The sequence below is a fragment of the Gopherus evgoodei genome, unplaced genomic scaffold (assembly GCF_007399415.2).
Source record: "Gopherus evgoodei ecotype Sinaloan lineage unplaced genomic scaffold, rGopEvg1_v1.p scaffold_39_arrow_ctg1, whole genome shotgun sequence".
In the NCBI taxonomy this organism is placed as follows: Eukaryota; Metazoa; Chordata; order Testudines; family Testudinidae; genus Gopherus; species Gopherus evgoodei.
In genome coordinates, this window is record NW_022060060.1 from 2,323,857 (window position 1) to 2,394,756 (window position 70,900).

General features: G+C 49.8%; 2 long non-coding RNA genes and 3 gene segments (V, D, J or C); all 5 read right to left on the bottom strand.

Annotated features, from left to right (window-relative positions):
* Window positions 1-10,498: 10,498 nt before the first annotated feature.
* On the bottom strand, window positions 10,499-17,094 carry LOC115642375. The gene is made up of 13 exons (XR_003998183.1): window positions 16,642-17,094; window positions 16,394-16,464; window positions 15,773-16,006; window positions 15,352-15,458; window positions 14,966-15,134; window positions 13,955-14,869; window positions 13,814-13,861; window positions 12,998-13,063; window positions 12,525-12,613; window positions 11,944-12,052; window positions 11,313-11,421; window positions 10,835-10,905; window positions 10,499-10,624 (listed from the first exon to the last, which is right to left on the bottom strand). It is a non-coding gene; the product is annotated as an uncharacterized LOC115642375 (long non-coding RNA).
* An 825-nt stretch (window positions 17,095-17,919) lies between these two features.
* Window positions 17,920-28,969, bottom strand: LOC115642376. The gene is made up of 6 exons (XR_003998184.1): window positions 28,455-28,969; window positions 27,800-28,372; window positions 20,365-20,601; window positions 19,567-19,627; window positions 18,820-18,899; window positions 17,920-18,166 (listed from the first exon to the last, which is right to left on the bottom strand). It is a non-coding gene; the product is annotated as an uncharacterized LOC115642376 (long non-coding RNA).
* A 1,788-nt stretch (window positions 28,970-30,757) lies between these two features.
* LOC115642278 lies at window positions 30,758-32,423 on the bottom strand. The segment is given in 3 exon segments: window positions 30,758-30,895; window positions 31,454-31,773; window positions 31,909-32,423. Coding segments are annotated over 3 exon segments (498 nt in total).
* Window positions 32,424-36,736: 4,313 nt separating this feature from the next.
* Window positions 36,737-40,178, bottom strand: LOC115642340. The segment is given in 2 exon segments: window positions 36,737-37,495; window positions 37,580-37,708. Coding segments are annotated over 2 exon segments (534 nt in total).
* A 10,771-nt stretch (window positions 40,179-50,949) lies between these two features.
* On the bottom strand, window positions 50,950-51,487 carry LOC115642279. The segment is given in 2 exon segments: window positions 50,950-51,320; window positions 51,403-51,487. Coding segments are annotated over 2 exon segments (456 nt in total).
* Window positions 51,488-70,900: the final 19,413 nt, after the last annotated feature.

Genomic DNA, 70,900 nt, shown 5'->3' on the forward strand with positions numbered 1-70,900 from the left:
GGAGATTGTCCGGGCCCTCCGACTTCGTCCCATCGAGCTGTTCAAGTACGGCCTCTACCTCAGTTGCGGTAATATCCACTTCCATATCCACATTCCCGTTTATCATCCCTCCATCATCGCAAGGTTCCTCACTAGTCTTATTAAAAACTGAAGCAAAGTACTTGTTTAGATGTTGGGCCATGCCTAGGTTATCCTTAACCTCCATTCCATCCTCAGTGTATAGCGGCCCCACTTCTTCTTTCTTTGTTTTCTTCTTATTTATGTGGCTGTAGAACCTTTTACTATTGGTTTTGATTCCCTTTGCAAGGTCCAGTTCAATGCGGCTTTTAGCCTTCCTCACTTTATCCCTACATGTTCTGACCTCACCAAGGTAGCTTTCCTTACTGATCCTGCCTTTCTTCCACTCCCTGTAAGCTTTCTGCTTTTGTCTAATCCCCTCTCTGAGTTGTTTGCTTATCCAGTTTGGCCTACAACTCCTGCCCATGGTTTTTTTCCCCTTTCTCGGGATGCAGGCTTCCGACAGTCTCCGCAGCTGCGACTTAAAGTAATTCCAGGCCTCCTCCGCATTTAAATCCACTAATTCCTCCGTCCAATCCACTTCCCTAACTAATTTCCTTAACTCTTTAAAATTAGCCCTCGAGAAGTCAAAAACCCTAATCCCAGATCTACATTTGTTTATCCTTCCATCCAGTTTGAACTGAATCAGCTCATGATCACTCGAACCAAGGTTGTCCCCTACCACCATTTCTTCTACGAGGTCCTCACTGCTCACCAACACCAAAATTTCTTAGCAACCTGTTCCCTATAAAAAGTTCTGATTTAAGGGATGTGCCACAGTATGAATTTTTTGTACCCATAGGGTTACCATATGTCCGTATTTTCCTGCCAGATGGCGATTTAAGAACCAAAAAGCCTGATATGTCTGGGAAAATACGGATGTATGTTAACCCTACCTAAAGTTCTTTTTTAAAAAGATGGGCCTGAACTAGAAATGAGCTCCGTTTCACATGTGTAGGTCCCCACCACTCCCTGGGGATGTGCTAGGGTGACCAGATGTCCCGATTTTATAGGGACAGTTCCAATTTTTGGGTCTTTTTCTTAAATAGGATCCTATTATCCCCCACCCTATCCCAATTTTTCACACTTGCAGTCGGATCACCCTAGGGTGTGCACATGTGTGGGTCACAGCTGCTCCCTGCCCCCCTCATTGAAGCAGGTGTGCAGGTTTACTGCCCTGGGAACTGCAGGGCAGCAGTGGACATGGGGCTGGCTGGAGGCAGGGTAGGGGCTGACTGAAGGTAGGGTTTGACTGCAGGCAGGGCAAGGGGTGCAGGGCTGGCTGGACACAGGGGTGTGTGCGGCTGGCTGGCATCAGGCAGGGCCACAGAGGGATGCAGCAGGGGTTGGCAGGGTTGGAGACAAAGGAATGCGGGACTGGCTGGCTTCAGGCAGGGGGGTATGGCAGGGGTCGGCTGGAGACAGGGCAGGGAGTGCAGGGCTGGTGCGAGCAGGGCAGGGGGTGCAGCAGGGACTGGCTGGAGACTGGCTGGCTGTGGGCAGGGGGTGCAGGGCTGGCTGGAGACGGGCTGGTGTGGGACTGGAGGCAAGGCAGGGGGTGCAGGCCTGGCTGGAGATGGGCTGGTGTGGGGCTGGAGGCAGGGCAGGGGCTGGTTGCAGGCAGGGTAGAGGGTGCGGGGCTGGCTGGAGATGGGCTGGCTGCAGGCAGGGGGTGCAGAGCTGGCTGCAGATAGGAACTGGTGCAGGCAAGGCAGGGGGTGCAGGGCTGGTGCGGGCAGGGGGTGCAGCAGGGGCTGGCTGTGGGCAGAGGGTGCAGGTATAGGGGGTACAGCCCACCCTGTATGGTGAGTGCCCCCTCCTCCTCCCTCCCCCACCGGGGTAGCAGCAGCAGCCCAGGACTCAGAGGTTATTTAAAGGGCCCGGGGCTCCCCTGCTTCTACCATCCAGCCCTTTGGGTGACTCTCTTAATGGCTCTCCATGCGTCTCTGGACTCTATCAGTTCCAGAGCTCGAACGGTAACATTGCCTGAGGGTAGTGAGAGGATTGGTGATTGGTGTGGAGGAGATGGGCGTGAGCCTAGCCAATAGGGGCAATCTCCACCAAGATCTGAGCCTTTCCTCCACGCCTGTTAGAGCTTGGGGTTATGCTGGTTGGGACCCCTCAATTGAGGAAAGCCTCTGGATTGCAAGTCCAACCGCCACCTCCTCGTGGTGAGAGTCGATAACTGGCTTGGATAGTCAAGCGGAATGCGGAGGATGGACCTACATCCCATTTGGGGTGTGGGTGGGGTTGGGCAACCCCCTTTAAAAATGCCCCCCTGGTAAGGGTAGCCTCCCCCAGGTATGGGTTAGATTCCCCCTGGCAAGGGTAGCCTCCCCCAGGTACGGGTAAGAATCCCCCTGGTAAGGGTTAGTTTCCCCCTGAGAAGGGTATATCTTTTAGCCATGGAGAAAAGACATTTTGATTTATATACCGGATTGGCGCTGGACCGGGTTAAAAACGCCCCCACTGCCGGCTTTGATTTCCCGGCCGGCAGTGTTAAATATGTTAGGGGAGTGATTAGAGTCACTGGACCAATGGATAAAACTGGAGGGATAGAAATGAAGTCTCAAGAGATTGAGGTTGAAGACCAGGTCCTTCCAGGCCATAAGAGTGTGGAGGAAGAGGAGAAATTTGGTAAGGACCGAGGTGAGGAGATTTTATCGATTTTAGCAATGGTTTTTACTGGGAGAGCTTTTAATAATTTATTGATGGACAAGATCGATCTAGATTTTAAATATTTGAGTAATTTTGATGATCCATATATTAGGGAGCCTGTGGATTTTAAATGTGATTCACAGAAGGATTGTAATTTGTCCAGGCTGAAAAAGGGTTTTAGTAAAGATATGGAAAATGGGATGGATGATAAAATTAATATATCAGAGAGTAGCTCTGTGAAAAATGGGGTTTTCTATTTAGAATACCCAGTAGATAAATTTAATTGTCCTATTTGCCCACAAATTTTAGCATCATTTGGGAAATGGGCTAAACATATTAATATGGTGCATCATAGTAAGGCCATACGGGTATTGTGCAGTAAATGTGGGAAATCTTCTCAGTTTCATAATATTGCTTGCCACTACCCCAAGTGTGCGCCCAGGGAGGTGGATACCCCGTTGAAGGGTCATACCTGTTCTGTTTGTGGGCTTGTGTTCCATACTCAGTCAGGTCTCAGCCAGCACTGTAGGCATAGACACCCAACTGTTAGAAATGAACAGAGGAAGGAGGCTATGGTTGCCAAGAGGAAGGTGAAAGAAGGAGCATCGCGTATGCGGATATGGACGAATGAGGAAATGGAGCAACTTATAGATTTAGAGAGGAAGTACGCAGGGAAAAGGAATATTAATAAATGCATAGAACTTGAGCTGAAGACTAAAACTAATAAGCAAATATCTGACAAAAGGCGGGAATTAGCAAAGAAAAGGATAGTGATGGATAAGGATATGGATGGAGGAACTGAGGTTAGAGAAATTATAGATAATATATTAGAAGTTCCTCCTCCAAAGGAAAAGATTTTACCATTAAAAAGTCATTTAGAATTAGATCAAGTAGGTCAAATTTGTAAAAGGGGGAGAAAGAGTAAGGATGGAAAGGAGATAATTAATAGTTTGGTAGGAACAGAAAAATTATTGAAGGAATGATCAACTAAAGCCCTGGGGTGGGCCAAGTTAGAAAAAGCATGTGTCTCATTAGTAGAAAGAAAAGATAGTGATAAGGACAAACAGGTAGAGATTGCGGATAAAGGGAAAGGAAAGAGGGGAAGGAAGACTCAAGCTAGTGCACTTAGGAAGTATGCTGCAAAAAAAGCGAAATATAAGTTTTATCAGATACTATATAATAAAGATAGAAGGTTGGCATGAGTTATCATGGGTGAACCAGATAAAGTAAAGTATGGGATCCCCATGGAGGAAATAGAAAGATATTATGTAGGGATTTTAGGGGAAACTGGACATGGAAGCATAGCACAGTGGCCTTCATCCACAGAGAAGGCGGATAATGATTTATTACTGAGTCCGATCTCTGTGGATGAAGTTAGGAATGTTTTAAGGGAAATTAAAAAAGATAGTGCCCCTGGCCCAGATAAAATTAAAGTAAGTGATCTGTGGGATATTTTTAACTTAGACTCCTTAATACTCACAACAATTTTTAATATGTGGATTTTAGAGGGACAGGTCCCTAATGATTTTAAAGAAAATAGGACAATTTTAATACCAAAAACACAGGATGAGGAGTTAAAAAAGCTGACCTCCTGGAGACCGCTAACGATTGGATCAATATGGATTAGAATTTATACGAAGATTTTAGCTAAAAGATTATCGGAGGCAGTTAAAATATGTAATAGACAGAAAGGTTTTATAGCTGCCTTCGGATGTGAGGAAAATATTTCTGTTTTAGATAATATAATGAAAGGAGCTAAATGCAACGGTGATGAGATAGCCATAGTGTTTGTGGATTTGGCTAAAGCATTCGATTCAGTGGGACATGGGCATATAATAGCGGGGTTAAAAAAATTTGGCGTAGACCAATATTTTATTGGAATTATTAGAGACCTCTATGAGAATTGCACAACAAGGGTGTGGGTGGGTAAATTTTATTCTGAGTCTATTTTAATTAAAAAAGGGGTAAAGCAGGGTGATTCTCTGTCCCCTATTTTATTTAATATTGCCATGGATCCGCTTTTAACAACATTGGAATCTGAGTGGAGTGGTTTTTATGTTCAAGGTAGTAAAGTCACATCGTTGGCTTTTGCGGATGATGTGGCGATTTTAAGTAATTCTTATGAAGAGATGGAGAGAAATCTGGGCATTTTAGAGAGATTTTGTAATAGTACCAACCTTCGGATGAATGTGAAAAAGACTAAAGGTTTTCACATTTTTACTAAGTATAAGACCTATATAGTGAACCCTAAGGAAAAGTGGAAAATAGGAAAGGAAGAGATAGAATATGTCCAACCAGGGGAATTTGAGAAATATTTGGGTGCTAGAATAGATCCGTGGATAGGAGTGGGTGGACCTCCGTTAAAGGAGAAGATGAAAGAATGGAGTAAGAGTTTAATGGAAGCTCCTTTAAAACCAGCTCAAAAGTTATTAATCCTGCAGACTTATATTTTACTGAGGTTATTTTATAATTTGCTTTTAATGGAGCCTTCTTTTAACCTTTTAGATGACTTAGATGTTTTAGTTAGAAAAATAGTGAAGGAGATTTTACGTTTACCGCAGTGTACTGCCGATGGGTTGTTTTATTCTAGAGGGAGAGATGGAGGGTTAGCCCTTACGAAATTTAATATACAAATCCCCAATATGTTAATTCGTAAATGGAGGCGGCATATTGTCTCTAGAGACAATTGGGTAGATTTATCATACCTGTATGCAGGAGAAAATCTTATTGATAAAATATTGGAATATAGTGCAGTAACTCCTCACCCTAGAAAGTGGAGAGAAGAGGAGTTCTTAAGATGGTCCAAATTAAGATGTCAAGGAATAGGGATCAGATATTTTAAAAATGATAGAATTAGCAACTCGATTTTTAGAAATTCAGATAAGATTAAATTTGCAGCATATATAGCAGCATTGCAATTAAGGGCTAATATATATCCTACAAGGGAAACATTGTCAAGAGGTAGGGGTGGAATGAATGCCCTATGTAGATGGTGTGGTAAAGTTAAGGAGACTGTTCCATACATCTTGGGCCAATGTTATAAAACGAAGGAAATAAGAATTAAGCGACATAATAGAGTAGTCTCGGCGGTAATTGACAAGGTAGTTAAACTAGATTGGAAGGCAATGGTTGAGCCTCATTTAAGAAATAGGAAAGGGGAATTGAGGAAACCAGATATTATTTTTGTAAAGGGAGATACAGCAGTGGTAGTCGATGTCACAGTGCGGTGGGAGGATAATGATGGGAGTTTGGAATGGGCTCACGAAGAAAAGGTGACCTATTACCTTGAATTGGAGGATGAGATCAAAAAATTGACTGGAGGTAAACATATCCATTTCTTTGGGTTTGTAGTTGGGGCGTGTGGCAAGTGGAGTGAGGGAAACAATGAGTTATTAAAGATTTTAGGTATTGACAGAGGGAAAAATTTTAAAGAAAATATATGTAGACTCGTTTTATACTCAATAGTTGACATGCTGGCTATGTTCAGTGACTGGTAAAGATCCCGGAGTCCCCATTCCGTGTATCTTGCCGAAACTAAATTTTAGCTATGTTTGTTTCCATGACTAAATTTAGTGCTATTTACTATCTGTCCTTTTAGAAGATGGTTTATATATATAAAATAAATATTTATTAAATAGATTGATTTTATTTATATGTTTAAATTATTAATTGCTATATAGTTATTTTTAATTTTTACCGGATATGGATGCAGACTGGCCGCAGAGTAACCAGGAAAGGGCAGGTAGTCATGCCTGTACATGAATAGCCGCGGGAGCCCTGGAGAAGCAGTGGGGCTCCGGAGGCTATTTAAAGGACCGGGTTGGTAGAAGCAACGGGAGCCCCGGACTTTTTAAATAGCCCCCAGAGCCCGCAGCCCTATCCCAGGGCTCCAGCAGTGGGGCTCTGGTGGCAGTTTAAAGGGTCTGGGGCTCCAGCCCCTGCTGGGAGCCCCAAGCCCTTTAAATTCCCCCTGGGGAAGCCGGGCCACTCCAATACAGCGCACTGGCTCTTGCCGGTACATCGTACTGGGGCTTGGTTGCGGGGCCCTCTTAGGGACACGGCCCAATTCAGAGGAATTGGTTGAATTGCCCTAAAGCTGGCCCTGCCTGCAAGTGTCTCAAGGTGGCTGCCCCCCAGCGCTGCAGCTGGGGCTGGGCGAAGTACCCGAGCTGCCCAGGGACTGCGGCAGGGCGGCCAGAAGCAGCAGCAGTTGGGCCACAGAAGGCAGGGCACTGCCGTGCAGGGCCTGTGTCCTGCTCTCAGGGGCTCTGCTCCCTCTGGGGCTACCCTGCCCTGGCTCCTCAGCCCCCTGCTGCCCTCCCGGGTCCCAGCGGGTCCTGCAGGCGGGAGCCCTAGCTGAAGGGACCCTGGGCTGAAGTGCAGCCTGGGAGCCCCACTGCTTACCCTGACCCTGCCAGTGCTGGACTGGCTGGAGGTGAGGGGGAAGCGGGCGGAGTCAGCACTGGTAGCAAGGGGAGCCCAGGCCTGGGGCGGCGGGGGGGGGGGAGATCCTTGGGTGGGGGGCAGCCAAAAATGTTTTTGCTTGGGGCGGCAAAAAACCTTGAGCCGGCCCTAATGCCAATAGGCCACACACAGTTCGTTCCTAGGCTGAGGCACATAAACAAACCCAAAATATGCAGAGTGTCCAGAATTTTATTACGCTCGAGCGTGGTGCACCTTTTAATACCTTTTAATAATGCATGCGACCCTTGTGCATCATGCCAAGATGCAGAAGGTTTATTTTTCCCAGGGCTGCCCATGGGGGGGAGCAAGTGGGGTAATTTGCGCTGGGCCCCACAGGGGCCCCCATGAGAATATAGTATTGTATAGTATTACAATTTTTTTTATGGAAGGGCCCCCCCAAAATTGCTTTGCCTGAGGCCCCCTGAATCCTCTGGGCGGCCCTGCCCTGCAGACCTCAGGCAGCGGTGTGCACAGCCCAGCTCGGGGGTGGGGGAGAGGGGGCAGCCAGGGCTTCCTTAAGGGGGCGCTCGCCATGCGGCCCTTCCTGCTGGGAGGGCTCCGCGCCGCTCCGCGGGCAGGCGGGGAAGGACGGGTCTGGCGTGCCGGGCTTGCTACAGACCTGGAACCGCTCCCAGCAGCTCCCCTCCTCCACCCCTGCCCCCCACAGGGCAGCAGGAGCAACAAACCAAAAAAAAAAAAAACCCCACAGGGGCGGCGGAAGTGGCGAAGCACAAAAAAAAAAGGATTGGGCGGAAGCTGCCCCTTGGAATCTGCTGTCCCAAGACCAGCTTGCTTGGCTGATGCCAGAAGCCGGCCCTGATTGGTGTAATTGGTAACACTGCCCCCCAACTGCCCACCCCCCTCAGAATCCCAGACTCATCCTGCTCCTTGTCCCCTCACCGTCCCCCAGAGACCACCCCCAACCACCATCCCATGAAATCCCCCCTGCTCCCTGTCCCCTGACTGCCCCGAACCCTATCCAGCCTGTCACGGAGTCCCCGGGCGATGCTCTGGAACTGCTCCCCACCAAGCCAGGCAGGACTTTGGGGAGCCTCCTTTCCCTTGGAGCAGACTTGTTAAGGGCAAGAAGCTCCCACGTCTTTACCTCCTGGGTCTCTCCTTGGAGCATTCAGCATCCTCTGCCCCTCCGTGCGCTTCCCACAGCGAGTCCACCTCAGTGGGGTCCTGGGGAAGCCACAGGGTCCTGCACCCCCACTTTGCAGTCAGACGTGACTCTCAGCCAGCCAGTAAAACAGAGGTTTATTCAATGACAGGAACAGGGTCTAAAACAGAGCTTGTAGATACAGAGAACCGGACCCCTCAGCCGGGTCCATTCTGGGGGGCAGTGAGCCAGACCCCCCAGGTCTGCACTTCACTCCTCGTCCCCAGCCAGCTCCAGACAAACAACCCCCTCCAGCCCCTCCTCTCTGCTCAGCCCCTTTCCCGGGCCAGGAGGTCACCTGATCCCTTTGTCTCCAACACCTTCAGCTGGCACCTTTGCAGAGGAGGGGCCCAGGCCATCAGTTGCTAGGAGACAGAGGGTCAGGCATTTAGGTGCACTGGCCCTTTGCTCTGCCAGATACTTAAGAACTGCCATGGGGACACTGAGGCACCAACACAGTATTCAGAGAAAACATTAAGAACATTCCTAGTTCGTCACACACACCCCCTCCGCTGAGTCCTGACAGACCCCCGGGAACGTCCACAATCCAACCCCCCCATGCTCTGTCCCATGACCGCCCCCCCCAACCTCTGCCCCCTCCCTGTACCCTGACTGTCCCTGGGACTCCCTGCCCCTTAGCCAACACCCCCAGCCCCGGCCCCTTACCCCGGCTCTCCCCTCAGCCGGAGCCTCAGCGCGTCCAGGAGCTTCGCCCCACAGCTGCAGCCTGGCCCCGGCATGGCCCGAGCCCCGGCTCCTCCCCGCCCCGCTCAGAGCGGCGTGGGCAGGGGCAGGGCTGCGAGCTCCACGCGAGCGGAGGGAGCTGAGCTCAGCCTGGAGCTCGCAGCCCTGCCCCTGCCCACGCGGCTCTGAGCGGGGCGGACCTCATGGGTCCTGCCGGAGCCAGGCTGCGGCGCTACGCAGGGACGCTGCTGGATGGGCTGAGGCTTCGGGTGACGGAGCCTCAGCCATTCTCGTGGGGGCCCCTGCGGAGCCCGGGGCAAATTGCCCCATTTGCCCCCGCCCTGGGAGTCCCTCTGCACCCGCCACCCCGCAGGAATTTTTTTTTCTTTTTCTTTTTTGTTTTTTCTTCCCTTCTCTGGACCAGCCGGCTGGTGTAACGTCACTTTGAGCAACCCTCTCGTTTTCCAACTAGCTTCAGTTTCTGCCACATAAGGAAACCATCTGTGCTCCTGCTCAAGAATTGCTGCCGCCTGGTCCATGGGGTTGCAAATCGGGAGGGATGGAGTCTGTGGTCGAAAACACTCAGGATCTGCCTCCTCCTGGCTAATGTGCCAAATTGACCTATTGGGTGATCGAGGCACGCTCTTTCGCTTTTTTTTGTGTGAATACGTGAAAAGGGAAGTAAGGTTTGGGGGTATAGGGCACACCCCTGACCCCAAGGTGATAACCAGAGTGGCCCCTTTCATTGTTTCCACTGGCTTCCTCCTTGCTTAGTTCCAATGACATGGCGGCCTATGCACCTGTCACTGGTCCAGGGATGGTTGCAAATCGGGAGGGATGGAGTCTGTGGTCGAAAACACTCAGGATCTGCCTCCTCCTGGCTAATGTGCCAAATTGACCTATTGGGTGATCGAGGCACGCTCTTTCGCTTTTTTTTGTGTGAATACGTGAAAAGGGAAGTAAGGTTTGGGGGTATAGGGCACACCCCTGACCCCAAGGTGATAACCAGAGTGGCCCCTTTCATTGTTTCCACTGGCTTCCTCCTTGCTTAGTTCCAATGACATGGCTGCCTATGCATCTGTCACTGGTCCAGGGATGGTTGCAAATCGGGAGGGATGGAGTCTGTGGTCGAAAACACTCAGGATCTGCCTCCTCCTGGCTAAAGTGCCAAAATGACCTATTGGGTGATCGAGGCACGCTCTTTCGCTTTTTTGTGTGTGAATACGTGAAAAGGGAGGTTAGGTTTGGGGGTATGAAGCACACCTATGATGACACCACTTTCATTTTTTAAAATTACTTTTACAATTTTATAGTTTGCATTATATATATGGACAGAAATACAGAGAATAATTTATTTAACATGAAAAACATTTATTATAATCTGATGTATACATAGAAATATATTTCTTTGGGTTGCATTATGTTTTGAACAGTTAAACAATGGGTTTTCTTTATTGCCTTTTTTCTTTTTGGTAATGAAGTGAACTATGCACATGTCTTGCAGTTGTACTCTTTCTTCTCATATGTCAGGTTTTCTTGATTGATTCCTTCTGTAATGCATAGTATGTGTGCCCACCTCTTGCAAGAATCACACTGGACCTTTGATAAGTAACAATTAAGAAATGAAATCACAGAAGTTATGTTATACATACTTTGCATTCACTCATCCTATTCCTTCCACATGTGAACATTACCTAATATATAACTATCGACATGAAGAAAATGTGTAATGTTGTGGAATTTTTACAAGGATCATGATCTTTACGCAGTTTATGGCATATATTTCTCATGTAATTCTATGTTTCTTACCATCGTGCAATCCTCACTTTCTTTTTCACAGTCGATAAGGTTGCAGTATATGCAGTAGTCCTCCACGCTTTCTTAAAAATAAATATAGCATTACGAAATGATGAATACGTTATGACCAACACTGAAAATGCTAATCTTGATTTATTAATTGTCAATATTGTAATCCAGTCAATGGTTTGAACACACATATCTTTTCCTTTTTTTGGAATATTTTTTTCAAATTTTAACTTTACTGCACCTGCATCTAAAAATTCAAATTTCATTTAACTGGTCGATCAATAGTAATCATTCACCCCATTCAAATTTTTGTGTACTTAAAGATATTATTGATTCATAGTCACCATTTCAGAACCAAACCTGAGATATATCCCACTTTAGGGGTATTAAGATAACTGTCTGTTATGTGACAAAATTCCACTCTTCATGTTATCCTCACATGTGCCTAATGAGTCCACAATACATGGTAGAAAGTAATTACCTGACTCCTTCATTGGAAGAATTGCTATACCTCTTCTAAACGCAGTATTAGCCTTCTGTGTTGTTTCCACCGTACTGATGTCTTTGTGCTGCAAATATGTTTCTGCAAACTAACAACACTGATATTTAGAATAAACCTCATACTTACTATAGGTGAAAGTGGGCTGGTCCAGTGTACCGGTAAGAATTGGCCACTGGTTCCAGACCATACATGGCTGATGTTACACTTCCGATGTGGCAGTGCTTTATGCTTTAACAGCACTGCCCCCTTTATCCCATCCCCCCCGCATCTGCGGCCCTGCCATAGGGTCCGGCAATGCTGTTAAATGCTCCTGGCAGGGCTGCCTACTGTGGAGGACCAAAAGGGGCTCTGGGTTACAGTGATTTACAAGGGCCTGGTGCTCCTGGCCACTGCAACAGCAGGTGTCAGGAAGGGCTGGATGGTAGAATCTGGTCTCCCAGCACTGCACCTGCCACTGGAGAACCCATCCCTTCTTGTGGCCACAAGCCCACCCCCATACACCTTGGCAAAGACACCAGTGCAGTGCCCACTGGTAATCTCTGGCATTTACTTTCAACATGGATAATTAAACATACATAACCAATAATAATGCCAATTTGGTATTCAATACCTTTAAGATGAGTGGTCCACAGTTGTGGCCATCACTTTGTCTGGGATGCTGCACAATTTTACTGTTCCAATCAGATGAGGATTTACTAGTTAATCATTTGATGAAGTTTCTGAAATTTTTAGAGAGCACATTAGCAGACTGCATAAATGAGCTTTGCTTTCCGTTATTTCCCACTCTGGTTTCTGGACATAGATAAAAATCCATTCTCTCGCTTTTTACTTAGTCATTGAAATGACTTATTGCTCACATATAGACACACTTGTTTTCATATTATTGTCTCACACTTACACAGTGTGTCACCTGAGTTGCTGTGCCCCATGTTGATAATAACACATTCTCAATCATGCAACATGCTACTGTTTCGTGTGTGTCCACATTCTGTGAAGTCGTTCCCCAGAGTCACATCACACAAGTTCACTCAAAGTCCATTATTAAGTACATTCAGTACAAGTACATGCTGTTTCAATGTTTATTTGTAGCTAATAGGAAGACATTATTCTCATTATTGTAACATTCCCTTTAAAAAAAATTTCAATGGAACAGTTAGTGTCCACTGTGAAAGTAAGTATCTAATAAATCACCTCCAATTCCTCAGGCATGTTCTTTCATATCTGATCTCATCACACAAGGGGTCAATTATTAACAATTCCTTTTTTTTCATCAAGGCAATCTGTAAGTTTAAATATATTCATAAAATGTATTGGTAATGTGATTATTTCAAAAAATTTATATATATTCAAAAAAATATATCAACAATCAGTATGCAATTAACATTATCGTTTGTAATGTAAGAGTAACACACAACATATAAGCATATTGTGAAATCAATCAACTCTTTACAGAATGTATTCTTCCATGTTACATGAACAATGTAAATTGACAGTATCAATGTATTTTTAACAATCACATTCCACTTTCCTTAGCATGCACTGAACTCCCAGAAAACCCGCAGCATGGCAAATTATATAACCACTACCATAGTTGTGTTACAAATCTCTTATTTATTGCCACATTTATTGCCCATAATCCAGAAGCACAATACAAAACATCTTACCGCAAGAACCCAATGACCTGGTGTGTGGTAAGGAAGCAATAATATATCATTTTGAAGTAATTCACTCTGTATTTATTTAAAAGAAATTAGAAATGTAATTATAGTTGCCAGTGAGGCAAACCATGAAATATACATTATACTGTATTTCCCAGATTCATTACATGTATTACTATTGGACTACTCCCCCACATCAAACATATCGTAGTTTTTGCTGTTTCACACTGTGTTTAACTCAGTGACTGAAATTGGGTTTTTTTCATTTTATGTATGAAAGTGTGTTAACATTTACCTTCACTTTCACTTGTGTAGCTCTGCCTGAGAGAATGACAGTGGAAACTACTGATGAGATGGCTTATACCTGTTGACAGTCAACAAAGCTATTAATGCATTAATAATTGTGGCACGTCAAGAACATAATGAATTTAATATAGACAGACATGAAACGGATCCTTAGTGTTACAAATCAGATACGTATCTGTCAGAGACTCCTATAAAAACAAAATGATTTGTAATCAATGTGCTCTGTCTTACTTCCTTTAAAAAGTGACTAAGCTGTTCGCATACTTGTGTTCAATTAATGGACCCACTGAACTGTACAGCAGAACTAATGTGGCCCTCTATTGTATGTCCGATATGCACCTCCAAATACATTTTAGTAAATGTTTGGCAGCAGTATATACACAGAAATGTTGAAATTTCAGGTGTCTGTTGATATTTCAAGGGCATTTGGACTTAAATATGTTGTGCCACATATTCCCGTGATTGTTTACTTAGTGCATCAGTGTATTGTGTCATGTACCACAGTAACTAGCCTACCTTTCCATCTGCTTTCTCAACTACACAGCTCAAAAATGCATCAATAACCTACAACACATGATGGAAGAAAAGCACAATTACGATGGTATTTGAGTAATCAATCACATCAACAAATACATGTTTACTGGTACTTAAATGTACCTCATCACTTATCCAGCTTCTCGGTTTCAGGCAATGAAATGAAGAGCCATACAATTTAATGTTTCTCACTTTGGCCTCCAGTCTCTCTGTGTGTTTGCTGGTCATTACCAATTTTACTAGGAAAAAAATATTAACACGTATTACATGCATGGTAATACAGTTTCCTTTTTCTCTGCTTTAATACTGTCAATGCCGCCACTTTGTACATGAAAACCTTTAATATAGTTCAAGTTATAAAGTATGTTAATCTGTTTAAGAAAAGAGCAGTAACCAATTACCTTTCAGAAACCATTGCTTGTCTTCCACTTCCTCTGTAAGCATGTCATCAAAACTGTCATCAGCATCACTTGTATCATTGTTTGACACATCTTGCCCTATATATTCCTCTTTTTCTATTGCTGTGACCTCTATGTTTTCCACTTTGCTGTCATGAGATACAGTGCCATCCACTTCTCTAATCTCTTCCGTGGGTGTTTCTGGTTCAGTGTCACCAACTCCAATTTCAGTTCCAGTTTTTCCCTCTGATGTGCTTTCAGCAGCTAATGTTGTTGGCTCTTTTACTTGTTTTAAGTGTGCAATACTGTACATGGTTCCTAACTGTTTCCCTGAGATGGTTTGTAATTTCATTCTCTTACCTTCAACACTCATAATTTTGTATGGTTCCTGATATTTAGATTCCAATACTCCTCCTTTTCTTGTTCTCTGTCTAGCATTCAGTATTAGTACAGAGTCCCCAACTTCAAATGTTATTTCCCCATATTTAGAAGTCTTTCTTTTAGCATAATGTCTTTGTTGTTTTTCTTATGCTTTAGCAATGTTACTTAGTGGCAGCGCAATGTCAGCGTCATGTCTCGATTTCATATTCATGCTGTACTCTTTGCAGAAATCTTCCACTAACATATTCAGATCTGGGATCTTTGTAAACAAATGGAGAAGTGGTTGTATTTGTAAATTGAAGGCACACAGAATGCCATATGTACATGAAAGGTGCTGGGAATAACATACACTTACCGTGTAATTATCTAAGACATCTTCTGGAAACACTGCGTCATCACAAAACATTAGTCAGAAAGGTGAAATTTTTGTTGTTGCATGTATTTTAGTTCGCAAAGAAAACAAAATGGGTTCAAGTAATTTATCCCAATTACTCCCATTGTCATCAATCATCTTCCGCAGTGCTCTGTAACAAAGGCACATTGATTTGATTGTTTAAGAAAAGAAAGTCACATGTACGGTCTTGTTTGAAACAGATCATACACAATCAAAAAGGTGTAATACGTAATGAAAAAGATTTCCATGTAACACATTGCTTTTGAAGATTTTTTTGTGAGTTGCATCTTCTAGTATAGCACATTCTACTTGCCATTACTACTGTACGATTCCCATCATTCACTTACCTTTTTATGGATTTATTAGCGTTTTCAGCCAAGCCATTGGTTTGTGGGTGGTACGGACTGGTGAAGCTACGTTCTATTCCCAATTTATTACAAACATACAAGTTAAGCTGAAAGAAAAAAAGTTACACCATAAACGTACATATAGACTTGTGTAGAGGAATGTTCCTTTGTGTATGGGCCACTACTTTTATGTGTAATTGGCAACAGGAATAGCATGTCTTCTCATATTTGTTTTGGAAACAAGTAGTTGTGCGTAGCTTTGTTAGATATGAAGAAAAATAATTTTATAGCAACACTGATGGTGACCAACAGCAGTTTATATATATAAAAAGAAAAGATGGTGGTTGTTTGAGATCTATGGGTGACCTGACAGTGAGTTTGAGTACATAGTACAAATAACCGGAAAAAAAGGAATCATTACCGTATTATTGAATTCTGCACCATGATCTGTCAGTATCCGCTGTGGGCATCCACGTCGAAGAATCATGCTGAACATGATCTCTACCACCTCCGATGATGACTTATTTCTAAGTGGAAAGGCTTCCACCCATCTTGAAAGATAATCTATGGCTGTAAGTATATACTGGTATCCATCCTTTGTTACTGGTAACGGTCCTATTAAATCCATTCCCACCAATTCCCAGATCCAAGTGACCTACATAGAAGGGTACCAGTTACAGTCATACTTCACATGTTTATTACTACATGTTCTCAATGAACCCATATGTCAGAAGCAGAGTACACAATGTAATATGGTTAAAACAGCCATAGAATCCAAATGAAAGCCCACTTTTAAATGCAGAGGAGAAAGAAAGAAAGAATAAACAAACGAAAAGAAGTGCAGGAATGAGTGATTGAAAACAATACCAGAGTAAAGCAGAAGAAATATCCCCAGCCAGTGCGAAGGCGTATTAGAGGTAATTGCTGCACTATGCAGTGCCACTTACATGCATTGGACTTGTTTCAAAATCAAAGCCTCATTGTATTGCAGAAATAACCATGGATAATGACAAACAATAACGTGTCTGATTCAAAAATTCACCTTTATGCTTTTCAAGGTGGAATCCAGATTTGATTGCTTTCCCTCTTTCCCACAGTCAGACACTGTGCAACCTGTTTTTGATGGAACAATATGATGACATGAACATTTCGTTATGGAAATAGTATCACAAGGAAACAGAGTTCACATTTGCACACCAAATATACTTTTATATTTCTTTCATTCATTTTGTACTTCTATTTCAATTGTAAATACCATACATCAGGATTTTGTTTCATTACTTTACATACCCAATTGGCAATGTCTTTTGTAATCCCTGGCCAATAGTATTTTGCTGTCAGCGCATTCCTGGTTTTGAATATTCCTAGATGTCCACCCTCTGGACTGTCATGATACCTTTTAAAGAGTTGCAGGGCTTCTTTCATGGTATGCACAACGACAACCTTTCTTCCTTTTACTGAATGGAACAATCTCCCCTCTGTTGATCATAGAAGATGGAGCACAGAGGATGATTAAAGTATATCTGGGCCCTGGGACAGAGCAATTGTTGGGCCCCTACCCACCCTGTCCACTGGCTACACCACCTATGGCCTTATCCCTTTCGTCCTCTTCCCCAGGATCGCAGCCATGTTCCACCTGGGCTCCCCACCATTTTGCTGGCCCCACAACTCCTTGGCTCATTTCCCACCCACCCTGCTGTCCCACACAGCACCAGGACTGGAGAATGTCCCTGTGTCACGGCTGCAGAAAGGAGTGAGAGCTCCTCCAGTCCCAGGGCCATGGTGGAGTTCTGGATCCTGTGGTTCTTTAGGGGACTAGGAGCAGGGTGCTGTGGAGTCTCCTGCCCCACCAGGCATGTCTCCTGGAGATGGGGTCAGGCATAGGGGCTTCCCCTGCTGCCTTGTGGCTTCTGCCAGGGCTGGAGTGCGGGAACAGTGTTTAACTTAAGCTATAAGTGGTTATTGGCAAAACCATTAATTAATTAAAAGGCATATGCCTATCAAAGACATCTATATACAGTCTGGTTCATAATGCCTTGAGTACAAGGGGGAAATTTCAGTGTATAGCAGGGCTGCCCAGAGGGGGGGGCAAGTGGGGCAATTTGCCCTGGGCCCCACACAAGCCCCCACGAGAGTTTTTCAGGGCCCTTGAAGCGGGGTCCTTCACTTGCTCCTTGTGCCCTGGAAAACTCTCGAGGGGTCTGGGCCCCCAGAGCTTCTTCTACTCTTGGTCTTCGCCAGTGGGGGGGTCCTTCCTCTAGGGCAGAGGGACACCCCACAGCTGAATTGCTGCTGAAGCAGGGCCCCCCTGCCACCAGAGACCACAGGCCCCAGAATCCTCTGGGTGGCCCTGGTGTATAGTTAGAAGTTTTTGCTCATTGAACATATAGTGATTGTTGGTGGTGCTTGCAGCAGACCGGATAACATAATTACGAAATGAAACAAAGTCATCAGTTTTTTTTAAATAAAATTTAGACTCATTTCTCACACAACTGCACAGCACACTCCTTTTGTTGCACCACAGATTTTCTGGAAATTTTTTATAAAAATAGAGATCCAAATTCCAGTCCCATTGAAGGTAAGGTTAACACTCCAAATAATCCCAGTGTTGGGACATCATGACCATCATTTACAGGCTGAAGTTTCCTGTGTTATGTGTCAGTACTATCTTAAAACAAATAATCCTTACCTTCCAATGAAAAGTTGACAGCATATCGACGCAGGTTCATTCTGCCTGCTTTATTCATTCCTTCAGGATATGTGCTATTCCTTATGTATGCCAAAACATTTGCAATTTTTTCTTCAAAAGATTTCCCTGAGAATTGTTTACAAGAGAAAACAGTTACTTAAGTGCAAACATGGCATATCAATGCATATAAGACTCAAAGTTGAGTTAGAAGGTAAGCGATGTACATTGCAAACCCATAAGCAGGGTAAACCTAAAGAAACAATACATCATTCATAGGCCAGTGACATGACAGACATAAATAAATTGCAGGCATGTGAATAATTCTGAAATATTTGTGGCTTGCAAATTTTGGCTGTATTCGCTCAATGAAGAATGAATGTTATCAGAGATAAGAAGATCACTACAAGATTGTAACAATGTATAGACATAGTGATTCAGGACAGTAAATGTAACAGCAAAAAAATGTCAATAAAAAAACAAGCAGAGTTGCTTGAAGATAATGGGTTTTGAAAAAATATGTAATATTTAATAATATATGGGGATATACTTATGTCACAGAACTAGGTCATTTAGTCCAGTCCCCTGCCTTCACTATCAGGACCAAGTACTGTCCCTGACAGTTTTTTTTGGCCTTGCTTTTTCTTTTCTTTTTTTTTTGCCATGATCGATAAATGGTCCCCTTAAGGATTAGGCTCACAACCCTGGCTTTAGCAGGCCAATGCTCAAACCACTGAGCTAGCCCTCCCCTCCATGGGAACACATGGAAAAATTCTACTTACTTGCCGTTATGTGTATTGAGGTAATTTTTTGCTTGGTGCAACTTTTTGGAAGAAAATCGTTGTCTGGAAATCTGAAGAATCTGAAATAGAGAAACACCTATAACATACACATATCAGTATCACCTCATTCTCAGCAATGTCTTTAATCAATCGTTTTAATGTAATTAAACTAATCAATCCTAACATAATGTTACTTGATTATTTAAGAAATTAGATCCCACCATCTAAATTGTTTTACACACAGCAAAAGTACTTATATATCAGCCTAAGAAAATCAAAAAAACAGACACCACACAGATAAACAATATAGAAATTGGGAGCAATAAAGAAATCACCATGATTACAGGCATGCAAACCATTTAAGAAATGATTATACAGTTATTGTAAAGATTCTTTATTATTCATGCAGTTAGCCAGGGATAGCTTTAGTATTTCTGTACTTTTACCAGATTTGCCCATTACTTGTGGTATGCTCATTTATTGAGGTTACTTGTCTGGGTTTTCCCCCTGATAATTCTACTCTTCTGGAGGGGGGTGGTTGTGTAACTCGATCAATGTACTCATTGTGTGCCCAATGGAATGAGTCAAACAGCACTTTCAAGCTGACACCTTTATTTGTCCCAGATGTAACATGTCCCTATCCCCATCTTTACATCACACGGAGAGCCTAAACAAAGTGAGTTACATTTTTACAGTTTAATACCTGAGTTAGAAAAGGAAACCGAGAGAGAAAATGAGGAAACTCACCCACTCCAGGAAGCTTGAACTCCTGAGTCTTCACTGATGATCTTAGCTCACAGTCTTGAAACTGTCAGGAGTAGATGTGGTTACCTAAGGAAGTGGTGGAATCTCCATCCTTAGAGGGTTTTTAAGATCAGGCTTGACAAAGCCCTGGCTGGGATGATGTAGTTGGGGATTGGTCCTGCTGTGAGCAGGGGGTTGGACTAGATACCTTCTGAGGTCCCTTCCAACCCTGATATTCTATGATTCTATTCTCTGATTCTAACTCAGGCAGAATTTGGGTCTATGCATGCATAAGAATTCTTACTTAAGAGTGAGCAAATGGTTTTGTAGAGAAAATATGCAATAGGTTGAATTGGTTGAAGGGAGAACAGTAGATTTGTTTATGGGTAAACCGATGACTGCAGGAATTTCTTTAGGCTAGATAATAGGAGAGGATCACTTCTTACTATGGGTGATGTTCCTTCAGGGGGCTGACAATGAAATTTGTCTGCTTCAGTATTTTGGATATCAATCAGATATCAATCAGAGTTTCACCACTAGAATTTTTCTAAATGCTAAGGTGGGTGTGAATGAGGGTAGGGGAGTTGCCTCAACTTGTCACCAGGGTTGTAGGTATGCAGGTATGTCTCACACCTCCATTGACTGCTCCATGCAAGTTTTTTCTCTGATCACTTTTGGTTTGGGGGAACAGACAGGATACTGTGCCTTAGTTACCAAAGAAGACAGGTATTATCTGTGACTGCTGAGTTCTTAACAGGATATTGATCATAAAATATTTAACCATATGTTGTGACTACTTACATTAAAGAAATCCATTCCATCTTAGTTTAGGAGAGGGAACAGTGACTGACCAATAATAATCTGGTGTTGCAGATCCCCGTAGTACAATTATTTTTTCTTCTCCACTGTCAGTGCAGCTTTTATTTTGGTGAGTTTTGCACAAAGATGCAGAAATGTGGACCATCCAAAAGTTCTGCAGCCACTGGTCATCAGCCCAAGCCTTCATTGTTGCAGAAGATTTTTGCACTTGGGAAGGTTCTAAGATGACACCATATAATAAACTTACTGAATATTTGTGAATCAGTTTCTACACACAAGCAATGACGTGTGAAAATAGGACTGTAAGAGCTGAGTTCACAGGCAAGATAAATGCAGCAAAAGGCAATTCTAAAATTTGTGAACTGTTGTGAGACTTCACATAGACAAATAGTTATGAGAGAGTCTTTTAAATACTGAAAATGTGTGATGCAGAGTTTGATGGAATGTAGGGAAATTATTTCACTGCATCATGTCTCCTGTAGAAAGAAAGTAGCACTGGGGCAGCAGATTTTAATATTTTTTGGTGGGATCCAGAAAAGGTCCAAGGGCGTTTTGCTATGGGAGGGGGCTTGAGGTCAGTACTGAGTTTACAATGGTGCCAATGGTGCCATGGCAACAGGCCAATCCTGCATCACGTTGCAGACACAGTGCTCAGAATTAAGCGATGTTCTCAGGGCTATTGTACTCTATAGCAGTTTTCAATTGCCTGATAAATGTTTCAGCCATGCCACCTTTTCACTCAGCTATATCCTGATTCGTGGTGACTGGGAATGGGGTACACGTGCAGGGAGTGTAGCAGATGCCAATTTGAGGTGAATATTCTCTTGTCCAGACTATACTGGGTTTATGGTGCTTTGTGCCGTGGACAGGAGCAAAGTGGCTGGTGAATAACCAAGAATCTGGTTAATAATTGTTCTCTAAATTCAGCTTTCTTCTTTCTCTCTCTGTGAATTATCACTAATTCAAAATAGTACTGTTCAAATTGACTGGATAATGGTAATAGCATAAACTCTTCTTATAACATTGTAAACCCTACTACCAAATTTTTATATTAAGCACTTACTATACATAATACAATAAATCCAACAGAAACAAAACATAAGAAAAGCTTTTTTTCTGCATCTTCTTTAAACTTTACCAGTTATCTCTTGCTTCAGAATGCCTCATGCGTCACCCATACTGTTTACAATAGGATTCAACATGTGGCTTGGAAGCTGCCTCTTTACTGATTCCTGAAGAGCTGGGAGCTCAATATTCATCCCAGATAGATACTATATGCAGAAGCACAACACTGTATATATTGGGGGGAGAGGAATTATTTATCTTTGTACACATGTAATGGTGTTTGGTGTTTGTAAGACAAGGTATAATAATGATCTGTGTAAAAGAGGGGTTGAGAGACTCCAGGAAGGTGTGTAAAGTGCTGGGATGTCAGGATCCCGGAGGCGCTCTCACCCCCACACTAGGGCGGTGTTCAGGGCTGGCTTTAGGAAGTGCAGGGCTCAATTTGAACATTTTTGGCAGGGACCCGGCAGAGATGACTAAAAAAAAAAAGTGTAAAAAAAAGCCATTCATTTCTTAGCAACTGGTTCCCTATAACAAGTTCTGATTTAAGGGATGTGCCACAGTATGTATTTTTTGTACCAGTAGGGTTACCATACGTCCGTATTTTCCTGGATGGCGATTTAAGACCCAAAAAGCCTGACATGTCTGGGAAAATAGAGATTTATGTTAACCCTACCTAAAGTTCTTTTTTAAACAGATGGGTCTGAACTAGAAATGAGCTCTGTTTCACATGTGTGGGTCCCCGCCACTCCCTGGGGATGTACTAGGGTGACCAGATGTCCTGATTTTATAGGGACAGACAGTCCCAATTTTCCGATCTATTTCTTATGTAGGATCCTATTACCCTCCGCCCCATCCCGATTTCTCATACTTGCTGTCTGGTTACCCTAGGGTGTACACAGGTGTGGGTCCCAGCTGCTCCTTGCCCCCCTCATTGAAGCAGGTGTGCAGGGTTACTACCCTGGGAACTGCAGGGCAGCAGTGGACATGGGGCTGGCTGGAGGCAGGGCAGGGTCTGACTGGAGGAAGGGTCTGGCTGCAGGCAGGGCAAGGGGTGTGGGGATGGCTGGAGATAGGTATGTGTGGGGTGGGGTGGGCTGGCTGGCTTCAGGCAGGGCCACAGGAGGCTGAGGCATGGGTTGGCAGGGCTGGAGACAGAGGAGTGCAGGACTGGCTGGCTTCAGGCAAGGGTGTGTGGCAGGGGTTGGCTGGAGACAGGGCAGGGGGTGGTTGGCTGGAGATAGGGCAGGGGATGCAGGGCTGGCTCCAGCCCCTGCTGGGAGCCCCAAGCCCTTTAAATTGCCCCCTGGGGAAGCCGGACCACCCCAGTACAGCGCACTCGCTCTTGCCGGTACACCGAACCGGGGCAGGGCCTGATTCAGGGGAATTGGTTGAACTGGCCTAAAGCCAGCCATGCCAGTATATCCAGGACATTACTCGCACACTTTTCCCCCATTGATACCTAGTAGTTGCACTGCCATCTCCCATAGCTACTTATGTTGCAGCATTTTTGTTAAAACTAAATTGGGAAGAAAGACGACTGATTCAGAATCTGTCTAATGGTTACGTTATTGCTAAAGGGTGTGGTGGGGTGTAAACTTGGAGAGAGGAAGGTTTCTGTTATGTCGCAAACTGTACTACAGTCATACAGTATCTCAAATGCCAAGCTGCATTTCAGTGATCTGAGGTCTGAAGAACAGTGTGGAACTAGCTATTTTATGGGATGTCTACATTTCATCCTGTAGTAACATAACTAGTGATAGTAAAGCAGGGAGAGAGAAGTGTGTGCGTGTGTGTGCGTGTGCGTGTGTGTGTGTGTGTGTGTGCGCGCGTGACGACACTCTCAAGCTCAGCTGAGCTGCCCAGCTGATGCCGGCGGCTGAACACGCTGAAGCGGGGGAAGGGCAGGGGGACCCTCAGCCTCCCCAGCTGGGAATCCTGGGAGCAACAGGATGGTCCAGCCAGGGCCGGCGCTTCCATTTAGGTGGCCTAGGCAATTGTCTAGGGCGCCAGGATTATTGGGAGGTGACATTTTGCCGGGAGTGGGGTGGCAGGCGGCTCCGGTGGACCTGCAGCAGACATTCCTGTGGACGGTCCGCTGCGCCCTAGGCTCCGGTGGACCTCCCGGAGGCATGCCTGCGGCAGCTCCAGTGGAGCCGCGGATCAGCGCGCAGGGCGGCCAAATGGCCATGCGCCTAGGGCGCTAAAAACACTAGCGCTGGTCCTGGGTCCAGCCTGCGGACTGGAGTTCTTTGCCCACCTCCTGGCCCTTTAACAACCGGTTCTCCACGGAGGTCTAATTTTAGCAACCGGTTCTTGGAGCTGTGGGAACCGGCTTCAGCTCACCACTGGATGTGGGAGGGTAGGTCTCTAGTGGGTCTGGGGGGATGCTGGGCAGTGGGGGCGTGGGGAGATCTGTGTGTGTTGTGTCACTGGGAAGTGTGGGGTGTCTGTGCGGGGCACTGTGCAGTTGTGGTGGGGCAGTGAGGGGATCTGTGGGGGGGGCTCTGGGTGGGGTAGTGCAGGGCACTGTGCAGTTGTGGAAGGGCTATGGGGGGTCTTCAGCTAGGGGGTGACTGGGCAGTGAGAGGATCTGTTGGGGGGTTCTCAGTGGGTGGGGAAGTGGTCTGGGAGGGCACTGGGCATGGGGGTTTGTGGGGGTCTCTGGGTGGTGTGGCACTGGGCGTAGGGAGTCAGAGGGGTGCTGGGCAGGAGTGTGTGTGGGGGGTCTCTGGGTGGTGTGGCACTGGGCGTAGGGAGTCAGAGGGGTGCTGGGCAGGGGTGTGTGTGTGGGGTGTCTGGGTGGTGTGGCACTGGGCGTAGGGAGTCAGAGGGGTGCTGGGCAGGGGTGTGTGTGTGGGTGTCTCTGGGTGGTGTGGCACTGGGCGTAGGTAGTCAGAGGGGTGCTGGGCAGGGGTGTGTCTGTGGGGGTCTCTGGGTGGTGTGGCACTGGGCGTAGGTAGCCAGAGGGGTGCTGGGCAGGAGTGTGGGGGGTCTCTGGGTGGTGTGGCACTGGGCGTAGGGAGTCAGAGGGGTGCTGGGCAGGGGTGTGTCTGTGGGGGTCTCTGGGTGGTGTGGCACTGGGCATAGGGAGCCAGAGGGGTGCTGGGCAGGGTGTGGAGGGGTCTCTGGGTGGTGTCGCACTGGGTGTAGGTAGTCAGGGGGTGCTGGGCAGGGGTGTGTGTGGGGGGTCTCTGGGTGGTGTGGCACTGGGCATAGGTAGTCAGAGGGGTGCTGGGCAGGAGTGTGTGGAGGGGTCTCTGGGTGGTCTGGCACTGGGTGTAGGGAGTCAGAGGGGTGCTGGGCAGGGGTGTGTGTGTGGGGTGTCTGGGTGGTGTGGCACTGGGCATAGGGAGTCAGAGGGTGCTGGGCAGGGGTGTGCGTGTGGGTGTCTCTGGGTGGTGTGGCACTGGGCGTAGGTAGTCAGAGGGGTGCTGGGCAGGGTGTGGGGGGGTCTCTGGGTGGTGTGGCACTGGGTGTAGGTAGTCAGAGGGGTGCTGGGCAGGGGTGTGTGTGGAGGGGTCTCTGGGTGGTGTGGCACTGGGTGTAGGGAGTCAGAGGGGTGCTGGGCAGGGTGTGGGGGGTCTCTGGGTGGTGTGGCACTGGGTGTAGGGAGTCAGAGGGGTGCTGGGCAGGGGTGTGTGTGGGGGGGTCTCTGGGTGGTGTTGCATTGGGCGTAGGTAGTCAGAGGGGTGCTGGACAGGAGTGTGTGGGGGTCTCTGGGTGGTGTGGCACTGGGCGTAGGGAGTCAGAGGGGTGCTGGGCCAGGGTGTGTGGGGGGGTCTCTGGGTGGTGTGGCACTGGGTGTAGGTAGTCAGAGGGGTGCTGGACAGGAGTGTGGGGGGGTCTCTGGGTGGTGTGGCACTGGGCGTAGGGAGTCAGAGGGGTGCTGGGTCGGGGTGTGGGGGGGGGTCTCTGGGTGGTGTGGCACTGGGTGTAGGTAGTCAGAGGGGTGCTGGACAGGAGTGTGGGGGGGGTCTCTGGGTGGTGTGGCACTGGGCGTAGGTAGTCAGAGGGTGCTGGGCAGGGTGTGGGGGGGTCTCTGGGTGGTGTGGTACTGGGCGTAGGTAGTCAGAGGGGTGCTGGGCAGGAGTGTGTGGAGGGGTCTCTGGGTGGTGTGGCACTGGCCGTAGGGAGTCAGAGGGGTGCTGGGCAGGGGTGTGTGGTTGGGGGGTCTCTGGGTGGTGTGGCACTGGCCGTAGGGAGTCAGAGGGGTGCTGGGCAGGTGTGTGTGGAGGCGTCTCTGGGTGGTGTGGCACTGGCCGTAGGGAGTCAGAGGGGTGCTGGGCAGGGGTGTGTGGTTGGGGGGTCTCTGGGTGGTGTGGCACTGGCCGTAGGGAGTCAGAGGGGTGCTGGGCAGGGGTGTGTGGTTGGGGGGTCTCTGGGTGGTGTGGCACTGGGCGTAGGGAGCCAGAGGGGTGCTGGGCAGGTGTGTGTGGAGGCGTCTCTGGGTGGTGTGGCACTGGCCGTAGGGAGTCAGAGGGGTGCTGGGCAGGTGTGTGTGGAGGCGTCTCTGGGTGGTGTGGCACTGGGCGTAGGGAGCCAGAGGGTGCTGGGCAGGGTGTGGGGGGGTCTCTGGGTGGTGTGGCACTGGGCGTAGGGAGCCAGAGGGTGCTGGGCAGGGTGTGGAGGGGTCTCTGGGTGGTGTGGCACTGGGCGTAGGGAGCCAGAGGGGTGCTGGGCAGGGTGTGGGGGGGTCTCTGGGTGGTGTGGTACTGGGTGTAGGTAGTCAGAGGGGTGCTGGGCAGGTGTGTGTGGAGGCGTCTCTGGGTGGTGTGGCACTGGCCGTAGGGAGTCAGAGGGGTGCTGGGCAGGTGTGTGTGGAGGCGTCTCTGGGTGGTGTGGCACTGGGCGTAGGGAGCCAGAGGGTGCTGGGCAGGGTGTGGGGGGGTCTCTGGGTGGTGTGGCACTGGGCGTAGGGAGCCAGGGGGTGCTGGGCAGGGGGGTAGCATGGTGCAGCATGGGCCCACACCGAAGGGGAAGAAGCAGGATGGCAGCACAGGGCTGGGCTGGACAGTGCCCGTCTGGCAGCTCCCGGGTTGTAAACAGGGCCCTTGTCCTGGGCTGGGTGTTTGAGTGAGGGGGGCAGGCTCTGAGCTGGGGTGTAGCAGGGGGTGCAGACACGTGGGCTCTGGGAGGGAGTTAGCAACTCAGCACGTTGTGTAAGAGAAAGAAGCTGCAGTGATTTCATATAGACATAGAAACTGACAGAGACACTTTTACAAAGTCAAAGCGAGAGGCGGAGTTTGAGGGAGGGGGGGGGGGTCTGTACTATATCTCACCGCATTCAGCCCCCTGGCTGGAGCAGTAACAGCCCCGCAACACGTGTGTGGGACAGAGAGGCGCTGCGGTGTCTGAGCTTTGACAATGTAGGAATTGGGAGGTCTGTGCCCAGCCCCGGGAACCCGCCCCCTGCTCCGGGGCTGACATGCAGCGTCCTGGGAGCAGAACGAAAACAGCCTCTGCCCCCCCACAGCCCCCGACACCCCCAGATTTGCGAGCACAGCGGATGGCTCATCCCCAGGGGTCGCTGTTCCCCCCCCTCCCCTCCCTAAACGGGGGGTTTGTCCCCACACAGGGTCTGGCAGCGTCTCCCCCCCCCGGGCTTAACCCCGGCTACCACCCCCCACCCCCGATTTTCCCTCTTCAGCCCCTCTCCCGCCGCTACCTACAGCAGTTTGATCCCCCCTGGCCAGTAAATTTTTTCCCCCTGCTCAGATCCTGGCAGCCCCCCCGCTGCTATTTGCCCCCCTTGGTGCTTTTAACCCCCCCCCCCCCCCAAAGAGGAGGCAGCAAATCGTACGCAGAAGTGAGGGCAGAGAGAGGGCAGCGGCGACAGCAAAGGTTACTGCGCATGCTCAGTTCATGTGCTCATGCTGAGTGCAGCCGAAGTGGGGAATCTGGAGCGGGAGCTGTTTCTGTCATTACAGCCCTCCGGGCAGGCGGCGCGGCGGTCGGGGCCGCGTGGGGAGCCCCCCGCTGAAGCGCTGGGCACCCCTCTTCTCTCTCCCCCCCCGCTCCCTCCCCTTCCCCCCTATTACACCAGGGCCACTCTGCAGCACGGGGAGTCCCCTGGCTCCGGCCGCCCTGTAGGGTTTTTTGTTTTGTTTTCCCCCTGCTTTGCCGCCTGCGCCGTTGTCCTCCCCCTTTTGCTGCTCCAGTCTTGCAGTTTTGGTGGTGTTCCCCCCCGCCAGCTTTGCGGCTCCAGCCGCGCCGTGTTCCCCCCCCCCCGCCTTTGCTGCTCTGACAGACCCGACCCCCCCCCTTTTTTTTTATTTGCTTGGGGCAGCAAAAAAGCCAGAGCCGGCCCTGTTCCCAACCCAGTTCCTTGGCCCTGCCCGCTCCCTGTCACCTAGGCCACGTCTCTTCGGCCTCTGCACCTCAGCTGCCCGTCTCTAACATTCAGGTCGTGTTGCTTCTTCCGTGTGTCGTAGCTGCTAGACCGCCACGCCTCTCATCTCCCTGCGTCCTCCAGAACCGCTTTTCCAGGAGCTCGGAAGCGTCTCTCCACGTGCCGACTTGGGCTGAGAGCTGGAACGGCACTGAACCGCCTTTCAGACACCTGCGCTCCCGCGGCAGTTTGTGTCCGGAGCCCGGTGCGCTCTGCAGCACGGTGGCTCCCAGAGAGCACAGAAATACACCGCCGAGTCAGCCCGCTGCGCCCCCTCTATGGTTAGCTTGACAGTCTTCGCTCCCGTGTCCAGCCGCGCGGAGAACCGAGGTGCCACCAAACTGGATTTGCGCTCCAAGCCGTAGGAAAACCTCCCGATTAGGAAGCGAGCCTGCTTCCCCAGCTGCTCCTGGTACCAGTCCAGGGCATAGCTGGTGTAGGAGGTGCTGTATTGACACCTGATCTCCACCCGCTGCCCTTCCGTGGCTGGCAGGGAAGGCGGGATCTGGATTAGCGAGTTCCCCGCCACCGAACCTAGAAGGGGGAGAATTGGGAGGCAGTCACGGGGCGATGAAAGTCCCCTAGACAGACCCCGGCCCCTCCGCCCGGAGCTCACCTGGGAACAGTGGCAGCGCGCAGAGACACAGCCACAGAGATCCCCCCATTTCTGTAACCACTGGGGAAAGACAATGAACCGCCGCCACCGATTCGACTTCTGGGGGGAAATGAAGTGCCGGGGAGTGAGGCCGCTTCTCTTTGAACTGGGGATCCGGAGCTAGGGTGGGAAAGTGTGTGTGTGTTTATTCGTACCTTTGTGTTTGTGTGTGTGTGTGCGCGCCTGCCTATATCTGTGTGTGTGTGTGTGTGTGTCCTCCTCTGGATCCGAGTGTGTGTGCCCATCTTACTGCGTGTGTCCCCATCTGTGTGTGCACGCGCAGTCTCTCTCTCTAGCCCCTGCAACACACACAACAGTGGCCCCCAGCTGCGCGCGATGCTGCTCCCTGGCGGAGGTTGAGCGGAGGTCTGGACCGGCCAATTGTTCTAACCTCTGTCACTGTCTCTTTAAGAGGCGCTGGGCCGAGGGTCTCTGGAGTGACTGGGCCGGGCGCCCCCTGCCTGTCCCTGCTACTGCCCCTTTCGCATCACTAGGGAGGGGGGGAAGAGCAGGTGGGTCCAGGCTGGGGGCGTGGGCGGGTCCACACGCTGGGGGAATAGGTGGGGAGAGAATGGGGGGCCCTGGCATGGGGGAGGAGGGAATGGGGCACCCAGAGCCAGTGAGATCAGGCAAATATGGGGAGAACGTGGCATGGGAGGAGGTGGGGATGGAGAACATGGAGGAGCCAGGGGAGTCCCTGAGACAGAGGGGGCGGAAGGGGGCAGAAGAGGAGTTTGGGTAGGGAAGGGAGTGATGCAGGAGACCCCGAGGTGAGCAGTAAATTGGGCCTGGACAAGCTACGAAGAGTGCAAATCCCCCACCCCCGCTTGGAAATAATAACACACTTCTTCGTGCCCCTGAGATGTGGATCCCCTCGCCCTCCCCCCGTGCACACTAGGGGGAAATGACTCATTTCCCCTCAGAATAAATAGCCGGCTGATCAATTCTCAATGGCTATTTTTCTTACTTTGCCTATGTGTAAATTTTGATGATTATTCATGGAAACATGTTTTCCTCTGTGCACAGAGAAATCAGACATTTGCCAACAGCTGGTGACAAAAATCGAACCCTTCCAAGCCTAGACAGAAATAATTTCTCGTAGGTTTTAAGACTAGAGGGCCCATCTGCTCTCACGTCTTATTTCACACAGGCCAGAAAAGTCTAGCCAGTGACTCCAATAACTTGTGGCTGAGAAAGAGGCGCCCTGTCTCTCTTTGAACCACTCCCTTTACGCCCCACTCCAGGGGATGGGATGGGGGTAAACAGGGCACAGCCGGGTAATGCCGGGGAAAGGCTGAGAAGAGTCGGGGAGGCGGATGAGACTCTGCGGGTGTTGATGAGTGTTTCTGAGAGTGAGCATGAGAACATCTGGGTCAGACCAAAAGTCCATCTAGCTCAGCATCCTGTCTTCTGGCAGCGGCCAGTGCCAAGTGCCCCAGAGGGAATGAACAGAGCTGGGCCATGAGCGAGTGGGTCTATCCCCTGTTGTCAAGTCCCTGGCAGTCGGAGGCTGAGTGGTACTGGGGAGGGGTGTAGGTGAGATATTTTTGCACGTGGGTGGGTGTGACTGTGGGTGTGAGTTTGTGGGTGAGACACTTTGTGGATTTGGGTGTGAATATGTGGAGGGGGTTGATACTGTGTTCGTTGAGTGTGAGTGCAGTGCTTAATTTGTAATGAAAGAGGTGCTGGGGCACAAGCAACATTTGTACTTTCACAGCTGTCACAACGAGCCTAGAGGTGCCAGGCTCCGCCATGACACAGATTCAGCCTGTGTGAGTGAGTGTGACTGTAGGCGAGCTGGGGGTTGTGTCTGCCTGTGAGAGGGCTTGGACTCTGTGACAAGGTGGGGTGCTGAAGTGTCCGTGTTTGTCCTACTCTCTCCGGCTGCCTGTTTTACTCTACAAGCCGGTAACGAGATGAGCTATAAACACCCTGACCTTTGCGGTCCCTTCTCACCCTCTGGTTTTATGAAGGTGGGGTGGGATGGTTGTGGCTGCGTGTGGGTGGGTGGATGGCTGACTATGACATGGTGTGTGTGTGTGTGTCTGGGGGGGGGTTGTGGCTGTGTGTGTGTGAGTGGATGGCCGACTGTAAGATGGTGTGTGTGCGCGTGTGTCACACTTGCTCTGTAACAGTCTCACAGTAATTGGTGGCGGTGTCTGAATCTGTAAGGGGAGCTCAGCTGCAGAGAGACTCGGTTCTTGGAGTGGGGGAGGTCCTCTGGACTACTCGTTGTGTTTTGGGGAAGCGGACCGTGTTTCCCATCACAGTGCGTCAGTCCGATCCACGCGGGACCTCGACCAGGAAAATCCGGTCTCGAGGGATGCCCCATAGACGTCCCATGCCAGTGTGAGGGGCTCTGAGACCTTCCCCACGCCAGGGCCCGAACTCACCAGCTGCAGCTGGGAAAGAGGACCTGTAAAAACGGGCAGGAGATTCCCAAATAATAATATAACGACCGCCCGCTCCAGGAAGGGAAGGACCTAGGTCCATGCACAAAGACTCCGTTACCTAAATGCTCTCACGCAAATAGGAATTAACACTGCTCGTCACACACTGGTGGAAACATACCCACAAATGGTCTGACTGACACACACACACACACACACACACACACGGCTAGCGCTGCCAGGAAATAGCCAGTCATTTGTCAGAGGGGACCCCAGAACCTCAGCTCCCCAGTTCAGCGGACAGGAGATTCAGTTGCAATTTCAGGCCTAGACTGGGGTTTCCAAAACTGCCAGACGCCTGTAACAAAGTCCCTCTCCTGCCCATTCCCAAGCGCAGGTGCTTCCTCTTTCTCTCCTTCTCTCCAGTTTCCTGGTGGCCTCTGACAAAGCGTCTCCTTCAAGTGACAGCGGGAGGGGGCGAACCGCAGAGGCAAAGTCAGGTGCTTTCTCTCCGGCAGGCGAAGCGTGACTGGGCCCCTTTTTGTCCCAGCCCCCCTGTCTCTGTGTCACCGTGTCTCCCCTGGCGCAGTAATAGGTGCCGGTGTCTGCAGCTGTCAGCGAGCGGAGCTGCAGGGAGAACTGGTTCCTGGCGGTGTCTGCAGAGATGGTGATCCGGCCTTGGAGAGACGGGGCGTAGCCGGTACCCCCATTATATGGATGTACCCATCCCATGGATTCCAGCCCTTCTCCAGGAGGCTGCCGGATCCAGTACCAGTAGTAATACTGAGTAGTGATGGAGAACCCGGAGACAGCGCAGGTCAGTGTGAGGGGCTCGGAGATTTTGCCCACCCCAGGGCCGGAGGCCACCAGCTGCAGCTGGGAAAGCGCGCCTAGAAACAAGGGTGGGAGAGTCCAAAATAATCATTGACTGTGATGCCCAGAGAGCAAAGGCTCCCTCTGCCCCTCCCCAGCCACACACAGAGAGAAATGCGAACAGTCACACAGAGAGACAGACACAGACTCACACGGCGCCAGGACCAGCGCAAGGAAGACACATTTAATCATTTGCAAGGTCTCAAATATCTCCAGTCCAGCCGCTGACCCAGCGGAGCTCGGACAGCTGTGGCGAGTCCGCTGAAGTGTGAGCCTCTGGCTGCAAACCTCCGCCGACACCTGTAACAAATTCTAGCTCGCAGGAGGCAGTCACAGCGAGGTTCGCGCTGTGTGATGCGCAGGGTTCGGGTATGAACCCTACACAAACAGTCTGGGAGGGGAGCCCCCAGCGGTCTCCCTTGCCTGCTGCTGCCGGAGCCACCAGAACCTGCCAGAGAAGGGGGGCAGGTAACTAGCCAGACGCTGCACGTCTTCATCCAGCTGTTCGGAACTCAGCTCCCAGCGTGAGGTTTCCCCCTGTTCTTAGTATGGTACAAAGAGCAACAGAGGCAGCACCCGGCCAGACTGGGGCAGACCAAGAATCCATCTAGCACAGCATCCTGTCTGCCGACAGTGGCCAATGCCAGGTAACCATCAAGTGACCCATCCCCTGTCGCCCATTCCCAGCTTCTGGCAAGCAGAGGCCAGGGACACCATCCCTGCCCATCCTGGCTAATAGCCATTGATGGACCTAACCTCCATGAACTTATCTAGCTCTTTTTGGAATCCTGTTAGAGTCTTGGCCTTACAACTTTCTCTAGCAAAGAGTTCCACAGCTGGACTGCTTTGAGCGGGGGAAAAATGTTCATTTTATTTGTTTTAAACCTGCTGCCTATGAAATTCATTAGGTGACCCCTAGTTCTTGTGTTATGAGAAGGAGTAAATAACACTTCCCTATTTACTTTCTCCATGCTTGTTTGGGTCCGTTTCCTATCACACACATTGACTCTGGCTGGCTATGTCTCTTTCTCTTTCCCCCGCACTCCCTGCTTGTGATCTTGGTTGGGATTTTCAAAGCTGCCTAAGGGAGTTAGGCACTCAAATCCCAATAAAACCCCAAAGGGACTCAGACTCCTAGCTTCTTTCACTTACTTTGAAATCCCCAGTCCCCTCCTTCTCTGTTCCCCAACAATTCTTCATCTCTCTCTGACCTAGACACTGGAGAAGTTGAAAATTTGCTGTTTCCTTGATTCTGTAAAGCAACAGATCTTCTATGGCTTTCAGAGGGTTTTTTTCGTGGAAAAACTGATTAAGACTCGCCTATGTTTGTTGTAAGTTTTATATCTGGAGCCTTCTAAATAAATATGTTCCCCTAAAAAGAGTTGCAAGTGAATTTAAATAAACATTCAAGATAAGGTGTTAATTCTGTAGCGTTGTTATTGATTGGTGTTTGTTAACTGATTTCTGTGTGTTGGGAATTGATTTGTGTGTTGGCCGTTGCGGTTTTGGTGTGTAGTTATTTCCTATTGTTTATGGATTATCCGCTTTGGTGCTTACTTCTGGGTTTATTTGTTGCGTTGTTATTGTTGCTGTTGGAGGTGGGTTGGGGTTTGTTTTTTTCTTGATTTGCTTTTGTTGTTTTCTCTCAACTGTCTTCACCGTTCAACAGCAAAACAAGCCCTTCTTACCCTGCCTGCGGCATTTCCCTCCCTGGGGCTGTCTATCGGCCTGCATGGACCCAGTTACCATTTTAAGCCGCTCATTTTTTGTCCCAGACCTCCCTGTGCCTTTGTCACTGTGTCTCTCCAGCGCAGTAATAGGTGCCGGTGTCTGCAGCTGTCAGCGACCGGAGCTGCAGGGAGAACTGGTTCTTGGCGGTGTCTGCAGAGATGCTGGTTCTGCCTTGGAGGGACAGGGCGTAGCGCGTATCCCCATCCCAGTATATCAGACCCAGCCACTCCGGTCCGGTCTCTGGGACCTGCCGATACCAATGCCCTCTAAAGCCACTAGTTGTGATGGATTCACCAGAGACAGTGCAGGTGAGTGAGAGGGACTCCGAGCTCTTCCCCACCCCAGGACCGGAGGCCACCAGCTGCAGCTCGGTAAGCGCCCTTAGAGAAAAGGATGGGAGAATCCAAACAAGCATTGAACCAGCTGCTCCCGGGAGCGAAGGATCTCCCTGCCCTATCCCCGCCATGCAAACATCGCCCCAGAGAGACAAACACTCACCTGGTGCCAGGGTCAGGGCAGCGAGGAAATACTTCAGCATTTTTAAGAGGAGATAAGATAGCATCAAATCTCTCCCCTTCAGCCTCAGAGCTCACAACCCCAGAAATCTCTGATGGGCTCTGAAAATCTCAGGGCCCGAGTTTTCCACACTCTTGTAATTTGTCAGAGGGGTAGCCTGTTAGTCTGGATCTGTAAAAAGCGACAGAGTCCTGTGGCACCTTATAGACTAACAGAGGTATTGGAGCATGAGCTTTCCTGGGTGAATATCCACTCCCCTCCCGCATACAGGGCTCCACTGACTCTGGATCTCTCTCCCTCCCTTTGAGTGCATGCTAGTCTCTTCCCTCACACAGACGTGTGTGTGTGTGTGTGTGTGTGTGTGTGTGTGTGTGTGTGTGTGTGTGTGTGTGTGTGTGTGTGTGTGTGTGTGTGAGCCTCTCTAGCCTTGTCCTCACTAGTTGCAAAAGAGTGCCATTTAACCACGTGTGCTGCTAACCTCCTCCTGTAGAGGAGGCCATTTTTAATTTTCAATTCAGCTGATTGTTAATCCCAGATTTCCGGCCTCCCCCCGCAGTCTTCATGGCCACCCATTAATAAGAATGAAAAACACACACTTCCTTGTCCACACTAAACACACACATCCCTCCTGCCTCTTCACAAATACACAATCCTCCCTTCCCTAAGCTACGGATTGGCAGGGCCGGCGCTACCATTTAGGCAGCCTAGGCAATTGCCTAGGGTGCCAGGATTATGCGGGCGGCGGCAGGCGGCTCCGGTGGACCTGCCGCAGGAATGATTGCGGCAGGTCCACCAGAGTCGCGGGATCAGCGTGGAGAGAGGCGAAATAGCCGTGTGCCTAGGGCGCGAGAAACCCTGGCGCCGGTCCTGCCGATTGGGCATCTTGAGAAACTACAATTCGCTCGCTGCTGTCAAATAAATGATCTTCCATTTTCATGTTTAAAAGTGTGTGGAAGGGCGTTGTTTGTTATAAATTCTCTCTCTCTCTCTCTCTCACAAGCTGTGCCCCTGAAAACTTACAAGTGAATTAAAGTGAGTTAAAAACACGGGGGACTCCTATCAGTACAGTGTGTTGCTGCTGGTTAGAAAGTGCCGGGGTGTGTTTGAGGGGTTGTGTTCCTTAGCGTTTGGCTGTTTTAGGATCAGTTGTTGTTGGTTTTATTCCTGTTTTATTAGCTTTGCTTTGATTATTCTCACTTGACTCCTCTTCATTTCTAAAAGCAGCCCCGGACTCGACCAGCTGCATCTGGGACTGGGCACCTGATGGAAACCCACAATGATCATTGTTCATACCTATGGACTCTCACCAGGGTGAAAAGGGTCATATAAGCAACAGAGGAAGAAAGACAAGTTGCCGGCTAATACAGTGGGGGGAAGTACAGATGGGGAGAGAATACAATAGAAGGGAAATTGCAGATGGACAGAGAGATGATACAGTGAAAAAACAATGGATGAATAGCTAGTGGAGGATTAGAAACACAGAAATAGATAAGCTAATAATCATGGAACATTGTATGGATTCGATTGTGGAAAGAAAAAAAAGAAAGAAAGTGAATTAGATAGATAGATAGAGGGGGTGTGTGAGGATAGATAGAACACTTGATCTGAGCCAGCAGAGATAACTAAGCTCCAGGTCTGAGTGATCAACACTTCAGAAAGGAAGTGACATCATCCTTTTAATAGTCACCTTCACAACACGATCGTACAGTATAGTCCCAATTGCTAGAAAAATATAGTTTTTGCTCCTTTTCCATAAGAAGCAAATAATTCTCACGCCTGATCCAACCAGGCGGTCATAGTTCCTGGCTACTTGGAAGGATAATGAGAATTTGGAGCAGGGAGTTAGATGGTAATTGCAGACATACCGAAGGCTGCAGTGTTTCTCTCTGGGAACTCCAAGGTCAGGAACATGTGATGCTTGGTTTGGAACAGGAAACGCAGCTAAGCAGCCTGCATCTCCTGTAGCCTGATAGGCGAGTGTCAATTCCATCTGACAAGAGGGAAGGAGGGTATTCCAACACCCCCTTTGCAATAGCAGCATGTCCCCAAATGTGTCTCTTTCTTGTTCTGCCCGTGTTGAGTGTGCAGCCAGAGACATATCGCTGAGGGACGAGGACTTGTCTAGAAACCCCGGACATTCTGGGCTACCACTGAGTGGGTCGGTTTCAATGTTTTCTACTACAGAATGACAAGGCCACTTCTCCTGCCTTTGCCTTTACAAAGTGCTCTTGTGAGCTAATGACCAGGCATTCAGTGCTGTTAACCTTGAGATCTCCTAGCAGGGGAAAAAATTCTAAAGTCTAAATCCCTAATAATGTATCTCCTGGCCAGGGCTGAATCTCCTGTTCCACCACCAGGGGCTAATGAAGGGGGCAGTGTCGGATATTCCAGCAGCCAATGAGGTTTCACGCTGATGGGGGGGCACCAAAGCGAACCCGTGCTGCCCTCTAGTGGTAGGTACTAGGCTAGAAGACAGAGTAATAACTGAGGGGTGGGCATGTGTACTACAGACAAGGCGTGCTGGCCCCTACCGGCAGGGAGCGGGACAGCACGTGCACGCTGGTCACCCAGACGGAGGCGTGTGCTGAGAGAAGTGCGCAAATCTGAAATTTCCAACTCTGCTGAAGACTTAGGTGGTGGGGTCAATGGGGTTCTATAAGATAATAGCTTTGGATTTTTTTTTTACACAGGTAGGAAATTACACAAAAAAAACTACTCTAATAGAATATTAAGGTGGCAAAGTCAAGCCCTCAAAAGATAGGAGATCCCAGAGCTAAGGTTGTGCATGGAATCGTAATTCTGCCCCCTTGTCGGTAATGACACAAGACTCCACGCACTATTTTTTCCAGCGGACCCCTGCCTCAGACAGTGCACAGAAGGGACCCGCTGGGGAATGAGGTGGGACCGGGCAATGAAGGGCACTGTTGTCTGTAGGATCCTCATTTGCTGTGGAAGCTGGAAGGGATAGGAGCAGGAGCTGCAGCTTTCCTAATGTGCCTCAGCCTTAGCGTGTCTTTGCAGCCTTCACCGGGCTCCAAAAATTATAGTTTCCTGCGTGATGACTACAGGGCTGGGGATTTTTTCTCCTTGATTCAATTCTGTATCTGTCTGACCCTTCCCCTGGGCAATGCCGGCAAAGGGGATGTTTTTGTACATGGTTAGATTTCCTGCCAGTCACTGTGTCTCTATGACAGTAATACACCGCTGCGTCCTCGAGTCTCAGGCCGGTCATTTGCAGATACAGCAGGTTATTGGGGTTGTCTCTGGAGATGGTGAATCGCCCTTTCACGGACTCAGCGTATCTCTTGTCGGTTCCGGCCCAATAGCTAATGCCGGACACCCACTCGGGTGCTTTCCCGGGACCCTGTCGGTACCAGTGCATCCAGTAATCACCGAAGGTGAACCCGGAGGCTTTACACGAGATGTTGATAGAATCTCCTGCCATTTTCCCGTCTCCTCCAGACTCCACCAGCTGACCCTGCGAATGGGCCCCTGAGGACATAACAGAGAACAGTCTTAGCCTCGTAACCGTAACACTGAGCTCCCCTCCCTACATCTCTTAGGGCCAGAAATCACCTTGCGGAAGTGCCGCCATGAGAGCAACATGCAGCCAGAGGAGCATCTTCCGCTAAGTTCGGAGTGAATTCCCCAGTGGGAGTTGTGGGTGTTCACTGCAGACACATGGGGCTGCAGCTTCTGTCTCCTTCAGGGTGGGGGTGTGACAGGAAATGTTGTCGTTTTATTTGCATTTGCTCCCTTCTTTAAGGACAGACAAATCAACATTTGCATTTGTGTCGCTGCTCATCTTTACCAGATACATCTGCACCGAGAGTGTGAGCCAGGGAAGCCAGGGATAATTCCCCCACAGCAGAAACAAATCTCCCGGTCAAGGTGTTTGTGTTTTCAGTCAGGCTTTTCATTATCGCTCTGGAGTTGCCAATTCTACCCGCAGGGACTAGTGGGCGCTCCCGCTGGATCCTTTGTATTATTCAGCTCGGAACTGGGCATTTTCTTACCAGCCTGGGATGCACGAGAGCCAGCGTTTGGCACAGGTCCTCTCCTGGAGTAGGCTCCCCACCCGCTGCCAGTGGGACCATTACCTATGGACTAATTCTGAGAGAACTCTGCACCTACAAAGCCCACCATCTCTGCTATGAACTCGAGCTCACAACTGTACTCATCTCTGTGTGTATTCTGATCTTTCAATCAATACTCTCTTCTCCTTTGTAACACATTTTAGTTTAGTTAGTAAGAATTAGCTATAAGCCTCAGGGCTGGCTCCAGGGGCTTTGTCGCCCCAAGCAGCCAAAAAAAGAGAAAAAAAAAGCTGCGATGGCAATTGCGATCTGTGGCAATTCAGCAGGAGGTCCTTTGCTCCTAGGGGAGTGAGGGACCCTCCCCCGAATTGCCGCCCTGCTCTGGAGTGGCTGCCCCAAGCACCTGCTTGCTTCGCTGGTGCCTGGAGCCAGCCCTGATGAGCGTGTACTTGCCTAAGATCTAGAATATTCATTGACCTGAGAGGTAATGTTCGGATCCTTTGGGACTGGTAGAACTTTTTTATAAAATGAATAAGATTTTTAGTAATCTCATCCTATTTGACTTGGGCGTCTGGGTGGAGGCCTGAGGCTGGGTTACTTTAAGGGAACTGTAAAAGCAGCAAAGAGTCTTGGGGCACCTTATAGACTAACAGACGTATTGGAGCATGAGCTTTCGTGGGTGAATATCCACTTCCTCAGATACATGCATCTGAGGAAGTGGGTATTCACCCAGGAAAGCTCATGCTCCAAAACGTCTGTTAGTCTATAAGGTGCCCCAGGACTCTTTGCTGCTTTTACAGATCCAGACTGACACGGCTACCCCTCTGATACTTTAAGGGAACTGTGTGTTTTGACTTCTCGGTAACCAGTAAGAAATTATAGAAGCTGTTTTAGATTCACCAAGTATTGGAATATACAGCAGTTCGGAGGATTGTCTGTCTCATTCTTGGCACTTTACCCTGACAGAGTAACTTCAGCGTGTCTCCCCCGACTCCCGGTCACAGAAGTTTCCCCTGAATTCTCCCGAGTACTTGGAGCAGCTTAGGCGGTTTCCGTTTCAGAGGCCAGCAACATTGCTCGTGAACCCAGCAGAGGTCAGGTCGGTTCCCGGCTCTGAGACCCGGGTGTCTGGGGTGTATCCCTGCCCTATGCTTTGAGAACAACCGCTCCGGGCACGGGCACACACCCTGCCCCTCCGGCGTGCACCACACTGCACGAGGACGGCATCCAGAGGCTGCAGGGGGTGGGTGAGAGGCCGGTTATGGGGAGTGGCTCAGGGACACGGGAGTTCAGGGGGTGATGTTAGTCATGTGACCCTCCCGAATCCTCTGGGCTGAACGCAGCGAGTTTTTGTCAGAGCTCAGCCCGGCTTCGCGTCACTGTGTCCCTAGCAGCGCAGAAATACCGGGCGGTGTCCTCGGGTCCCAGGCGGCTCATCTGCAGAGACAGCTGGTTCTTGGCGTTGTCTCTGGTGACGGTGAATCGCCCTTTCACTGCGTTAGTGTAATCCGTGCTGCCGCCACTGCTGATGATCCAGGACACCCATTCCAGCCCTTTCCCGGGGGCCTGCCGGTACCAGAACATGGTGTAGCTGCTGAAAGCGAATCCGGAGCCGGTGCAGGAGAGCCGCCTGGAGCCGCCTGGGTTCGCAGCCCCGCCCCCGGACTCCACCAGCCGCGCCTGGCCCTGGGCCCCTGGGGAACAAACCGGGTTGGGGGCGTGAGAGCGGGTGGGAACAATCTCCTCGGGCCAGGTCTGGGCAAAGGCGGCAGCTTTGGCCACATTCTAGTGTAAGAGGAGAAACTTCCGGTCTCCCTAAAACATTTATGCGAAAAATAAAAACCCTTTGGGGGTTTTCAGCCGCCGCCTCTGAAACGAGACAAATACATGGTATGAAACCGGAAACAAAATCCGCTTGTCCCAATTTATTCCCGGGGAATCTCCCCTCCCCCGCTCCAGTCAAGCAGTATCAACCATCAAATTAACAACCGCCCTCAAGCCCCCATTCCAAGCACCTTTGGACGCTGCTGCGATGAAAGCAAAATGCAGCCACCACAGCATCGTCTCTGCGCGTCTGCGGCCCGTCCTCGGGCTGGGGACGGGCACAAGCGGCTCCCTGCGCGGACAGAGCTTCTCTGCGAGCCGCAGGGTCAGGGGCGGGTGGAAACAACCGGGACAGAGAGTCACTGCACCGGCGTAATTTACATATCTCCTCCTCATTTAAAATAGTACTGGGAAAACCCCGCCTCTGCCATGCTGAGCTATTGATTAACATCCTTCCCAGGGAGGTGGGGCTATTCTCACTCACTGGTGGGTGCTGACATTTCACCTGCCCAGTTTTCACTGTTACCTCTAACAGGACCAGAAAACCGAGCAGGTACCGCAGTTAAAGATGCACTGAAGCCAGTGAAAGCGGCTGCCTGTGAAACCAGCTCTTTTCTTCAGGAACTCACCAATCAGGATCTGGGAGCCTAACCTGAATTTCCTACACTGGAAAAACCATATCCCTGCCCTACTGGTGCAGTCACTGGGCTATGTTTCAGGACACCTGGGTTTCATCAGTAGCGGGGGCAGCCAAGGGGGCAGGTCAGATCTGCCAGTAGCTAGTCACATATGAACCTGTCCCCTTTGGGCTGCCCGTGCCACTGCTTGGAATCCATCCAGTTCTCCTGGGACCCAGGATGCAACACAGAAATGCTGAATCCTCACACCCCCTAGAGGCTAGCTGGGACTCATCTTGGGGGGAGGGATAGCTCAGTGGCTTAAGCATTGGCCTGCTAAACCCAGAGTTATAAACTCAATCCTTGAGGGGACCATTTAGGGTTCTACGGCAAAATCAGGAGCAGCGCCAGGGCTTTTGGTGCTTTAGGCAGGGGTTCTTCCACACTCCCGGTCAGCAGCAGCAATTCTGTGGCAGGGGGGGTCCTTCCGCGCTCCCAGTCTTTGGGGCACTTCAGCGGCGGTCCCTGAGCGAGTGAAGGACCCGCTGCAGAATTGTCACTGAAGAGCCGAGTGCAGAAGGACCCTCCACTTCCAAATTGCCTCCGAGAACGGCAAAATGCCGCCCCCCTCAAATCCTGGTGCCCTAGGCGACTGCCTAGGTCGCCTAAATGGAAGCGCAGGTGCTGGGCAAAATCAGTATTTAGTTCTGCTAGTAAAGCAGGGGGATGGACTCAGTGACCCGTCAGGGACCCTTTGGGCTCTATGAGTCAGGTATATCTCCATATATGTTATATTATAAGTCAGGGAGCGCAGTGCAGAGCAGGATGCTGCCCCCTAGAGGCTGGGTCAGGGGGAGAGGAAGCTCGCTGCTAGCCCAGAAGGGCAGGTGTGCAGCAAAGAACACCGGGTCTGCTGCCCTCCCATGTTTCCTGCCCCGGCCCTGACCTCTCTCTGCAGCCCCACAAAAGCCGAGTCCTTCACACGCTGGTGGCACCATTTGTCATAAACAGATAGTTAAGGGTTAATGTCTCTTTCACCTGGAAAGGAGTAACCTGAAACACCTGACCAGAGGACCAATCAGGAAACAAGACTTTTTCAAATCTGGGTGGAGGGAAGTTTGTGTGTGAGTTCTTTGTCTTCTGCCTGTACTCTCTCGGCTATGAGAGGATTTCTGTCTCCTGCTTTCTAATCTTCTGTTTCCCAGCTGTAAGTACAGAAAGGACAGTGGTTTATATGTTTGGGTTTTTTTGTATTTACATGTGTGTAGTTGCTGGAGTGTTTTGAATTGTATTCTTTTTGAATAAGGCTGTGTCATAACTTTAGTCCCAGATTTGGACCTTAGCGTCCAAAATATGGGGGTTAGCATGAAAACCTCCAAGCTTAGTTACCAGCTTGGACCTGGTACTTGCTGCCACCACCCAAAAAATTAGAGTGTTTTGGGGCACTCTGGTCCCCCTGAAAAACCTTCCCTGGGGACCCCAAGACCCAAATCCCTTGAGTCTTACAAGAAAGGGAAATAATCCTTTTTCCCTTCCCCCCTCCAGGTGCTTCTGGAGAGATACATGGACACAAGCTCTGTGAATCCAAACAGAGTGACTTCCCCTCTCCGTTCCCAGTCCTGGAAACAAAAGCACTTTCCTCTTCACCCAGAGGGAATGCAAAATCAGGCTAGCAAATCCAACACACACAGATCTCCCCCTGATTTCTTCCTCCCACCAATTCCCTGGTGAGTACAGACTCAATTTCCCTGAAATTTCCCAGAAAAGAAAACTCCAACAGGTCTCAGAAAGAAAGCTTTATATAAAAAGAAAGAAAAAATACATACAAATGGTCTCTCTGTATTAAGGTGACAAAATACAGGGTCGATGGCTTAAAAGAATATTGAATAAACAGCCTTATTCAAAAAGAATACAAATCAAAGCACTCCAGCACTTATATTCATGCAAATACCAAAGAAAAGAAACCATATAACTTACTATTTGATCTCTTTGTCCTTACATTTAGAAACAGAAGATTAGAAAGCAGAAACTACTTTTCCAAAGCTCAGAGAAAGCAGGCAGACAGACAAAATACTTAGACACAAACTTCCCTCCACCCAGAGTTGAAAAAAATCCGGTTTCCTGATTGGTCCTCTGGTCAGGTGCTTCAGGTGAAAGAGACATTAACCCTTAGCTATCTGTTTATGACAGGCTGTTTATTCATATTTCTTTTAAGCAATTGACCCTGTATTTGTCACCTTAATACAGAGAGACCATTTTTATGTATTTTCTTTCTTTTTACATAAAGCTTTCTTTTTAAGACCTGTTGGAGTTTTTCTTTGGTGGGGAACTCCAGGGAATTGAGTCTGTAGCTCACCAGGGAATTGGTGGGAGGAAGAAGTCAGGGGGAAATCTGTGTGTGTTAGATTTACTAGCCTGACTTTGCATTCCCTCTGGGTGAAGGAGAGGGGTGGGGGGGAGCTTGGCTCTCTCTCGGTGCTTGTGTTTGCCAGGACTGGAAATAGAAAGGGTGGGATCCTTCTGTTTAGATTCACAGAGCTTGCTTCTGTGTATCTCTCCAGGAACCCAGGGAGGGAACACCTGGAAGGGAGAAGGGGGGGAAATGGTTAATTCCCCTTTGTTGTGAGACTCAAGGATTTTGTGTCTTGGGATCCCCAGGGAAGGTTTTTGGGGGGACCAGAGTGCCCCAAAACACTCCAATTTTTTGGGTGGTGGCAGCTTTACCAGGTCCAAGCTGGTAACTAAGCTTGGAGGTTTTCATGCTAACCCCCATATTTTGGACACTAAGGTCCAAATCTGGGAATATGTTATGACATGGTGTGCAGCGTTGTGGGAAAGATAGAATCCAGAAGCCAGTAGGAATATTATATTTTTCTTTTCTCTGCTAGGGGCTTTTAAGCAGAGACAGTTTGGTTTTAAAGGGAACCAGAGAGAATTTTTTTTTCTCTGCTCTCTCTTGTAGTTTCTGGCTTGCATATTAAGCAAGGAACCATTAAGGAACTATTATGGGTCTTTTGTCAGACAATAGCACTCCCATTAGGGGGCAATTACCAGCACAATACACATGCAAATAAAGTGGTTTTTCTGGTTTACTTTACATTGAAAAGATTAGCTAAAGGAAGAAAGGGGAAAATGCACTGTTGCTAGGCAGACCCCAGGAGACAACAGAGCCAGCAGTTCAGACAAAAAACACCGGAGGGCACCCCAACACAAGAAAACAGGAACCATGCCTTCCAAGAAAAAAATGGAGGCCGAGACACAAATCAGAGACGCAGAGCACAAGCGAGATATGGAAAAAAAAGTACAGGAACTAGAAATAAAACAAAAAGAGATGAAGCTAAGGGAAAGAGAAAAAGAGGCAAACCACAGGAGAGAGCTGGAACTCCTGAGGGAAACCCACCTACAGGCCGTGGAATTAGAAAAGGCTAAGCAACATACTCCAGCCAATCCTAACAACCCTTCACCAATTATGGTTCCACATCCCAGGATATTTCCCACTTACAAGGCAGGTGATGACACTGAGGCCTTCTTGGAAAATTTTGAAAGAGCCTGTCTTGGGTACAGAATCCCTGAAGACCAGTACATGGTAGAATTGAGGCCACAGCTCAGTGGACCTTTAGCAGAGGTGGCAGCTTAAATGCCTAAGGAGCAAATGAACGACTATAAACTTTTTCAAACCAAGGCCAGATACAGAATGGGGATAACCTCAGATCATGCCCGTCGGCATTTCAGAACCCAAAAGTGGAAACCAGATGTGTCATTTCCCAAACACGCCTACTACTTTGGGAAAAATTATGAGGCCTGGATATCAGGAAACAATGTTAAATCCATAGATGAACTGCACCTCCTCATACAAATCGAGCAGTTCTTGGATGGTGTTCCTGAGGACATAACATGGTACATACAAGATGGAAAACCCAAAAATCTCACCGAGGCGGGGCAGATTGGAGCAAGATGGATGGAAGTGGCAGAAAGCAAAAAAGCTACTGTCAAGGGGAACAAATACCCCAGGGGGCACACCGACCATAAACCTTACAACCGAGGGCAGCCAAAGACCCCACATACAACCCAAGTAAAGCCACAGACGCCCTATTCTTCCACATCACCAATATCCAGTAACTCACCTCGAACCAGTGACCAGTCAGATGGAAGATGCTTCAAGTGTAATGAACTGGGACATATCAAGGCCAACTGCCCAAAGACTACCAACCGAGTGCAGTTCATTACACCACCATCACACCAAAGATCCCCAGGCCCAGATGCCTCTCAAATACCCTTGGAGCAAAGGGAAATTTTGAGAGTGGGCGGAAAGAAGGTTACTGCGTGGAGAGACACGGGGGCACAAGTGTCAGCTATCCACCAATCCTTCGTTGACCCCAAATTCATCAACCCAAAGGCCAAAGTGACAATATACCCCTTCATGTCACAAGCTGTAGACTTGCCTACAGTTGAACTGCCTGTCCAGTACAAAGGCTGGTCAGGAATATGGACTTTTGCAATCTATGACAACTATCCTATCCCCATGCTACTGGGGGAAGACTTGGCCAACCAGGTGAAGCGGGCCAAGCGAGTGGGAATGGTTACACATAGCCAAACCAGGCAAGTTTCCAGACCCATTCCTGTTCCTGGACCGTCCACAGATGCCCCGTCTGTGTTTCCAGAGACCCAGACAGAGGTAATGGACCCAGATTCCATGCCAACCACTGAAACAGCCACAGCACCTCCAGTCCCAGGCCTGGAACTGGAACAGCAACCAGCACCAGCAATTGCAACCACACCTTCAAACTCAATGCCAGTGGGCACCAGCGAGCCAGAACTGGCAGAAGCAACAGACAGCCATACCCAAAAGGCTCATCGAGAGCCTGAAATACCCCCTGGTGCACCAGCGGAGAGCGGTTCACCAGCAACGGAAACAACCCCATCACCTACATCGCTTCCAGAGGGACCAAGCCCAAGTCCCCAGTCTGAGGAAGAACTGGTGACCCCAGCCTCAAGGGAACAGTTCCAGGCTGAGCAGGAAGCAGATGATAGCCTGCAGAAAGCTTGGGTGGTGGCACGGAGCAACCCACCGCCTCTCAGCTCTTCTAATCGATCCCGGTTTGTTATAGACCAAGGACTTTTATACAAGGAGATTCTTTCTGGTGGACACCGGGAAGAATGGCAGCCGCAAAAACAGTTGGTGGTTCCAACTAAGTACCGGGGGAAGCTCTTAAGCTTAGCCCATGATAATCCCAGTGGCCATGCTGGGGTGAATAGAACCAAGGACCGGTTAGGGAAGTCCTTCCCCTGGGAGGGGATGGGCAAGGATGTTGCCAAGTATGACCGGTCTTGTGAGGTATGTCAAAGAGTGGGAAAACCCCAAGACCAGGTCAAGGCCCCTCTCCAGCCACTCCCCATAATTGAGGTCCCATTTCAGCGAGTAGCTGTGGATATTCTGGGTCCTTTCCCAAAAAAGACGCCCAGAGGAAAGCAGTAAGTACTGACTTTCGTGGACTTTGCTACCCGATGGCTGGAAGCTGTAGCTCTAGGCAACACCAGGGCTAACACTGTGTGCCTGGCCCTAAAAGACATTTTTGCCAGGGTAGGTTGGCCCTCCGACATCCTTACTGATTCAGGATCTAATTTCCTGGCAGGGACCATGCAAAAACTGTGGGAAACGCATGGGGTGAACCACTTGGTTGCCACCCCATACCACCATCAAACCAATGGCCTGGTGGAAAGGTTTAATGGAACTTTGGGGGCCATGATACGTAAATTTGTCAACGAACACTCAAATAATTGGGACCTAGTGTTGCAGCAGTTGCTGTTTGCCTACAGGGCTGTACCACATCCCAGTTTAGGGTTTTCACCATTTGAGCTTGTGTATGGCCACGAGGTTAAGGGGCCATTACAGTTGGTGAAGCAGCAATGGGAGGGGTTTACGCCTTCTCCAGGCACTAACATTCTGGACTTTGTAAGCAACCTACAAAGCACCCTCTGACACTCTTTAGCCCTTGCTAAAGAGAACCTAAAGGATGCTCAGGAAGAGCAAAAGGCCTGGTATGACAAACATACCAGAGAATGTTCCTTCAAGGTAGGAGACCAGGTTATGGTCTTGAAGGCGCAACAGGCCCATAAGATGGAAGCATCATGGGAAGGGCCATTCACGGTCCAAGAGCGCCTGGGAACTGTGAACTACCTCATAGTATTTCCCAATTCCTCACTAAAGCCTAGAGTGTACCATGTTAATTCTCTCAAGCCTTTCTATTCCAGAGACTTACAGGTTTGTCAGTTTACAGTCCAGGGAGATGATGCTGAGTGGCCTGACGGTGTCTACTACGAAGGGAAAAAAGATGGTGGCGTGGAAGAGGTGAACCTCTCAACCACCCTGGAACGTCTGCAGTGGCGACAAATCAAGGAGCAGTGCACTAGCTTCGCCCCATTGTTCTCAGCCACCCCAGGATGGACTGAACGGGCACACCACTCCATTGACACAGGTAATGCTCACCCCATTAGAACCCCACCCTACCGGGTGTCTCCTCATGCCCAAGCTGCTATAGAACGGGAGATCCAGAACATGCTACAGATGGGTATAATCCGCTCATCTACCAGTGCATGGGCATCTCCAGTGGTTCTGGTACCCAAACTAGATGGGGAAATACGCTTTTGTGTGGACTACCCTATGCTAAATGCGGTAACTCGTGCGGACAACTATCCAATGCCACGCACCGATGAGCTATTGGAGAAGTTGGGACGTGCCCAGTTCATCTCTACAATAGACTTAACCAAGGGGTACTGGCAAGTACCGCTAGATGAACCTGCCAAGGAGAGGTCAGCATTCGTCACCCATGCGGGGGTGTATGAATTTAATGTCCTTCCTTTCGGGCTGCGAAATGCACCCGCCACCTTCCAGAGGCTGGTAGATGGTCTACCAGCAGGACTGGGAGAATATGCAGTTGCCTACCTCGATGATGTAGCCATTTTTTCGGACTCCTGGCCCAAACACCTACTATATCTGGAAAAGGTCTTTGAGCGCATCATGCAGGCTGGACTAACTGTTAAGGCCAAAAAGAGTCAAATAGGCCAAAACAGAGTGACTTACCTGGGACACCAGGTAGGTCGAGGAACCATAAACCCCCTACAGGCCAAGGTGGATGCTATCCAAAAGTGGCCTGTCCCAAAGTCAAAGAAACAGGTCCAATCCTTCTTAGGCTTGGCTGGGTACTACAGGCGATTTGTACCACACTACAGCCAAATCGCTGTCCCACTTACCGACCTGACCAAAAAGACCCAGCCAAATGCAGTTAACTGGACTGATGAGTGTCAAAAGCCTTTACCCAACTTAAGGCAATGCTCATGTCTGACCCTGTGCTCAGGGCCCCGGATTTTGACAAGCCATTCCTAGTAACCACAGATGCATCTGAGTGTGGTATAGGAGCAGTTCTCATGCAGGAAGCAACAGATCACAACTTCCATCCTGTCGTGTTTCTCAGCAAGAAACTATCTGAGAGGGAAAGTCACTGGTCAGTCAGTGAAAAGGAATGCTATGCCATTGTGTATGCCCTGGAAAAGCTACGCCCATATGTTTGGGGACGGCGGTTCCAGCTACAAACTGACCATGCTGCATTAAAGTGGCTTCATACTGCCACGGGGAACAAGAAGAAATTTCTTCGTTGGAGTTTAGCTCTCCAAGATTTTGATTTTGAAATTCAGCACATCTCAGGAGCTTCTAACAAAGTAGCTGATGCACTCTTCCATGAGAGTTTCCCAGAATCCAGTAGTTAGAAAGTGTTCTTAAAATGTAGAAGTCTGTTAGTTATATACTTATTGGTATATGTAACGGTGCATGTGTTGTATTAATCTGTTTATTGTAAAGTTCTAGGAGGAAATCGCCGCCAGTGAGCTTCCCCACTGTCTGCAATTTGGGGGGCGTGTCATAAACAGATAGCTAAGGGTTAATATCTCTTTCACCTGGAAAGGAGTAACCTGAAACACCTGACCAGAGGACCAATCAGGAAACAAGACTTTTTCAAATCTGGGTGGAGGGAAGTTTGTGTGTGAGTTCTTTGTCTTCTGCCTGTACTCTCTCGGCTATGAGAGGATTTCTGTCTCCTGCTTTCTAATCTTCTGTTTCCCAGTTGTAAGTACAGAAAGGACAGTGGTTTATATGTTTTTTTTTTGTATTTACATGTGTGTAGTTGCTGGAGTGTTTTGAATTGTATTCTTTTTGAATAAGGCTGTTTATTCATATTTCTTTTAAGCAATTGACCCTGTATTTGTCACCTTAATACAGAGAGACCATTTTTATGTATTTTCTTTCTTTTTACATAAAGCTTTCTTTTTAAGACCTGTTGGAGTTTTTCTTTGGTGGGGAACTCCAGGGAATTGAGTCTGTAGCTCACCAGGGAATTGGTGGGAGGAAGAAGTCAGGGGGAAATCTGTGTGTGTTAGATTTACTAGCCTGACTTTGCATTCCCTCTGGGTGAAGGAGAGGGGTGGGGGGGAGCTTGGCTCTCTCTCGGTGCTTGTGTTTTCCAGGACTGGAAATAGAAAGGGTGGGATCCCTCTGTTTAGATTCACGGAGCTTGCTTCTGTGTATCTCTCCAGGAACCCAGGGAGGGAACACCTGGAAGGGAGAAGGGGGGGGGAATGGATTATTCCCCTTTGTTGTGAGACTCAAGGATTTTGTATCTTGGGATCCCCAGGGAAGGTTTTTGGGGGGACCAGAGTGCCCCAAAACACTCCAATTTTTTGGGTGGTGGCAGCTTTACCAGGTCCAAGCTGGTAACTAAGCTTGGAGGTTTTCATGCTAACCCCCATATTTTGGACGCTAAGGTCCAAATCTGGGAATAGGTTATGACACCGTTGCGGACATTATCTCCTTGGTTCAGTTGTGTGTGTGTCTGACCCATCCCCTGGGCTGTGCCCCGCAGCGGCCTGTGACTGCACAGGGGATGTTTTTGTACGTGATTAGATTCCCTGCCAGTCACTGTGACTCTCGCACAGTAATACACCGCCGCGTCCTTGGGTCTCAGCCCGGTCATTTGTAAATAGAGCAGGTTGTTGGGGTTGTCTCTGGAGATGGTGAATCGCCCTTTCACTGAGTGGGCATAGTCCACGTTAGTGCTGTCGGGGTTAATGTAGGAAATCCACTCTGGCGCTTTCCCGGGAGCTTGGCGGTACTAATACATCCAATAGTTTCCAAAGGTAAATTCGGAGGCTTTACAGGAGATGCTGATAGACTCTCCTGTGGTTTTAACACCTCCCCCAGACTCCACCAGCTGAATCTGCGAATGGGCACCTGCAAACTTAAAATATAGTAGTATTAATCTCAGCTAGGTCCAATGTAATACTTAGCTTCCCCTCTATGTCCAGGCAAGGAATCACCTCTGGGAATTGCTGCCATGAAAGTGATGGGTAGCCACAGAATCATCTTTTTTTTCTGACTATTTTGGAGACAATTCTGCAGGAGAGCGTGCAGAGAAGCGGGGATGGGTGTGAGCTGCAGAGACACGTGTCTGTGCTGTCTCCTCTGCAGACTCAGGGACACCGGGGTGTCTAACAGGAAATGTGGTCACTCAGTTTGCATACATTCTCATCTTAAAATGAGAGAGAAACCGACTGTAGTAGCTGTGTGATAGCTGCAGGCCCAGCAGCAGTAACTTTACCCTCCTCCCTTTGTGACTTAGTTCCCATGTGTACAACGAGGCCACTGTTAGCAATCCGTTCTCTGTCTGCTCGAATTTCTTTGTAAATCCGTATCTCCACTGAGCTCTAATCGCACATGGGGCGCGACACACACTAAAAACTGCGGGTGGGATCCCATTACAGTAAAACTGGCGAGATTTGCAAGACCAAATCTCTGCTCTGGTGGTGAAATTTCAGCTGCAGGGCCCTGGAAACTGGCCCCGACCTCATCTCACTGCCCTTGAGATCCTAGCTAAAGTCTGTGTTGTGGGTTCTGGCTGCTACTGTCCTATAGCTCAGTTCTAAACAAGTCCCATGGAGAAGCGAAGCGGGGAAAGTAACTGAAATAATTTAAGCCTTATACCTAGAGGTAGAGACACTCCCTCCTTAACCTGTGTATTAGATCATTTTAACTTTAGCTTAATTATAAATAATGATAAACTTATTTATGTTCCTAGGTTAAGGTAAGATTAAATGACTCATCCGCCTCATTGGAGGAGCTCCCAGGACTATTGCAGAGATTGTAATAAAACCAAGACACGTCTTCCCAACCCAGTTCCTTAGCCCTGCCCTCTCCCTGTGTCATCTAGGCCAAGTCACTTCATGCATCTGCACATCAGCTGCCCGTCTCTAAAATTGAGGTCGTGTTGCTTCTTCCGTGTGTCGTAGCTAATTTGATTACAAAGTGTCTCATCTCCTTCATGGAGCCTACGTCCTCCAAAACTGCTTTTCCAGGAGGTCGGAAGTGTGTCTCCCAACGTACCTACTTGGGCTGAGAGCTGGAATGACACTGAACCGCCTTTCAGACACCTGCGCCCCCGCGGCAGTTTGTGTCCGGAGCCCGGTGCGCTCTGTAGCACGGTGGATCCCAGAGAGCACAGAAATACACCGCCGAGTCAGCCCGCTGCGCCCCCTCTATGGTTAGCTTGAAAGTCTTTGCTCCCGTGTCCAGCCGTGAGGAGAACCGAGGTGCCACCAAACTGGATTTGCGCTCCGAGCCACCAGAGTATCTGCTGTGCAGGAACAGGGGCCACTTCCCCAGCTGCTCCTGGTACCAGTCCAGGGCATAGCTGGTGTAGGAGGTGCTGTATTGACACCTGATCTCCACCCGCTGCCCTTCCGCGGCTGGCAGGGAAGGCGGGATCTGGATTAGCAAGTTCCCCGCCACCAAACCTAGAAGGGGGAGAATTGGGAGGCAGTCACAGGGCGAGGAAAGTCCCCTAGACAAACCCCAGCCCCTCCGCCCAGAGCTCACCTGAGAACAGCTGCAGCTCGCAGACACACAGCCACAGAGATCCCCCCATTTCTGTAACCACTGGGGAAAGACAATGAACCGCCATCACCGATTCAACTTCTGGGGCGAAATGAAGTGCCGGGGGGTGACAGCAGCTTCTGTGTGAAGTGGGGATCCTGAGCTGGGGTGGGAAACTCTGTGTGTGTGTGTTTGCTCTTGTGTGTGTGTGTGTGTGTGTGTGTGTGTGTGTGTGTGTGTGTGTGTGTGTGTGTGCCTCTGTATCCGAGTGTGTGTGCCCGTCTTACTGCGTCTGTTGCTGCGTGTGTCCGCATCTGTGCGTGCATGCGCAGTCTGTCTCTCTCTGATATCTGCAACACACACAACAGTGGCACCCAGTAGCGCCCTGTGTGCGATGCTGCTCCCTAGCGGAGGTTGAGCAGAGGTCTTGACTGGCCAATAGTTCTAACCTCTGTCACTGTCTCTTTAAGAGGCACGGGGCTGAGGGGCTCTGGTGTGACTGTGCCGGGTGCCCCCTGCCTGTCCCTGCTGCAGCCTCTTTGGCATCACTAGGGAGGGGGGAAGGGCAGGTGGGTCCAGGCTGGGGGCGTGGGCATGGCTCCTATGCTGGGGCGGATGAATGGGGAGAGAACGAGGGACCCTGGCATGGGGGAAGAGGGAATGGGGCACCCAGATCCAGTGGGATCTGGCAAATATGGGGGAACCTGGGATGGGAGGAAGTGGGGATGGAGAACATGGAGATTCCAAAAGGGGAGAGCCAGGGGTGTCCCTGAGACAGAGGGGGTGGAAGGGGACAGACGGGGAGATTGTGTAGGGAAGGGAGTGATGCAGGAGACCCCGAGGTGAGCAGTAAATTGGGCCTGCAGAAGCTTGGAAGAGTGCAAATCCCCCACCCCCACTTTTAAATAATAACACACTTCTTCGTGCCCCTGAGATGCTGCTCCCCCTGGCCCTCCCCCCATGCACAACTAGGGGGAAATGACTCATTTCCCCTCAGAATAAATAGCCTGAAAGAAGATGCTGATCAGTTCTCAATTGCTATTTTTCTTACGTTGCCTATGTGTAAATTTTGATGATTATTCATGGAAAAGTGTTTTCCCCTGTTTGTGTTGTCACACAGTGTGGGGGGACACAAGGCCCTGCACCCCTATCTTCCTGTGATTCCCCGTGACTCTCAGTCAGCCAGTAAAGCAGAAGGTTTATTTAGATGACAGGAACACAGTCCAAAACAGGTCTTGCAGGCACAAACAATAGGATCCTCCCCAGTTAGGTCCATATTGGAGTCCCAGGGGTATTACAGCCCCACCGGGGAATCAGAGCCCCATCTGCTCTTCCCTCCATTCCCCAGCCACCTCCTGAAACTCCCTCCCCACAGCTTCTCCTCTCCCAGCCTTTGTTCAGCTTCTGGGGCAGACATGTCACCTGGGCTCTAACCCCTTCCTGGGTTCTCATGTTACATACTCAGGTATCTTCCCTCAAGGCCAGTTTCCCATTCCCCAGTGCAGATCAGATCATCCTCCCAGGCCAACACTCCCCACTCAGCATTCAAAGACAACAGTAAGAACAGTTCCGGTTCGTCACATGTGTGTGTACAGAGAAATTAGACATTTGCCAACAACTAGTGACAAAAATTGAACCCTTCCAAGCCTAGATAGAAATAATTTCTTGTAGATTTTAATGCTAGAGGAGCCATCTGCTCCCTCATATTTATCACAGGCAGGAGAAGTCTAACCAGTGACTGGCATCAACTCCAATAACTTGTGGCTGGTCTTTGACAAAGAGTTGCCCCGTCTCTCTTTGAACCACTCCCTTTGTGCCCCACTCCTGGAGATGGGTGTGGGTGTGAGAATGTGGGTGGGGCACATTCTGGTTTGGGTGTGAATATGTGAGTGAGGGAGTTGACATGGTGTTAGTTGGGTGTGAGTGCAGTGCTTAATTTGTAATTAAAGAGGTGCTGGTGCACAAGCAACATTTCTACTTTCATAGCTGACAGGGCCAGCCCAGGCTCAGACCTGGGGCAGATTCAGCCTGTGTGAGTGAGTGTGACTGTAGGCGAGGTAGGGGTTGTGTCTGCCTGTGAGAGGGCTTGGACTCTGTGGCAAGGTGGGGTGCTGAAGTGTCCGTGTTTGTCCTACTCTCTCCGGCTGCCTGTTTCACTCTACAAGCCGGTAAGGAGATGAGCTAAACACCCTGACCTTTGCGGTCCCTTCTCACCCTCTGGTTCTATGATCCTGTGAAGTGTCTGCACTAGCCAACAGTGAAGCCTGACCAGCACAGCCTGTATCTCTGCCCCTCCCCTTGCATTTCTCTCCCCTTATCTCTCAATGGGCCCCGCTGACTTTTCGAGACACCTCCTTTTCTGCCAGCCCCCCCGACCCCTTCTCTGTGTCACTGTGTCCCCTGGCACAGTAATACGTGGCGGGGTCCGCAGCAGTCAGGGAGCTGAGCTGCAGGGAGACCTGGTTCTTGGGGGGTATCTACGGAGATGGCGACAGCGCTCTACAGGGAAGGGGGGTAGGATGTCTGCCCCGTAGAGGGGTGTTTCCACCCCAGTGACGCCAGCCCTTTCCCGGGATGCTGCAGGACCCAGTGCCAGTAGGAGAAATGACCAGTGATGGGAACCCCAGAGACCGCGCAGGTGAGTGTGTGGGGCTCGGAGACTGGCCCCACCCCAGGGCCTGACACCGCTGGCTGCAGCTGGGAAAGGGCACCTGAGAACAGGGATGGGAGAGTCCGGAATAAACGTCTAAGGAGGCACTCAGAGAACAAAGGTCTCCCTGCCACATCTCCTTTCCCCCCACACCGTGACACAGAGAGATTCTAATACTCTCACACACATACACACCCAATACACAAACACATGTACACTCTCACACAGTGCACAGACACATCTACAGTTACACAGATTCACACCCAAATACTCTCATATGCATACACACTCAATACACATACACTCACACACAAATACACACACACACAAATACACTACACAAACACACTTCTGCGGTTACACAGATTCACCCCCAGATGTACTCTCACCAACAGACACACATAACGACCAAAATTCATAGCACACAAGTTCGCTCACACAAATAGATTCGCCCTCAAACACACACACACACACACACACACACACACACACACACACACAAATGCACTCACAGGGAGGTGCACACAAATACTCACATGGGGCCAACGTCAGGGCAGCTAAGAAACATTCTATCATTTTCAGGAGGAAATCTGAGCAAAACCAGACCTCCAGTTCAGCTTCTCATCAGGGAGCACTCAGAAAATGTTGGAGCTTCTATTGGAATATTTGTCCCGGAGGGAAGGACCTAGGTCCATGCACAAAGACTCCTTCACCTAAATGCTCTCACACAGATAGGAATTAACACTGCTCGTCAGACACTCGTGAAAACATACCCACAAATGGTCTGTCCCACCCGGAAAAACTCACACACACACACACACACACACACACACACACACACAACCACACCACTCTCATACGACCAGGGCTAGCGCAGCCAGGAAACAGCCAGTCATTTGTCAGAGGGGACCCCAGAACCTCAGCTCCCCAGTTCAGTGGACAGGAGAGCCTGTTGCAATTTCAGACCTAGACTGGAGTTTCCAAAACTGCCAGACGCCTGTAACAAAGTCTCTCTCCTACCTCTTCACACGAGCAGGTGCTTCCTCTTTCTCTCCTTCTCTCCAGTTTCCTGGTGGCCTCTGACAAAGCGTCTCCTTTGAAACCGCAGAGGCAAAGTCAGGTGCTTTCTCTCCGGCAGGCGAAGCGTGTGACTGGGCCCCTTTTTGTCCCAGCCCCCCTGTCTCTGTGTCACCGTGTCTCCCCTGGCGCAGTAATAGGTGCCGGTGTCTGCAGCTGTCAGGGAGTGGAGCTTCAGCGAGAACTGGTTCCTGGCGGTGTCTGCAGAGATGGTGATCCGGCCTTGGAGAGACGGGGTGTAGCCGGTACCCCCATTATATGGATATACCCATCCCATGGATTCCAGCCCTTCTCCAGGAGGCTGACGGAGCCAGTGCCAGTAGTAATACTGAGTAGTGATGGAGAACCCGGAGACAGCGCAGGTCAGGGTGAGGGGGTCGGAGACTTTGCCCACCCCAGGGCCGGAGGCCACCAGCTGCAGCTGGGAAAGTGAGCCTAGAACAAAGGCGAGAGAGTACAAAATGATCGTGTAATGTGATGCTCAGCGAGCAAAGGCTTTTTCTGCCTCCACCCAGGTCACAGCCACATGCAGAGAGAAATGCGAACAGTCACACAGAGAGAGAAACACAGAGAGTCACAGGGAGCCAGGACCAAGGAAGAACCTTTAATCATTTGGAAGGTATGAAAAATCTCCAGTCCAGCCGCCAACCCAATGGCGCTCGGACATCTGTGGCGAGTCCGCTGAAGTGTGAGCCTCTGGCTGCTAACCTCCGCCGACACCTGTAACAAATTCTAGCTCGCAGGACGCAGTCACAGCGAGGTTCACGCTGTGTGATGTGCAGGGTTCGGGTATGAACCCTACACAAACAGTCTGGGAGGGGAGCCCCCTAGCGGTCTCCCTTGTCTGCTGCCGGAGCCACCAGAACCTGCCAGAGAAGGGGGGCAGGTAACTAGCCAGACGCTGCACGTCTTCATCCAGCTGTTCGGAACTCAGCTCCCAGCGTGAGGTTTCCCCTTGTTCTTAGTATTGTACAAAGAGCAACAGACGCAGCACAGGTCTTGGCCTTCACAACATCCTCTGGCAAAGAGTTCTACAGGTGGACTGTGCCTTGTGTGGAAAAAAAAGTTCATTTTATTTGTTTGAAACCTCCTGCCTGTTAATTTCATTAGGTGACCCCTAGTTCTTGTGTTATGGGAAGGAGTAAATAACACTTCCCTATTTACTTTCTCCATGCTTGTGTGGGTGCTTTTCCTCTCACACAAACTGTCTCTACCTGCGTCTCTTTCTCTTTCCCCCGCTCCCCCCGCTTGTGATCTTGGTTGGGAGTTTCAAAGCTGCCTAAGGGAGTTAGGCACTCAAATCCCAATAAAACCCCAGAGGGAGTCAGACTCCTAGCTCCTTTCTCCTCCTTTGAAATCCACAGTACCCTCCTTCTCTGCTCCCTACCAATTCTTCATCTATCACTGACTTAAATACTGGAGGGGTTAAAAACCTGCAGTTTTCTTGATTCTTTAAAACAACCGATCTCCTATGGCTTTCAGAGGGGTTTTCTCATGGGAAAAAACTGATTAACACTGGCCTATGTTTGTTGTATGTTCTATATCTGGAGCTTTCTAAATAAATATGTACCTCTTAAAAAGAGTTGCAAGTGAATTTAAATAAACATTCAGGATCACATGTTGATTCTATCGCGTTGTTATTGGTTAGTGTTTGTTGCCAAGTGTTTGTTAATTGATTTCTTTGTGTTGGGAATTGATTTGTGTGTTGACTGTGGCAGTTTTGGTGTGTAGTTATTTCCTAGTGTTTATTGATTATCTGCTTTGGTGCTTACTTCTGGGTTTATTTGTTGCGTTGTTATTGTTGCTGTTGGAGGTGGGTTGGGGTTTGTTTTTTTCTTGATTTGCTTTTGTTGTTTTCTCTCAACTGTCTGCACCGTTCAACAGCAAAACAAGCCCTTCTTCCCTGCCTGCGGCATTTCCCTCCCTGAGCCTTTCTATAGGCCTGCATGGGCCCAGTTATCATTTTAAGCTGCTCACTTTTTGGCCTGGTCTACACTACACATTTAAACCGAATTTAGCAGCGTTAAACTGATTTAACCCTGCACCTGTCCACACAACAAGGCCCTTTATATCAATATAAAAGGCTTTTAAAACCAATTTCTTGTCTCCTCCCCGACGAGAGGAGTAGCACTGAAATTGGTGTTGCCATGTCAGATTAGGGTTAATGTGGCTGCAAATCGACGGTATTGGCCTCCGGGTGGTATCCCACAGTGCACCATTGTGACCACTCTGGAAAGCAATCTGAACTCGGATGCACTGGCCAGTTAGACGGGAAAAGCACAGCGAACTTTTGAATTTAATTTCCTGTTTGCCCAGTGTGGAGCTCTGATCCGCACAGGTTGCCATGCAATCCCAAATCCAAAAAGAACTCCAGCATGGACTGTACGGGAGATACTGGATCTGATGGCTGTATGGGGAAACAAATCTGTTCTATCAGAGCTCTGTTACAGAAGTCAAAATGACAAAGCATTTGAAAAAAATCTCCAGGCTATGATAGACAGAGGCCACAGCACAGTGCTGTGTGACAAGCGTAACAGAAAGCCAAAGAATCAAATGGACACTCATGGAGGGAGGGAGGGGGTACTGAGAACTCCAGCTATCCCACAGTCCCCGCAGTTTCCGAAAAGTATTTGCATTCTTGGCTGAGCTCCCAATGCCTGAAGGGTCAAAAACATTTTCCCGGGTATTTCAGGGTATATGTCTTCAATTTACACCCTTCCCCCTCACCGAAAGAAAAGGAAAAAAAATGTTTCTCGCCTTTTTTCAGTGTCGTCCTATGTCTACTGCATGCTGCTGGTAGACGGGGTGCTACAGCGCTGAACACCAGCATCCTATTCTCGGTGGCAGATGGTACAATATGATTGCTATCCATCATCATCCCCATCCCGTGAGTGCTCCTGGCTGGCCTAGGTAAAAATGGGAATAACTCCTGGTCATTCTCAGCAGATGGTACAGAATGACTGGTAACCATCTTCATCATAGCAACTGGAGGCTGAGCTCCATCAGCCCCCCACTTTCATGTCTAAAGAAAAGATTCTGTACTGCCTAGACTATCATAGCAGCAGAAGGCTGGGCTTCTCTCCCTGCCACCCTTTAATGTCCTGCCTGGACTATCATAGTAGCTGGAGGCTTCCTCTCCCTCATTTTATCTCACTAAAAAGTCAGTGTTTCTTATTCCTGCATTCTTTATTACTTCATCACACAAATGGGGGCACACTGCCATGGTAGCCCAAGAGGGTTGGGGGAGGAGGGAAGCAACGAGTGGGGTTCTTGCAGAGGCACCCCCTAGAATGGCATGCAGCTCTTCATCTCTGCAGGATCTCTGGGGCTCTGACCCAGAGCAGCTGTGCTCTCTCATTTTCTAGTACACTTGCCCCATATTCTAGGCAGGACTGACTCTATTTTTTGTCAAAACGTGAAGAAGAAAATGACCAGGGGAGTCATTCCAATTTTCATCTATGCACCCCTGGCTGGCCTCACTGAGGCCAGCCAGGAGCACCCATGACAGCAGCAGACAGTACAGAATGACTAACCATCATCTCATGGCCAATTTTCAATGGCACAGCAGATGGTGCAATAGAGATGGCAACTATCTCTACTACCTTGAAAAGACAAATAAATGCTGCTGTGTAGCGCTGCAGTACCGCCTCTGTCAGCAGAATCCAGTACACATACGGTGACAGTGACAAAAGGCAAAACTGGCTCCATGGTTGCCATGCTATGGCGTCTGCCCAGGCAATCCAGGGAAAAGGAGTGCAAAATGTTTGTCTGCCATTGCTTTCACAGAGGAAGGATTGAGTGACGACATTTACCCAGAATCACCCGCGACACTGTTTTTGCATTGGGATCTGAACCCAGAATTCCAATGTGTGGGGGAGACTGCGGGAACTATGGGATAGCTACCCACAGTGCAACGCTCCGGATATCGAAGCTGGCCTTGGTACATGGAAGCACACTGCTGAATTAATGTGCTTAGTGTGGCTGCGTGCACTCGACTTTATACAATCTGTTTTACAAAACAGGTTTATGTAAAATTGGAATAATCCCATAGTGTAGACATACCCTTTGTCCCAGACCTCCGTGTGCCTGTGTCAGAGTGTTTCCGGTGCTATAATAGGTGCCGGTGTCTGCAGCTGTCAGCGAGCGGAGCTGCAGGGAGAACTGGTTCTTGGCTGTGTTTGCAGCGATGCTGGTTCGGCCCTGGAGAGATGGGGCATAGCATGTGTCCCCATCCCAGTATATCAGACTCAGCCACTGTGGTCCGGTCCCTGGGACCTGCCGATACCAATGCCCTCTAAAGCCACAAGTTGTGATAGATTCACCAGAGACAGTGCAGGTGAGTGAGAGGGACTCCGAGCTCTTCCCCACCCCAGGACTGGAGGCCACCAGCTGCAGCTCGGCAAGTGCCCCTAGAGAAAAGGATGGGAGAATCCAAACAAACATTGAACCAGCTGCTCCCGGGAGCGAAGGATCTCCCTGCACTATCCCCACCATGCAAACATCGCCCCAGAGAGACAAACACTCATCTGGTGCCAGGGTCAGGGCAGCGAAGAAATACTTCAGCATTTTTAACCGCGCAGGTGAGTGTGAGGGGTTCGGAGACCCGCCCCACGCCAGGGCCGGACGCCACCAGCTGCACTTGGGAAAGGGCACCTGGAAAAATGAATATATGAATAAACCAATTGATTCAGGGAGCAAAGACTCTCCCGGATTCACCATATATCCCCCCGCCCCCCAATGCTCACATGGGGCCAGGGCCAGCAGAGCAGTGAAGAGCCAGGTCATCGTGTCTCAGACCAAAGCAAAACAGCCGGAGATGCTGAAACCAGCTTCTCCCTCTGCGGAGAGTCTCAGGCCATGGCTACACTTACAGTTCTGCAGCACTGTTAGTTACAGCTGTGTTCGTACAGCTGTGTAGGGCCAGTGCTGCAGTGTGGCCACATTTGCAGCACTTGCAGCGCTGTTGGGAGTGGTGAATTGTGGGCAGCTATCCCAGCATTCAAGTGGCTGCAACGTGCTTTTCAAAAGAGGGGGGTGGGGTGGAATGTGACAGGGAGCGTGGAAGAGACAGAGAGAATGGATTTTTGGAGCTGACACTGTTCTCAGCTCCCTGCCTTGCAAGTTCTAAGGACTGGAAGACACACAGTGCCTACCTTCAATCATTTTAAAAGTTCTGACCCCTTCCCCCACCCCTCTCTCATTCACTAAATGCAAATTATGCACTCCTAAATAGCCTTCAGACCAGATAAGCATCTGCTCAACACGGACTTCCCCCTCCCCCTCTGCCGTGTGAGCGTGCTGTTTCTCTCTTCAAGCAAACAGCTGTGAACATTCCAAAGTAATTCCCCTGCCTGCCTCCGCTCGCTCAGCAAACAGGAGCTGTGTTTGTTTTTTAAATAAGCAGTTTGGCTGAACTCCGAGCTCCCCCTTTCTTTCGGTTTGTTGTGGACAGGAATTCTGGGATACCTCCTTATACCCCGGAGGTCAATAAAAGCGCTGGATCACCAGCTCTGGAATCACTACACCCGAGGCTCGACCGGGTGTACAGCCAGCGCTGCAACCAGGGAGTTGCAGCGCTGGCCGTGCTTTGCAAGTGTGGCCACATCCTAAGTTGCAGCGCTGTAACCCCCTCACCAGCGCTGCAACTCTCTAGTGTAGCCATGGCCTCTGAAACCCTCCGCAGCGTCTGCTGGAACCTGAGACCCAGAGCTGGGGGGCAGGGCAGGATGGTGCAAATACGGAGCAGTGTCTGGCGTCACGGAGCCTGGCGAGCCGTGCACACACCTCCCGTCCGGCTCGCTCAGTCTCTCACTGCCATTGACACACACACGCAGCCCGCTCACTCCCGGCTTGTGGCTCAGAGACCAGTTCGCTCTTTAACAGCCCCGTGTCCGAACACTCCTGCGCCTGCCACTGCCCCTTTAAGGGCCCAGCGACGGGAGGAATTAACCCTTAACTGCCGACACTGCGGATGCAGCTTCGCTTTCCTGCAGGCTGAGGGACAAGGCGGGTGTGACACAGGAAATGCAGCTGCCTTCCTGTTCGTATCCTGTAAATTAACAGGGGATTGTCAGTTCTGACCAGCGTCCGGGTGCCCAGCATTAGACAGGGCAACTATTGGGGAAATTACGGGGTTGATTTCCATACTCTTCCCAAGACGGAAACAGCTGGGTTTAGCACCATTGAGGAGCCGTCCCATAATTCATATTGTAGGCGCTCTCTCAGAAATCAGACAATGCTCCTTTACTAATAAAATACATCAAAGAACCAGTAAATAAAATTATTTTGCTACCTCCTTTCCCACCAGAGATAACAAAGCTCCAGGCCTGAGTAACTAACACTTCAGAAAGGAAGTGATATCATCCTTTTTATGAGCAGCAAAGAATCCTGTGGCACTTTATAGACTAACAGACATTTTGAAGCATGAGCTTTCATGGGTGAATACCCACTTCGTCAACATGCATCCAAAGAAGTGGGTATTCACCCACGAAAGCTCATGCTGCAAAACGTCTGTTAGTCTATAAGGTGCCACAGGATTCTTTGCTGCTTTTACAGATCCAGACTAACACGGCTACCCCTCTGATACTTGACATCCTTTTTATAGTTACCCTCAAAACATGATCATACACCTTTTACCAACTGCTACAAAAAATATAGTGTTCGCTCCTTTTCCATAAGAAGCTAATAAATCCCAGGCCTGAGTCATCAACCAGGCTGTCAGAGCTCCTGGCTACTTGGAGGGATAATGAGAATGTGGAGGACGGAGTTGGATGATAATTGCAGGCATATCAAGTGTTACAGAGTTTCTCTCTGGGAACTCCGGGGTCAGGGACATGTGACGTTTGGTTTGGAACAGGAAACGCAGCTAAGCAGCCTACATCTCCTGTAACCTAAAAGGCGAGTGTCAATTCCATCTGCCAGGAAGTGAGGGGGGAAGGTATTCAAACACCTCCTTTGCAAGAGAACCATGTCCAGAAATGTTATGTCTCTTTCTTGTTCTGCCCGTGTTGAGTATGGATGATATCCCAACACTGTGCACCCAGAGACATATCGCTGAGGGACGAGGACTTGTCTAGAAACCCCAGGCATTCTGGGCTATCACTTAATGGGCCGGTTTCAATGCTGAATGACAAGGCCACTTTTCCTGCCTTTGCAATTACAAAGTGCTCTTCTGAGCTAACGGCCAAGAACCCAGTGCTGTGAACCTTGAGATTCCCTAGCAGGGAAAAAAAATTCTAAAGCCTAAATCCCTAATAATGTATCTCCTGGCCAGGGCTGAATCTCCTGTTCCACCACCAGGGGCCAATGAAGGGGGCAGTGTCGGATATTCCAGCAGCCAATGTAGGTCTCACGCTGATTGGGGGGCACCAAAGCGAACCCCCTGCTGCCCTCTAGGGGTAGGTACTAGGCTAGAAGACAGAGTAATAACTGAGGGGTGGGGATGTGTACTACAGACAAGGCGTGCTGGCCCCTACCGGCAGGGAGCGGGACAGCACGTGCACGCTGGTCACCCAGACGGAGGCGTGTGCTGAGAGAAGTGCGCAAATCTGAAAATTCCAACTCTGCTGAAGACTTAGGTGGTGGGGTCAATGTGGTTCTATAAGATAATAGCTTTGGATTTTTTTATTTCTTTTTTTTACACAGGTAGTAAATTACACAAAAAAACTACTCTAATAGAACATTAAGGTGGCAAAGTCAAGCCCTCAAAAAATAGGAGATGCCAGAGCTAAGGTTGTCCATGGAATCTTAATTCTGCCCCCTTGTCGGTACTAATGATACAAGACTTCACACAGTCAGTGCACAGAAGGGACTCGCTGGGGAATGAGGTGGGACCGGGCAATGAAGGGCACTGTTGTCTGTAGGACCCCGGCTCGTTTGTTGCGGAAGTTGGAATGTGTCCCCCAGGGACAGGCGTAGAGGCTGCAGCTCTCCTACTGCGTCTCAGCCTTAGCGTGTCTTTTCAGCCTTCACCGGTGTGACGAACTGGGAACGTTCTTAACGTTTTCTCTGAATACTGTGTTGGTGCCTCAGTGTCCTCATGACAGTTCTTAAGTATCTGGCAGAGCAAAGGGCCAGTGCACCTAAATGCCTGGCACTCTGTCTCCTAGCAACTGATGGCCTGGGCCCCCCCTCTGCAAAGGTGCCAGCTGAAGGTGTTGGAGACAAAGGGATCAGGTGACCTTCTGGCCTGGGAAAGGAGCAGAGCAGAGGAGTTGGGGCTGGAGGGGTTATTAGTCTGGAGCTGGCTGGGGACGAGGAACGAAGTGCAGACGTGGGGGGTCTGGTTCACTGCCCCCCAGAATGGACCCGGCCGAGGGGTCCGGTTCACTGTATCTACAAGCTCTGTTTTAGACCCTGTTCCTGTCATCGAATACACCTCTGTGTTACTGGCTGGCTGAGAGTCACGTCTGACTGCAACGTGGGGGTGCAGGACCCTCTGGCTTCCCCAGGACCCCGCCTGGGTGGGCTCACTGTGGGAAGCTCACGGAGGGGAAGAGGATGCTGAATGCTCCAAGGAGAGACCCAGGAGGTAAAGATGTGTGAGCTTCTTGCCCTGAACAAGTCTGCTCCAAGGGAGAGGAGGCTCCCCAAAGTCCTGACTGGCTTTGTGGGAAGCAGTTCCAGAGCATCGCCCGGTGACTCCGTGACAACTGGTGGCAGAGGCGGGACGTACTGCACCCCGTGAATGGCGCTGCTTGCAGTAAGTGACTGGGGAGCAGTAAAACAAAGGAGGGATAATGAGGACCAGGCGTGCTGAAGGCACAGAGAGGGTCGGTTTCAGGGAGCGGTTAACCTCTGGAAGTGTGTGACCAGCGAGAAGGACTGTTGGAGTAACAGTGTCCCCCTGAGGACTGCTGCGAGAGGTCTCAGGGGCGGAGGAGCTTACCGCTCGACCCTGGGAGAGAGAAGGATTTTGCAGTAGCAGGGTTCCCCTGGGGATTGCAGGAGCAGTCCCAGGGGCGGAGGAGTCTGCAGCTTGACCCTGGCAAAGAGATGGTGATCATGAGAAGGGCTGGCACACCAGGCGTTCTTCCTGGAAACCATGGGGGAGCCAAGAGCACACAGGCCTGTGAGTCCGGAGCCACTTGGGAACGGTGAAGTGATGGCCTATCACCATCTCCTTAAGAAGGACATTGTGATCCTGTGCACACAGAGAGGGTTACTCATGGGGACGTTCACCAAGGCACAGTTAATCGTGCAGATGGAGGAGGAGCACCGCTCTGAGGAGCAGATTCCTGACCCAGATGGGGCTACAAGAGGATCTGGGAGCAGCTGGAGCATCAGCCAGGCATCTCCGGGAGTCTGGTCCCCAATCAGACGAGGGTCTTCACGATTGGGTTCCCCATCAGGGGATCGGAGATGGATGGGATGGGAGGAGAGCCCGAGAGAGCGAGAGGACTGTGAGAGAAAGGAAGAGCCCGATGAAAAGCTGCAGGAGAAGCAGCAGCAGCGTGGACTGGTGATGGTGGAGCAGAGAGACATAGGGGGCTGCCCAGGGGTCAGTGGGGAAACACGCCTGCGGGGGCGAGACCCTTGGGACAGAGAGAACTGTGGTGGTGCAGCCGCAGATGCTGAGAGGACTCGTGGGACCTGAGGTGAAGGTCCCTGAGGTGAAGCCCCTCAGCCCTGCCTATGGCCCAGATCCCTGTGCAGACCCAGGAGAGGGTCGGGCTGGCTGGTAGTTGGGGTTCTTCAGGATATCGGCTCGGAGGCCCTGTTGGTGGGTGACTGTCTCCCCTTGGGACAGGATCCAGGCCCTGCTCCTGTAACGGCATAGGGTTTGAATTCAAATCCAGGGAACCAATTGGCTAGGATGGAAATGGTCAGTGAAAATGCAAATAACCTGGCTGGCATGGGGGAGGAGCTGCTGGGCTCAGGATACCTGCCTACATGTAACCAGTCCCCTGGGGCTGAGTGGGAGGGAGAGATGCTCCCCGCCCCCCTGCACACCAGAGAGGGGGTTCAGGCTGGCTCTGATGCTGTGACCAGAGCAGAGAGCTCGCTGCCTGTCCCCACTGGGACAGCAAGGGCAGCGCTGAGCACGGGGGGAGCTGAGATCCCATCTGAGTGGGGGGACACCCGGGCAGGGCAGGTCAGCTGCCAAACAGGTTTGCCTGGTCCAGACGTGCTGCTGGGAAGTGATTACACAGCAGGGAGGGAGCTACCAGGGACAAGGCTCAGGGGGGCTGTGACCCCAGGCCCAGCCAGTGAAAGTGAGCAGGTCCCACTCCCTTCCCCAGAAGCTGAATCCCAGACCGAGCTGCAGAGGGATCCCTCCTTGGAGAAGCTGAGGGAACTTGCTGGCCACAGCGCTGCAAACCCCCTTGGGGAAGGCTGCAGGGACAGAGTCCTGCAGGAGAAAGGATTCCTGTACCGGGAATGGGCTCCCCAAGGGGAAGTAGAACTAGGGGGAATCAGGAGGCAGCTGGTGGTGCCCCAGGAATCCACAGGGCTCTTCCCTTTCGAGCTGCTGGATGGGAGGAGAGTGAGAGGACCCCTGGACCTGAAGGGGGAGGATTGGATGGAGAAGGGGGAAGACCCCCTGGGGGATCTCTTCCCTGAGGTGGGAGCCAATCTCTCCATCAGGTGTTCCCCATTCAGAGTCACTGGGAAAGCAACCCAGATCCTGGAGAGAGAGGTCAGGGATATGCTGGCTTTAGATGGGATCCAGCCATTTTACAGCCCATGGGCCTCACTCGTGGGGCTGATCCCCAAGGAAGACAGGATAATCTGGTTTTATGGGGGCTATCAGACGCTTAAAGCCATCACAGTGTCCGATGCCGACCCCATGCCTAGGCCTGGGGAGATTCCAGACAAGCAGATGGTGATGGAGAACTTGGTCCTGGCAGACACTGATAACATGTGCATCTTTAGCCAGACCTGGGAGGAACAGGTGTCCCAGGTGAAGAGGGGGCTAGGCTGCCTCAAGGAGGTGGGACTGACATTAAAAGCTGGAAAGTGTAAGTTGTGGACTGCAGAGGTGTTGTATCTGGGCCACAAAGTGGGAAGCAGCTGCCCAAGCCCAAAGCTGGCCAAGGCCAAGATGGGGGCTCTTAACCAAGAGATCCTGAATTGCAGCCCAGAGTGCTGGGAGAAGACCCCGTCCCAATTTGAACCCCAGGGGTACTGGGGTAGCAAAAGGGTTCAAGCCGCATAAATTTTCCCACATGCGGCCTGTGAGTGCCATCGAGCACACCCGACCTAAGGGAGAGCGTGAGACTGGACTGTCCTGGTGTCCCCGAGGAATGGGAGAGATACTGGGGCATCCATGGGAACGTTGGTGGGTTCGAACTTCCCCAGGTCACTGGCTGGAGTGACCTCGCTCAGTTCGGTCTCGAAGGGGGGAGAGATGTGACGAACTGGGAAGGTTCTTAATGTTTTCTCTGAATACTGTGTTGGTGCCTCAGTGTCCCCATGGCAGTTCTTAAGTATCTGGCAGAGCAAAGGGCCAGTGCACCTAAAAGCCTGGCACTCTGTCTCCTAGCAACTGATGGCCTGGGCCCCTCCTCTGCAAAGGTGCCAGCTGAAGGTGTTGGAGACAAAGGGATCAGGTGACCTCCTGGCCCAGGAAAGGAGCAGAGCAGAGGAGTTGGGGCTGGAGGGGTTATTAGTCTGGAGCTGGCTGGGGACGAAGAGCAAAGTGCAGACGTGGGGGATCTGATTCACTGCCCCCCAGAATGGACCCAGCCGAGGGGTCCGGTTCTCTGTACCTAGAAGCTCTGTTTTAGACCCTGTTCCTGTCATCGAATAAACCTCTGTTTTACTGGCTGGCTGATTCATGTCTGACTGCAAAGTGGGGTTGCAGGACCCTCTGGCTTCCCCAGGACCCCGCCTGGGTGGGCTCGCTGTGGGAAGTGCATGGAGGGGCAGAGGATGCTGAATGCTCCAAAGAGAGACCCAGGAGGTGAAGCCGTGTGAGCTTCTTGCCCTGAACAAGTCTGCTCCAAGGGAGAGGAGGCTCCTCAAAGTCCTGACTGGCTTGGTGGGGAGCAGTTCCAGAGCATCGCCCGGGGACTCTGTGACAACTGGCCTCCAAAAATTATAGTTTCCTGCATGATGAGTACAGCGATGGGGACTTTTTCTCCTTGGTTCAGTTCCGTCTCTGTGTGTGTCTGGTCCTTACCCTGGGCTGTGACTGCACAGGGGATGTTTTTGTATATGGTTAGATTCCCTTCCACGCACTGCGTGTCTTCCTGACAGTGATACACGGCCACGTCCTCGGGCTTCAGGCCGGTCATTTGCAAATAGAGCAAGTTGTTGGGGTTGTCTTTGGAGATGGTGCATTGGCCTTTCACGGACTCAGCGTATCTCTTGTCGGTTCCGGCCCAATAGCTAATGCTGGACACCCACTCGGGTCCTTTCCTGGGAACCTGTCGGTACTAGTGCATCCAGTAGTCACCAAAGGGGAACCCAGAGGCCTTACATGAGATGTTGAGAGAGTCTCCTGCCATATTCCCGTCTTCCCCAGATTCCACCAGCTGAACCTGTGATTGTGCCCCTGAGGACATAACAGAGAACAGTCTTTGCCTTGTTCACCATAACACTGAGCTTCCCTCCCCGCATCTTTTGAGGTCAGAATCACCTTGGGGAAGTGTTGCCATGAAAGCAACATGCAGCCAGAGGAGCATATACTTCCGCTAAGTTCGGAGTGAATTCCCCAGTGGGAGCTGTGGGTGTTCACTGCAGAAATATGAGGCTGCAGCTTTTGTCTCCTGCAGGGTCGGTGACACGGCGAGGTTGTGACAGGAAATGTCGCTCCATTTGCATTTGCACCCTTCTTTAAGGACAGAGAAATCAACCCCTAGGGGTGGATCGGGAACCCGGCATTCGTGTAGAGGCTCATCGTTCCCAGATACGTTTACACTCCAGAGGCTTAGTGAGGGTAATGGTGGTAAAACCAGGAATAATTTCCTGGCCTGGGAAACAAATGTCTCTCGCGGCTGCGCTTCTGTTTTCAATCGGGCTCTTCGTTACTGCTCTGGAGTTGCCAATTCTGCCCCCAGTGACTATGGACGCTCCTGTTGGGTACTTTGTGTAATTGAAATCGGAACTGGGCATGTCCTTACCAGCCGGGTTAGTACGAGTGACAACACTGGGCACAGTCCTCTCCTGGATTAGCCTCCCTACCTCTCTGCCAGTTGGACCAAGGCTCTGTATAGAGATCTGGAGCCTTTTATTTGAAGGCGTTGCTGGACTAACAGCGTGTGCCAAGGCAGGACGGACACCATATGTTCTCTCGCTATGCGCTGAGAAAGAATCCCTGGAGCAGCCCGGCTTGGGTCAGAGCTAAAAGCCAGGGCACGTGCTCACCAGACAGTCGCACACCAGCGGCACAGCGCCAGCATCATACCAGTCATTTGGCTGCTGTTCCCCACCTCTCTGCACCGAAGAAGTTGGGGAGGGGAGGGGGAGGTGTGTGCTAAACTGAGGTTAAAAAAGCCCTGAAGTTCTGCAAACTCCAGTTACCAACTTGTGTAAAAACCCACAGGAGAAACTGGAGTTCAGCTGAAGTTCACCAATCCCAGTTAAGAACTTGCTTATTTTATTTTATTTTATTTGACTGACGTGTAAACATACTCACAGTGGCCCCAAGAGCTGGAGCGATTAAAATATTTTTGAGACATGCATCTGTCACACACAGTGAAATATTAAACACAAATACATAGATAGCATTGAGGCAGTGCCTAAAAATCATTAGCTAATTAGCTAAGGTATCCTGACACCAGCCCTGTGAGCTAGGTATAGAAGTTACAATACTCACCTACAGGTGTGGGTTGGGGAGATCCTGTGGCCTGGAATGAGCAGCAGGCCAGACAGGGATTCTCAAACTTGTGGTGGTGTGCCCTCTTTTGAAAATATTTTGGGCTGTGACTCCTCCCAAAAAAAGTGATTGCAATCTGCCACACATACTCATAGGAGCATACCCATGGTATTGTCACCCTTATTTCTGGGCTGCTGCTAGTGGTGTCTCTGCCTTCGGAGTTCGGTGGCCAGAAATCTGCAGCTACTGTACCCCCGCCCACTCCTCCCAGACATATTTTTCTGATCTATCCTCTACAATAGCCTTGAGACCTCCTTTGGGGACAGAAACCTCAGTTTGAGAAATGGCTGGACTAGACTATCAAGACTGACCCTTCTGGCCTTGAAATCTCTGAATCTAGGAGTCTATCTCACCTGAGCTAGGTAGTAACCGTGCCTTAGTGGATCACAATTGAGGGTGCCAAATACAGGAAGAACTGCTGAGAAATGGTATCAGAGAGGTAATTGTTTTAGTCTGCATGCTCAAAACAAGGAAGAGTCCCGTGGCACCTTACAGACTAACAAATTTATTGGGACATCAATTTTCATGAATAAAAAAAAACCCACTTGTTCAGATGCATGGAGTGAAAAGTACACATCCAGGCATAAATATACTGGCACATAAAGAGAAGTGAGTTACCAGTGCTGAAGGCAATTCAGTCAGGGTGGATGGAGTCCACGCCCAATAATTGATGAGGAGGTGTCAATACCAAGGGAGACTAAATTGCTTTGTAGTGAGCCAGCCACTCCCAGCCTCGATTCAAGCCCAAATTAATGGTGTTCAGTTTGCAAATTACTTGTTGCTCTGCAGTTTCTTTTTGAAGTCTGTTTTGGACTTTTTTTTTGGTTGAATGTCCAGGGAGATTGAAGTGTTCTCCCACAGGCTTTTGTATGTTTCCATACCATCAGAATCTTGGATTAATAATCTTTGAGGAAATAATGCCATTTGAACCTGTTATTTGACCATTGCAGATGATTATTACATTCAAAAAGACAATGGCATAGGGACAGTTGGACAACACTCATTTACTGCTTTGAAAAATCTCAGCTACAGTAGACTGGGGTGTTTTACTGCAAATAAGAAATTATGCTGATTGTATTTTTTCTGCATTATCTTTCAAGAATGGATCCTCAGGTACTGAATACCTTACTAATGACTATTGCCAGCACATCTCGCCTTACTGTTGATCTAATCCTTAGGCTGCTAAATGTGCGTGTGACTGACATTGAGGAGTGGGACGATGGTACTGAATCGCATCAATATGCAGACAGTACAGTGCTAGTGGCAATAACAGACATGCTCTGCTCCGTGGAGCGGCGCGTTTGGGCTCGGGAAACCAGCACTCAGTGGTGGGATCACATCGTCCTGCAGTCATGGGATGACGAGCAGTGGCTGCAGAACTTTCGTATGAGGAAAGCCACTTTCATGGCACTTTGTGATGATCTCGCTCCCAACCTGCGGCGCATGAACACGAGATTTAGAGATGCCCTTTCTGTGGAGAAGCGGGTGGCTATTGCAATCTGGAAGCTGGCAACTCCAGACTGTTTCCGATCGGTGGCGAACCAGTTCGGAGTGGGAAAGTCCACCGTTGGAATGGTGCTGATGCAAGTTTGCAGGGCCAATAATCGAACACTGACAAGAAAAAACCGTGACTCTTGGGAACGTGCAGGACATTTTAGATGGCTTTGCAGAAATGGGCTTCCCTAACTGTGGAGGGGCAGTAGATGGGACGCATATTCCTATTATCTCTCCACCCCACCTGGCATCGGAGTATATTAATCGCAAGGGGTACTTCTCTGTGGTTCTGCAAGCGCTTGTGGATCACCGTGGGCATTTCACTGACATTTACTCTGGATGGCCTGGAAAGGTGCACGATGCACGCATATTTAGGAACAGTGCCCTGTTCAGGAGGCTTAGGGCCGGGACCTTTTTCCCAGATCACAAGATAACAGTAGGGGAAGTGGAAATGCCCA